We start from the raw sequence: 72,089 nt of genomic DNA on the forward strand, positions 1-72,089 counted from the left end.
GTAACCAATCCTGCACGTATGTAGGTGGTGATGGTACAGAAGTGCCAGGTCGAAGTGGCTTAGTACGTACGACCTGCACTACAAGATAAAAGTACACACCATCTACCTACTGTATGCTGAGGTACAGAGCAAAAAGTGGTGCTATTTACAGGGTTCTATTTACATGGTGCTTGCATACTGGTATCAACTGACATGTTTCACCTAACGGCTTTTTCAAAGTCGCTATACATATATACATTGCAATAAAGTGCACCCCCCACCAACAAAGTTTCCCCCAGCAATTCGCCCCTATCAGAGCTGATGCACCCTGTTCGGTGCCCATTTAAATACTGAGGACAATCTTTACACACACCCCGCAGGGTGTGTCAGGTGTATGAAAACATACCAGTTACGTGGCCTCAGGTCGGGGCACATTGTATCAGCCAAACGGTGTTGCTCAGCCCCAGCCCTAGCAAAGGTATGCCGTAATTCACACGAAAGTTGTGACGCGGCGATACTTCCGGTAGCCGACGTCGTCACTTCCGGTTGCGGCGTTTCCATAGTCACTGGGGACTCCACTTCTTGTAAACATTGGCTATGCGCCTAGGTGGTCAGGTTAGCCCGATGGCATGTACACATATAGTTGCACATGCAAAATGCATGCGACTATGCGTAATAATCACTGCGTGTGTATGTAAACGCACCCATGTATACAGTGCGTAGTCATGCGTGTATCTGCACGCTGTAAATTCCGCATTCCCCCCCTGTCTGGGTGTTGGTATGCATGCATAAGCATCCGTGTTGGATGCCAAATGTCAAAATCCGTATGTTGATAGGCCTGGATCTAGATCCCCAGAGTGTTTTTGTAGGGACCTGATGCACTTGTATACAGGCTGTCACTTTCAACTGCCTACTTGCATTTCTGTGCTCACAGTCTATTGCCTACGTATCACATAGGAATGTATACAATTTACACAGGATCATATTATAATGCATGCATGTAACCATTGCAGAAAATAAACGCCAGTACGGGCATAATGTGTGCAGCCGCACGTGTGTGCATTCCCCTACACCACCCGGCTCTATTCTATATAGTCAGTTTACAATGATATTAGGTGAAACTTCTACAACACAGTGTGCATATGCCTCTAGATAATTGTATCTATATCCACAGACCTCGGCCGGTGAATATATATATGTGTAATGCAGACAATGCAGCAGGCACTGGACTACCAGAGACCTATAAAAAGCAGGCTAGGTTGAAGTCCTCATTCAAACCATTGGGGGCTATTGTGTTGAGACGATATATCCACTGGGACTCAATTTGTGTCAGTTTCTTGTCTGTATTGCCCCCTCTTATACTTTTTCTCCATTGCTGTATCCCCCAAAAAGTGATGTCAAATCTAGAGAGGGGGTGTACTGTATTCATATGTCTGGCCACTGCCGTGTCATTTTTGTGTTTAATGTCACCGATGTGCTCTAGGACCCTTTCTTTGAGGGCTCGGGTTGTTTTGCCTATATAAATAAGGTCACATTTGCATTTCGCTGCATACACCACAGTTTTAGTTAGTGTTGGGCGAACATCTAGATGTTCGGGTTCGGGCCGAACAGGCCGAACATGGCCGCGATGTTCGGGTGTTCGAGCCGAACTCCGAACATAATGGAAATCAATGGGGACCCGAACTTTCGTGCTTTGTAAAGCCTCCTTACATGCTACATACCCCAAATTTACAGGGTATGTGCACCTTGGGAGTGGGTACAAGAGGAATTTTTTTTTTAGCAAAAAGAGCTTATAGTTTTTGAGAAAATCGATTTCAAAGGGAAAACCGTCTTTTAAATGCGGGAAATGTCTGTTTTCTTTGCACAGGTAACATGCATTTTGTCGCCATGCAGTCATAAATGTAATAAAGATGAGAGGTTCCAGGAAAAGGGACCGGCAACGCTAACCCAGCAGCAGCACACAGGATGGAAGAGGAGGCGCAGGAGGAGAAGGCCACGCTTTCAGGCGCAACTCAGGCCTAGCATGAGGACAAAAAAATGCGTGTGCAAAGCAATGCAATGAGTAGTTTTCAGGACACAATGGGCTATTCGGAGGAGCTATTCCCACCCCCACAATCTTCTACCTGTGAAAGGTCAATGGAACAGCCACAAATGTTGTGCCCGGATTCACAACCTTTTTCTGTGGAAAATGCACCTTGCACTGAAATGCAAGGCGAGGCCGAGGATGAACATGACGTCAACAACTCAACATGACGCAAAATGGGGGCGGAACAGAAAGCTGCTTTCAATGTTTTGAAGGCCTTAATTGCCTCCGGTGGCCAGTTAGATGCATCATTCATCACACCCAAATCCCAGAGCAATGTGTGCAGGAATTTGAATCGCAGGAGGTGTACCGAGATCATCTGGACAAGTGACCAAGTGACCAAGTGACAAGTGACAAAGTGACAAAGTGACCAGTGACAAAGTGACAAAATGACAAAGTGACAAAGTGACTGACAAAGTGACCACAGTGACTGACAAAGTGACAAAATGACAAAGTGACCAGTGACAAAGTGACAAAATGACATAGTGACAAAGTGACAAAGTGACCAGTGACAAAGTGACAAGTGAGAGGTTGTTCTGGGGAGCTCTACTCCACTGCACACAGTCACATATGAGGAGAGGTCTCGTCGGGACTGCTGATCCTCCTCAGCTTGCTCGAAGCCTTGAGGGTTCCTGAAGATCCTCTGCTTGGAGTTCGCCGGGGTTCAGCTTGGTGTCGGGGTCGGCGGCGTCCTCCTCACTCCAACGTGGCAGATCTTCTGTTGAAGGAAAAAAAAACAAAACATTTTTTAAAGTCCAGTACCGCTTCTGATGGACTCACCAAGAGATGCAGGAGCGCTTCAATCTAGCGCACCATCGCTCGCTGGGTGATGTCCCTCCCTACGCGCTGGAATTCTACGCTGCACATGCTAGCACGCTTTTGCGCAGTGCCGAGGCGCATTCCAGCAGCTAGCTACCAGGCTTCTGTGGATCTGATTGGGCCACCATGTTGGACCTCTGCCAAGTCCTCCAAAATTTTGAGCAATCCACGTTGCTTGTGACTGAGCAGTGACAACTCTACAGTCAGCATTACAATACCACTGCTGTGTTTACTGAAGAAATCAATGTTGAAGATGGAAACCGCTGGCATGATGCAAGTGGGGGAATCTGAAGATGAAAACGATCAGCGTGATGATACCAACATCAGGCAATCTGCCTCAGGAAACGCTGGTCCCAGCTATGACAAAGAACAGGACGAGGAACAGCTGGAGTTGGAGCAAGAATTGGATGCCCCCACTGCGGAGGGACAGAGCGGTGCACGTTGGACTTCCACAATTTAGCGGGAATGGACAGCAGAAGAGGAAGAAAGTGATGCTGGTGACGAATATGGTGCATCACAACAATCACAACGCTCACAAGAACATGAAGACAGAGGAGTCTGGCAGGACTCTCTGGCACACATGGCTCAATTCATGCTAGACTGCATTGAACGCGGCCCGCGCATTATTCACTATTCATTATTATTCATTATTCTGGACAACACCAATTACTGGGTTTATACCCAGTTTATACAAACACAATGTTAAAAAACTGATTGAAGAAAGTGTCAGACAGGTCAAAAATGGAACAATTCCAGCAGGCCCTTGAGGATGGAGACTTTAGAGAGGAGATTGACATCCTCCTCCTTCTCTAGCCAGTTGTACGCCGACAGACTGACTTCAGCAAACCCAGGAGGACCAGGAGGGCAGCAAAGAACACAAGCTGCTGCTAGTGCCCAAAAGGGAATGGTATTGGCAGTGTCCTTGGAGTGGGAACATTTTCTGACACCCATGCAGCAGCCCACAGAACAGCAATCGGGCAGTTCCACGTCCTCCAACACCGATCGCCTGGAGAAGATGGTCAAGGACTACATGTCAGATGGCGTAGCTGTGTTGAACAATCCATCTGCAGACAGACGGTGAGTGTGACAGCACAGAAGGACCATGGCAACTCACTCATAGTACCACAGTTTGATAGTGCTGCCCAAAAAATTATATGGATCCGTGGACCCGGGCAGTACTGGGAACGCAGATTTTAGTACCTAAACACACGATACAACATGTTTTCCGGGGTCGGACTCTGAGGCACATACAGATGGTCCCGATCATCATCCTCATCATACAACTCTTCTCGTGAGTCTGACCCACCCACCACCTATATAAAACACTAAGTCCGTGAGGACAATCCCTATGAATAAACGGCAGAGTTTATAGCTCCTAATAAAAAGGACTAATAGTCAGATAAGGGTGCCCAACTTAGGCAACCCTTATTGTGGAGATATACATTACATATCAGTATTAAACATACACAGTGGAGGTCTTTGCTTATCCCCCGCTCTGACAAATTGTCTGAGTGGTGTAGCTATTCCACGTGTAGTTTGATCTCACACAATAGGGGACAGTTGTGTTACTATTGCTCAGTCATTGTGCCCTGATGCACCAGACTCGCATAGCTAAAATTAAACACAATCTGCCACCTACTAAATGCTAGAGGATACTAAATGATAGAGTGCTATATTACAATGTGCTGGTATATGGTAGTCCTGACATGTTTCACCCTGACGGCTTTTTCAAAGAAGTGCTATACATATATACAGTTGTAAACAGTGCGCCCCCCACCAACAAAAATTCCCCCAGAAAATGGCCCCAGTTAGAGCTGCAGCACCCTGTTCGGTGCGTGTTTAAATACTGTGAGGATGATTGCACCGCCCACGTGGGCGGATTCCTTCGTATTATGCGATACGCTACTTACATGGCAAGCTAAAATGGCAGTGCGCCTGAATAGCAGTCCCCTCCAGGCCCTGTGTCGAGCGTGGAGGGCGTTGGGGCGTCCGCTGACAGCCAGTGTGATGACGCGGCGGCACTTCCGGTACGTCACATGCGGTTGCGCCGCAACCATGGTAACCCTGGTTGCGGACACGCGTAGTGTTTCAAGTGCGTCCACCCCCTGGCGTCATACTCATAAACATCAACCATGGCAACCCGGGGACGCGTACTCATAGCGGCAGTAGTATCCGGTCAGTCGGCCGTCATGCGTAACACAGCGCCACCCCATGTGTATCCTAAAAGTAACATCATTATTAACGCTGGGCATCCTGAATGTAGTGCCTGGCCGCTGCATCATCTCTGCCTGATGTTCATTATATAGAACAAGGCAAGATTCTTAGACACTCGGTGCCAACTCCTATACAGATTAAATGCCTAACATGCTTATATGCATGTATATATGTTTAATTGTGTGCAGTATTGGATAGATATGATCCAACTATATTTACTGTACTGTACTCTATATATACAGAGCTACAAAATGTTCACAGTAGGGGGATAATAAATCTCTAAATAGAGCATACAAACTCACCCTCATATACCTACTGTGAATGGTTGGCAGCAAAAGGCTATCTCTAGTTACTGCAGACACAATAATGGCAAATGACACCACTCAGTTTGGGCGGCAATTATACTGTAGAGAGTATGCACGCGGTGTCTCACTTGGCCATACAGAAGACCGCAACTAAAACACAGCTGTACAGCCTCATGCAAAGTGTTGAGGTTTAATAAGACACAATAGTAGAGAGTCTGTATGAATTCGAAACTGTTATAAAAAGCAGGCTAAATTGAACTCCTCATTCAGCCCATTCGGTGCTATTGTATCCAAACGATATATCCACTGGGATTCAATTTGGGTTAACCTCCTATCCAGATTACCTCCTCTGGTACTTTTCCTCCAGTGTTGTACCCCCCAAAATCTGATATCGAATCTAGATTGGGGGTGCACAAGGTTCATATGTCTTGCTATGGCTGTATCGTTTTTGTGTTTGATGTCACCTATATGCTCCAAAACCCTTTCTTTGAGTGCTCTTGTAGTCTTCCCTACATATAACAGATCACATTTGCAACTGGCGGCGTAAACCACCGCTCTCGTGTCGCATGTGATAAAAGACCTGATTTCGAACGATCGTCCATTGCGAGAGGCTGTGAATTTCTTAATCGTGGGCATGTATTTACATGCTTTGCATTTCCCGCAGTGAAAAGATCCATTTGGTTTGGTTGGCAGCCATGTGGTGGTTTTAACTGGAGTTCTTGAAAATGTGCTATGGACTAAAATATCTCTTAGATTGGGTGCTCCCCTATATGTAATGGAGGGATGCGAAAGTCAAGAATCTGGCTAGGTCCTTATCTTTGGTCAAGATTGGCCAGTAGTGCTTAACTATTTCAAATACAGTATGAGAATGTTCAGTAAACGTACCCACCAATCGTGGTGGTGTGCGTAGTGCCTCATTGCTGACTATGTCGGTCGATGTTACTTTAGGGGTGTTTACCAATGTCTGTTGTCTGGGGGTACCCTTTGCACGTCTGTACGCCTTCTCTATTACTTGGTCTGGGAATCCTCTCCATCTGAATCTCTCAGTCAACAGCCCACATTCCTGTTCGAATGCTAATTCGCTGGAACAGTTTCTGCGAGCCCGAAGAAACTGACCAATGGGGATACTAGTTCTGAGTGATCTGGGATGGGAACTGTCCCATTTTAATAGGGAGTTAGTTGCAGTGGGTTTGCGGAATATGCCTGTTTCAATCCTTCCTTTACTGTCTTTTTTAATGGTAAGATCCAAAAAGTTAATATGTGTATCACTTATTTCATAAGTGAATTTCATCCCAATCTGATTGTTGTTCAATATAGACACAAAGTCAATGAATAGGTCGCGGGGTCCCTCCCATAATATCACAATATCGTCTATAAAACGACCCCAATAGGTTATGTGCGCTGTGTAGAATTCAAGATCCTCGACAAAGACCATCGTGTCCTCCCACCAGCCCAGGAACAGGTTAGCATATGAGGGGGCGCAAGCCGTCCCCATAGCACTGCCCCTGAGCTGGTGGTAGGTCCGCCCTCCAAACCAGAAGATGTTATGGGTGAGTATGAATGATAACAGGCTTAAGATAGTAACATTGTGTTCTCTCATATGAGTACCCCTCGTTGTCAGGAAGTACTGTACTGCTTTAATGCCCAGATCGTGCTGGATGTTACTATATAGGGCCTCCACATCGATACTGGCCAGTAAAGTGTCAGGTGACACTGTAAGGTCTTGAAGTCTCATCAGGACATCCTTGGTGTCCTTTAAGTATGATGGTAGAGACTCAACAAATGGTCGGAGGAATTTGTCTATGTATTGGCTGCTGGTGTCCGTGAGGCTCTCCCTCCCTGATACGATAGGTCTCCCTGGCGGCGGAGACCTATCTTTGTGTATCTTCGGGAGGGCATAAAACACTGCCATTACCGGATGTTCTGTTGATTTTTTAAGGTGTTCATAGTCATCGGGATCTAAGCCACCACAATCCAGTCTGTTCTTTAATAAATTCTGTAACTCTACTTGGTAGTCAGTGAGGGGATTGCTTGATAACCGTTTATATTGACGTTGGTCCCCCAATAATTCCATGCACATTTGTTCATACAGTTTAGTGTCCATTACCACTATATTTCCACCTTTGTCAGCGGGCTTTATAACTAGTTGGTCATTTTTCCTCAATTCTTCAAGAGCCTGTCTTTCTTTATGATCAAAATTATCATGTAACGGCTGATGATATGTGTCTACCTCCAACTGTCTCAATGCACGTGTGACCATTTCTACAGGGAGTGCAGAATTATTAGGCAAATGAGTATTTTGACCACATCATCCTCTTTATGCATGTTGTCTTACTCCAAGCTGTATAGGCTCGAAAGCCTACTACCAATTAAGCATAATAGGTGATGTGCATCTCTGTAATGAGAAGGGGTGTGGTCTAATGACATCAACACCCTATATCAGGTGTGCATAATTATTAGGCAACTTCCTTTCCTTTCAAAACAAGGACTTGACAGGCTCAGAAAAGTCAAAAATAGTCAGATATCTTGCAGAGGGATGCAGCACTCTTCAAATTGCAAAGCTTCTGAAGCGTGATCATCGAACAATCAAGCGTTTCATTCAAAATAGTCAACAGGGTCGCAAGAAGCGTGTGGAAAAACCAAGGCGCAAAATAACTGCCCATGAACTGAGAAAAGTCAAACGTGCAGCTGCCAAGATGCCACTTGCCACCAGTTTGGCCATATTTCAGAGCTGCAACATCACTGGAGTGCCCGAAAGCACAAGGTGTGCAATACTCAGAGACATGGCCAAGGTAAGAAAGGCTGAAAGATGACCACCACTGAACAAGACACACAAGCTGAAACGTCAAGACTGGGCCAAGAATTATCTCAAGACTGATTTTTCTAATATTTTATGGACTGATGAAATGAGAGTGAGTCTTGATGGGCCAGATGGATGGGCCCGTGGCTGGATTGGTAAAGGGCAGAGAGCTCCAGTCCGACTCAGACGCCAGCAAGGTGGAGGTGGAGTACTGGTTTGGGCTGGTATCATCAAAGATGAGCTTGTGGGGCCTTTTCGGGTTGAGGATGGAGTTAAGCTCAACTCCCAGTCCTACTGCCAGTTTCTGGAAGACACCTTCTTCAAGCAGTGGTACAGGAAGAAGTCTGCATCCTTCAAGAAAAACATGATTTTCATGCAGGACAATGCTCCATTACACACGCCCAAGTACTCCACAGCGTGGCTGGCAAGAAAGGGTATAAAAGAAGAAAAACTAATGACATGGCCTCCTTGTTCACCAGATCTGAACCCCATTGAGAACCTGTGGTCCATCATAAAATGTGAGATTTACAAGGAGGGAAAACAGTACACCTCTCTGAACAGTGTCTGGGAGGCTGTGGTTGCTGCTGCACGCAATGTTGATGGTGAACAGATCAAAACACTGACAGAATCCATGGATGGCAGGCTTTTGAGTGTCCTTGCAAAGAAAGGTGGCTATATTGGTCACTGATTTGTTTTTGTTTTGTTTTTGAATGTCAGAAATGTATATTTGTGAATGTTGAGATGTTATATTGGTTTCACTGGTAAAAATAAATAATTGAAATGGGTATATATTTGTTTTTTGTTAAGTTGCCTAATAATTATGCACAGTAATAGTCACCTGCACACACAAATATCCCCCTAAAATAGCTAAAACTAAAAACAAACTAAAAACTACTTTCAAAAATATTCAGCTTTGATATTAATGAGTTTTTTGGGTTCATTGAGAACATGGTTGTTGTTCAATAATAAAATTATTCCTCAAAAATACAACTTGCCTTATAATTCTGCACTCCCTGTACAAAGGTGCTAATTTGTGAGTATTGTGTCAAGGAAGGGCAAAAGATACTTTTTTTCTTTTGGCCACTGGGTGGCACTATTTCAGATGTGCCTTGCTCATTCTCTTTAAGAAGGTCCTCCAAAGCCTCAAGGGCTTCTCTCTCACTCTTCATGGTCTTTCTCTCTTTGGCATCTTTAGACTCAAATACTTTAATGAGGGCTAGTTTACGGGCAAACAGATTAATGTCTTTTACCCATTCAAAGGCATTGTACCTCGATGTGGGTACATATGATAGACCTTTAGATAATAGTGATAATTGTGTTGGAGATAGTGGATACGTGGACAAATTTACAATACGCATGGTGCTGCCCGATTCCCCTGAGAGGGGGGTATCGTTCACCACTGATGTTGTGGTTTTCCCCTCTTGTGTCCCGTGTACCCCCATTTCTTTCGGTCCCGTAGACCCACTGCTTGTTGTGCTGCTAACATCGGGTCTGAATTTACACATTGTGGGTTTGGTATTCCTGGTGGTTTGTCTAAAAAACCTCCCTGTGTGTTTTTTGGGTTAGGGTGTCTCTTTGGGGTATACTGTCGCGGAGTGTATTTCCTTTTATTGTGTTTTTTTGGTTTATGCTGATTGGGCAATCCTGCGGCTGAGCTAGCTTCACTTTCAGATTGAGTTTCTGTGTCAGAGGCACTAATAGGAGGGTTATCCTGTATTCCTTCTCCCTTTGGCTTGTCAGCCCAGGTGTATATTTTACTATTTTTGAAATCAAGACTGTCCCTTAAAAACTTCTTTTGCTTTTTGTTCCTGATATCCTCGGTATATGCCTCAACTTTTCTCTGCAGTTTATCCTCGAATTTCTCAAACTGAGGATGCCCTGATAGTTCAAGTAGCACTTTTTGTTCGCTCAACAGTTTATCTCGTACTTTTTGAGAGTGTTTCAATTCATAATCATGTAAATACTTCATTTGCTCCAAGGTTTGTCTTGTTTTCAACTCATCCCACCCTTTCATAAACTCAGTGTCTTGGGTATGCGAATGGGGTTTCGTGAGAATACGTAAACCTCGTACTGTAATTTGTTCTTTCAGGTAAACACTATAACTGGCGACCTCCCATGTTGATCGTGTGAACTCTTTATAAGTTTTGAATATATCTTTGAATACTGGCTCTACGCCTGTGTCTGCACTGTACGTATTGTCATCATCCTCAGTTTGATTTGTAGTGAAGGCTACCCTTGCTTCATTAGTAAGGGATTCGATGGTGGGAAGACCCTCTGATAGATAGGCCATACCCCACTGATTGGTGCTCGGTACACCTCTTTAACACTAAAACACATACACTTTTCGAGTTTCAAGAAGGGAAAACAATAATAGAACACTAAGTCTGTGAGGACAATCCCTATGAATAAACGACAGAGTTTATAGCTCCTAATAAAAAGGACTAATAGTCAGATAAGGGTGCCCAACTTAGGCAACCCTTATTGTGGAGATATACATATCAGTATTAAACATACACAGTGGAGGTCTTTGCTTATCCCCCGCTCTGACAAATTGTCTGAGTGGTGTAGCTATTCCACGTGTAGTTTGATCTCACACAATAGGGGACAGTTGTGTTACTATTGCTCAGTCATTGTGCCCTGATGCACCAGACTCGCATAGCTAAAATTAAACACAATCTGCCACCTACTAAATGCTAGAGGATACTAAATGATAGAGTGCTATATTACAATGTGCTGGTATATGGTAGTCCTGACATGTTTCACCCTGACGGCTTTTTCAAAGAAGTGCTATACATATATACAGTTGTAAACAGTGCGCCCCCCACCAACAAAAATTCCCCCAGCAAATGGCCCCAGTTAGAGCTGCAGCACCCTGTTCGGTGCGTGTTTAAATACTGTGAGGATGATTGCACCGCCCACGTGGGCGGATTCCTTCGTACCCACCACCTCTGCCACCCCAACATCCCCAGACACAGACTCCTCATCGTCCTCAACATTAACTTGGGATGCTGGCCTGAGCCCGACCTCCTCCTCCACATCAGGCCCCATCATCTCCTCAATGGCAGCCCTCAATAATCGCTCTGGCGCCGGACCGATGGACACAACGTTCTCCTCCGGGGAGGGCTGCTGCTGACCACTGGCTGCTGGGGTGGATGTTATAGCTTGCGTGGGGCGTTGGCTGTTGCTGTTGTTGGGAGTGCTGCTCACAGCGGAGATCTCTGAGGAACTCATGGTGAGCTCATATAGTGGTTGACGGTGAGTGGAGTATTACTGATCCCAGCAATATACACACTGACTGGCAGAGTACGCAATGCTATATAGTGGTTGACGGTGAGTGAAGTACTACAGATCCCAGCAATATACACAGTGACTGGCAGTACAATGGTATGGGTGGGTGAGCAGAGTACTACAGATCCCAGCAATGCTATATAGCAGTGCTGTCCAACTTCATGGGCATGGAGGGCCAAATTTTTTCCAGACTACATAGTGGAGGGCCGACTCCCCCCAAGCACAACCCCCCCCCCCCCCAAAAAAAAATCCATCCCCAGGAAAAAAAAAATCTGGCGGCAGCTCCCCCAAAACACAATTAGATTGGCAGCAGCTCCGCACATAATGCACAAATCTGGCAGCAGCTCCGCACAAAATGCACAAATCTGGCAGCAGCTCCCCACAAAATGCACCAATCTGGCAGCAGCTCCCCACAAAATGCACCAATCTGGCAGCAGCACAAAATGCAAGTTCCCAGCATGCACACCACTCCGCCTGCAGCCTGACCTCACTGCAAGTAACACAATGTGAAATATGCAACCAAGGTCCCTACCTCTCTCCATCCCTGACAGCAGCATGAGGGCCCGCTAAAAAATAGTATAGCATGCGATCATAGCATCCAGCATAAGCAGAAGGGGAAATTGTGTTTATGGAAAGTGCTGCTCGGTGCTGGTTTCAGTTTACAAAGCAAAAATGAGTCAAGCACCGAGCAGTACTTTTGCAGTAACTTCCCCCTCTGCTTCTGCTGGATGCTATGAGTGGAAACAGACCCTCGTACTGCTGTCCCAGATGGAAGGAGGTAAAGAGCCTGCTAGTGCTACGCTGCTGTGGGGGGAAGGGAGGGTGGTGAGGCGGTTACTGGAAACGGCCTTTTTAACTGTTCCCAGAGCACTGTCTCCTCGCTATGGCTGGTGGCTCTGCAAATGGCAGCGTGCTCACCTTTCTAGGCTTGAGGCTGCTTGAAGCGCGCCGCTCAGCGGCTTTGAAATGGAGGAAGAAGCTCTCTGTCTGTGCCGCCCCTTTTCTCCGCCCCCATCGCTCCCACACCAGTCACTGCACACCTCTTCTGAAAGGACGTGCAGTGGGGAGGGCAGAAGACTCGAGCAGAGGGCAGAGTGGATGGTCTATCCAAGCGATCAAGTAAAAAAAAAAAAAAAAAAGACGTACAAGAAACGGATGGGGAGAAAGAGCAGGCGGGCCACAGTAAGACCTCTGGCGGGCCGGATGCGGCCCGCGGGCCGCCAGTTGGACAGCACTGCTATATAGTAATGGGGTGACTGAGCGCCGGTGTACTACTGATCCCAGCAATATTATACACACTGATTGGCAGAGTACGCAATGCTATATAGTAATGGGGTGACTGAGTGAGCGGCAGTGTACTACTGATCCCAGCAATATTATACACACTGATTGGCAGAGTACACAATGCTATATAGTAATGGGGTGACTGAGCGCCGGTGTACTAACGATCCCAGCAATATTATACACACTGATTGGCAGCGTACACAATGCTAAGTAGCAATGGGGTGACTGAGCGTTGGTGTACTACAGATCCCAGCAATATATACACTGATTGGCAGAGTACACAATGCTAAATAGTAATGGAGTGACTGAGCGTTGGTGCACTACAGATCCCAGCTATATATACACTGATTGGCAGCGTACACAATGCTTTATATAGTAATGGAGTGACTGAGCGTTGGTGCACTACAGATCCCAGCTATATATACACTGATTGGCAGCGTACACAATGCTTTATATAGTAATGGAGTGACTGAGCGTTGGTGCACTACAGATCCCAGCTATATATACACTGATTGGCAGCGTACACAATGCTTTATATAGTAATGGAGTGACTGAGCGTTGGTGCACTACAGATCCCAGCTATATATACACTGATTGGCAGCGTACACAATGCTTTATATAGTAATGGAGTGACTGAGCGTTGGTGTACTACAGATCCCAGTAATATATATACACTGATTGGCAGCGTACACAATGCTTTATATAGTAATGGAGTGACTGAGCGTTGGTGCACTACAGATCCCAGCTATATATACACTGATTGGCAGCGTACACAATGCTTTATACAGTAATGGAGTGACTGAGCGTTGGTGTACTACAGATCCCAGTAATATATATACACTGATTGGCAGCGTACACAATGCTTTATATAGTAATGGAGTGACTGAGCGTTGGTGCACTACAGATCGCAGCAATATATACACTGATTGGCAGAGTACAGAATGCTAAATAGCAATGGGGTGACTGAGCGTTGGTGTACTACAGATCCCAGCTATATATACACTGATTGGCAGAGTACAGAATGCTAAATAGCAATGGGGTGACTGAGCGTTGGTGTACTACAGATCCCAGCTATATATACACTGATTGGCAGAGTACAGAATGCTAAATAGTAATGGGGTGACTGAGCGCCGGTGTACTACAGATCGCAGCAATATAACACTGATTGGCAGAGTACAGAATGCTAAATAGTAATGGGGTGACTGAGCGCCGGTGTACTACTGAACGCAGCAGCACACACACTGACTGGGGGGGACCCTGGCTAGCCTGGCTGGAGAGCGAGAGAGACTCTATCTAACCTGCCTGCCTACCCAAAGCTAATCCCACAGACAAATGACGGGGAAATGACGCGGATCGGTATTTATTTACCCGACCCACGTGACCCGTTCGGCCAATCAGAGCGCGTTCGGGCCAAACCACGTGACCCGTTCGGCCAATCACAGCGCTACCCAAATGTTCGGGGGACCGTTCGGCCATGCGCTCACAGTTCGGCAATATGGCCGAGCTTTTGCCCGAACACCATGAGGTGTTCGGCCGAGCCCGAACGGTGCCCGAACACGAAAATGTCCATGCAAATCCGAACAGTGGCGAACACTGTTTGCCCAACACTAGTTTTAGTGTCGCATGTGATGAATGATCTTATTTCAAACTCCCTTCCATTATTTGGGGCAATAAATCGTTTCACCGTGGGCATATATTTGCATGCCTTGCATTTACCACAGCGAAAAGAACCATTCGGTTTTGTCGGCAGCCAGGTGTTGGGCTGTCCTGTGGTTTTTGAATACGTGCTGTGGACCAGCATGTCCCTAAGGTTGGGTGCCCCTCTGTATGTGATGGAAGGATTTGATGTGAGACATCTGGACAGATCTTTATCTTTTGTGAGTATAGGCCAGTAATGTTTCACGATTTCAAACACAGTATGCGAGTGTTCGGTGAATGTCCCTATGAGTCGTGGTGGTGTGCGTTGAGGTCCATTCCCTGTAGTGATACACTGTTTTGTCTTAGTTATTGAGGTGTTTTCTAGAGTTTGTTGTCTAGGGGTATGTTTGGCACGTAAATATGCCTTGTTAATCACCTCATCCGGGAAACCTCTACGTTTAAATCTTTCTGTCAGAAGACCACATTCTTTCTCAAAGGTTTTTTCATTCGAGCAGTTTCTTCGTGCACGTAGAAACTGGCCAATCGGTATACTCCTTCTTAATGATCGAGGGTGGGAACTGTCCCATTTTAGGAGGGAGTTAGTCGCCGTTGGTTTGCGGTATATAGATGTCTCTAATCTCCCCTGTCCATCCTTCTTTATAGTTAAATCCAGAAAATTGATATGTGTCTCACTCACTTCATATGTGAATCTCATTCCTATTTTGTTTGTATTAAGTATTGTCACAAAATCAATAAATAGATCACGTGGGCCCTCCCATAGTAGTACAATGTCATCGATAAAACGTCCCCAATAGGCTATATGTGTTGTATAGAATTCAAGGTCCTCATTAAATACCATGGTGTCCTCCCACCAGCCCAGGAACAGAAGAAACTGCTCGAATGAAAAAACCTTTGAGAAAGAATGTGGTCTTCTGACAGAAAGATTTTTAACGTAGAGGTTTCCCGGATGAGGTGATTAACAAGGCATATTTACGTAACAAACAAACCCCTAGACAACAAACTCTAGAAAACACCTCAATAACTAAGACAAAACAGTGTATCACTACAGGGAATGGACCTCAACGCACACCACCACGACTCATAGGGACATTCACCGAACACTCGCATACTGTGTTTGAAATCGTGAAACATTACTGGCCTATACTCACAAAAGATAAAGATCTGTCCAGATGTCTCACATCAAATCCTTCCATCACATACAGAGGGGCACCCAACCTTAGGGACATGCTGGTCCACAGCACGTATTCAAAAACCACAGGACAGCCCAACACCTGGCTGCCGACAAAACCGAATGGTTCTTTTCGCTGTGGTAAATGCAAGGCATGCAAATATATGCCCACGGTGAAACGATTTATTGCCCCAAATAATGGAAGGGAGTTTGAAATAAGATCATTCATCACATGCGACACTAAAACTGTGGTGTATGCAGCGAAATGCAAATGTGACCTTATTTATATAGGCAAAACAACCCGAGCCCTCAAAGAAAGGGTCCTAGAGTACATCGGTGACATTAAACACAAAAATGACACGGCAGTGGCCAGACATATGAATACAGTACACCCCCTCTCTAGATTTGACATCACTTTTTGGGGGATACAGCATTGGAGAAAAAGTATAAGAGGGGGCAATACAGACAAGAAACTGACACAAATTGAGTCCCAGTGGATATATCGTCTCAACACAATAGCCCCCAATGGTTTGAATGAGGACTTCAACCTAGCCTGCTTTTTATAGGTCTCTGGTAGTCCAGTGCCTGCTGCATTGTCTGCATTACACATATATATATTCACCGGCCGAGGTCTGTGGATATAGATACAATTATCTAGAGGCATATGCACACTGTGTTGTAGAAGTTTCACCTATTATCATTGTAAACTGACTATATAGAATCGAGCCGGGTGGTGTAGGGGAATGCACACACGTGCGGCTGCACACATTATGCCCGTACTGGCGTTTATTTTCTGCAATGGTTACATGCATGCATTATAATATGATCCTGTGTAAATTGTATACATTCCTATGTGATACGTAGGCAATAGACTGTGAGCACAGAAACGCAAGTAGGCAGTTGAAAGTGACAGCCTGTATACAAGTGCATCAGGTCCCTACAAAAACACTCTGGGGATCTAGATCCAGGCCTATCAACATACGGATTTTGACATTTGGCATCCAACACGGATACTTATGCATGCATACCAACACCCAGACAGGGGGGGAATGCGGAATTTACAGCGTGCAGATACACGTAGGGATGCTCGGATACCCCTCTTTATTATTCGAGTTAGGTCGAATTTGAATAGTAAATTATTCGAGGTCGGTCGAATATTCGAGTCGAATATTTTTTACTATTCGATTCGACCTCGAAATTCGAGCTCACTATTCGAGTCGGTATTCGAGCTCATTATTCGAGCTGACTATTCGAATTGGCCTTAAATAGCTTCCAACACTTGTTTTGGGGGTGAATGATGCAAGAAACATCTTTTTTTCCAAGTAACAACAGCAAGTGATTATGTGGGGATGTTCCTTTAAAAAAAAAAAAAAAAAGGTGGAAAGAGAAGTTGTGTCCAAAATTCTGTTCAGTACTGTATATACTTCTTCTTCTGTATCTTTTATATCTTCTTCTTCTTCTTCTTCTTCTTCTTCTTCTTCTTCTTCTTCTTCTTCTATATCTTCTTCTTCTTCTTCTTCTTCTTCTATATCTTCTTCTTCTTCTTCTTCTATATCTTCTTCTTCTTCTTCTTCCTCTTCTTCTTCTATATCTTCTTCTTCTATATCTTCTTCTTCTTCTTCTTCTTCTATATCTTCTTCTTCTATATCTTCTTCTTCTTCTTCTTCTATATCTTCTTCTTCTTCTTCTTCTATATCTTCTTCTTCTTCTATATCTTCTTCTTCTTCTTCTTCTTCTTCTTCTATATCTTCTTCTTCTTCTTCTTCTTCTTCTTCTTCTTCTTCTATATCTTCTTCTTCTATATCTTCTTCTTCTTCTTCTTCTTCTTCTTCTTCTTCTTCTTCTTCTTCTATATCTTCTTCTTCTTCTTCTTCCTCTTCTTCTATATCTTCTTCTTCTTCTTCTTCTTCCTCTTCTTCTTCTATATCTTCTTCTTCTTCTTCTATATCTTCTTCTTCTTCTTCTATATCTTCTTCTTCTTCTTCTTCTTCTTCATCTTCTTCTTCATCTTCTTCTTCTTCTTCATCTTCTTCTTTTTCATCTTCTTCTTCATCTTCTTCTTCTTCTTCATCTTCTTCTTCTTCTTCTTCATCTTCTTCTTCTTCATCATCTTCTTCTTCTATATCTGCTTTTTCTATATTTTCTTTTTCTATATTTTCTTCTTATTATTATTTTTCTATTTCTTCTTCTTCTTTTTCTATATCTTCTTCTTATTATTATTTTTCTATTCCTTCTTCTTCTTCTTCTTTTTCTATATCTTCTTCTTCTTCTCCTTCTTCTTCTTCTTCTTTTTCTATATCTTCTTCTTCTTCTATATCGTCTTCTTCTTCTTCACTTATTTCTCTTCTATATTTTTTTTTTAAAGAAATGCAGCTATTTTTGAGCGTAATAGCTGGTGGCGCATGGTGGAAGCGCCATTGTATGTGCTCCCTGGCAGTGGAAACACACAGACAGCAGGAGGTAAATTCAGCAAGAGCAGCAGCAGGAGGAGGATGATTGTGTGGCAGCAGGCAGTCAATGAGGCAGGCAGCGAGACATAATAGGCTGTGGTACCTAGCGGTGGTACCAGGCCGTAAATACACAGCATGAGGTTCCAGACAGCGGTCGTGAAGCCCACATCGTGTCCAATACACAACTGGGACATCACAGTTTTCAACCCAGACACCTCTAAAAATAATATCACAAAGTATTAAAAGAATATATATTTTTTTTTTAAAGAAATGCAGCTATTTTGGAGCGTAATAGCTGGTGGCGCATGGTGGAAGCGCCATTGTATGTGCTCCCTGGCAGTGGAAACAAACACACAGACAGCAGGAGGTAAATTCAGCAAGAGCAGCAGCAGGAGGAGGATGATTGTGTGGCAGCAGGCAGTCAATGAGGCAGGCAGCGAGACATTATAGGCTGTGGTACCTAGCGGTGGTACCAGGCCGTAAATACACAGCATGAGGTTCCAGACAGCGGTCGTGAAGCCCACATCGTGTCCAATACACAACTGGGACAACACAGTTTTCAACCCGAACACCTCAGAAAAATTAAAACTTTTTTATTTTTTAATGGTTTATTTTATTTTTTTTTTACAGCAAATTACACATATAGCTATTGTTGGACGTAATAGCTGGTGACAGAGTGGCAGCAGAAGGTAAATCTGTGTATCCTGGCAGTGGGAAACACAGCAGACAGACAGCAGCAGCAGCAGGAGGAATGGAGGAGTAGTGTGAGTGTGGCAGCAGGTAGGTAGGCAGCGTGACATAATAGCCCTGGTACCTAGCGGTGATACCAGGGCTGTAAATAAACACAACAGGAGGTCCCAGACAGCGGTCGTGCAGCCCACATCATGTCCAATACACAACTGGGACAACACAGTTTTCAACCCGGGCACCTCAGAAAAATTAAAACTTTTTTTTTTTTTAATGGTTTACTTTTTTTTTTTTTTTTTTTACAGCAAATTTAACATATAGCTATTGTTGGACGTAATAGCTGGTGGCAGAGTGGCAGCAGAAGGTGAAATCTGTGTACCCTGGCAGTGGGAAACACAGACAGACAGCAGAAGGGCAGTACACAGCAGCCCACTGTAGGTGTAAAATGTGTGGCTACAGGCGACGTAATAGTCAAACTGAACCAGGCTGGCTTAGTAGTGAGCAGGAGCCAGGAGGTGGTAAAGGGTGGGAAGGCATATTAACGATGGTTCCGGCAGCCAGTTCATGTCCCCCTCTCGCCGACAACAGGGGCCAGGAACTCGCCTTCTACCCACGCCTGGTTCATCTTGAGAAACGTCAGTCTGTCCACAGACTTGTGAGACAGACGTGAGCGTTTCTCGGTGACCACGCCACCAGCTGCACTGAAGCAGCGCTCGGACAGCACGCTGGAAGGGGGGCAGGACAGCACTTCCAGGGCGTACTGCGCCAGCTCGCTCCAGATCTCCAGGCGCTTGACCCAATACTCCATGGGATCAACAGGGGCATCGCTGTCAAGCCCGCTGTAGGACCCCATGTAGTCAGCCACCATGCGGGTCAGGCGCTGGCTGTGACCGGAGGAGGATGCTGCTGCATGCACCTCCTCTCTAGTCACTGCTGAAGCCTCTACGGTCCTGTAGAGCTCGTTGCTGAGAGACAGCAGGTCTGTGGGGCGCTTGCTGCTGGATGCTGGATGCAGGCACCTGCTGCTGCCTCTGTGCTGGCTGGACAGTGGGGGTGGAAGGCTGGGGGAAGGCTTCCTCCAAGCGCTCAACAAGGGCCTGCTGGTGGAAGGCGAGCTCCAACATCGCCAGGGTGGAGTTCCAGCGAGTTGGAACGTCAAGGATCAGCCGATGGCGTGGCAGCTCCAGCTCCTTTTGCACGTCTTCCAGGCTCGCAGAGGCTGCAGCCGAGCGCCGGAAGTGACGCACAACATTCCTTGCCGTTTCCAGCAGTTCGCCCATCCCCTGGTAGGTGCGCAAGAACTTCTGCACCACCACGTGGGCAAGACAGGGGATGTGGGTCAGATTTCCCCTGTCGATTGCGGCAACCAGATTGGCCCCATTGTCGGCCACCACCTCTCCGACTCTGAGGCCTCTGGGGGTCAGCCAAATCCTCTCCTGCTCCTGGAGTTTGGCCATTACATGGGTTGCCGTCAGTTTGGTCTTCCCAAGGCTGACCAACTGCAGCAGCGCTTGGCAGTGGCGGGCCTTCACGCTGCTGCTGAGGCGGGGGGTTTGGCCAGCTGTGCCGGAGGATGGCAGAGGATCGGAGGAACCTGCTGACCCTGCGGGGTGGCACCACCCACTGTGTTGCTGCTGTGCCCGCTGCTGCTCTCCCATCCTCACCCCCTTCCACCAAGCTGACCCAGTGGACAGTGAAGGACAGGTAGCGGCCTGTCCCGAAGCGGCTGCTCCAGGAGTCCATGGTGACGTGGACCCTTTCACCAACCGCGTGCTCCAGCCCTCGCTCCACATTGGCCATCACAAAGCGGTGCAGTGCAGGCATGACCTGGCGGGCGAAGAAGTGTCTGCTGGGGAGCTGCCAGTCTGGGGCTGCACAAGCAAGCAGCGCACGCATGTCGCTCCCCTCCTGCACGAGCGTGTACGGCAGGAGTTGGGAGCACATGGCCCGTGCCAGCAAGCCATTCAGCTGACGCACGCGACGGCTGCTGGGAGGCAGAGCCCTAACCACCCCCTGGAAGGACTCGCTCAAAAGGCTCTGGCGTTGCCTTTTGCTAGCACGGGAACCAGCGGAGACAGCAGAGGAGGCCACTGAGGACTGGCTGCCAGAACAGGCCTCAGTGTCGGCGGCAGGAGTTGCAGAGAGGGGAGAAGCAGTGCGTTTCCGCACTCCTGCTGGTGCTGCTGGAGGAGCAGGAGGGCGGGTGGCTGCTGTTGCTGCTGCTGCTGCTGCTGCTGAAGGCTGTGCAGTGATGGGTGTGGTGCCACTGCCAGCACCAGATGCCTTCAGCCTCTGGAACTCCTCATGCTGGTGGTAATGTTTAGCAGCAAGATGGTTGATCAGAGAGCTGGTGCTGAACTTTAAGGGGTCTGCACCTCTGCTCAACTTCCGCTGACAGTGGTTGCAAGTGGCGTACTTGCTGTAAACTGTGGGCATGGTGAAAAATCGCCAGATTGGTGACAAGAAAACCCCCCTACGGCCTGGAGCCGCTGCTGCCTGTCTCTCTGTGGTGGTTGGGGGGGGGGGGGGGGCTTGGGTGCGGCTGGTGGTGGAACTGGCAGATGCTGCTGCTGCTGCTGAGCCTGAGACACCAGCAGGCTGTGGGACATACCTACTGCTGCCAATGCTTGCAATGATGCGCCTCCTTGCAAGGCCCACAAGCGCATCCTCCTCCTCCTCCTCAGAGCTGCTGATGACGACATCCCCAGGTGCTGGTGGTGGCGGCACCCAGTCTTTGTCTGTCACCACGTCATCATCATCATCATCATCCTCCCCCTCCTGAAACAAGTCCTGCTGGGATGATGACCCCCCAAACTCCTCTCCTGATGCATGGATGGGCTGCTTGACTGTCGCCACAGTCTTGCTGTCCAATCCCTCATCCCCTAAAGTGCCCATCAGCATCTCCTCCTCCAAATCGCCAACAACAGCAGACAATTGACTCATGATGCCTGGGGTCAAAAGACTGCTGAATGACAGATCGCCAACTGACGGTGAACTGGCCTCCTCCCCAGGCCCTGCTGGGCGGCTGCTGCGAACAGGGGTGGTGGTGGTGGTGAGGGTGGAGGCCTCGGATGCAGAGCTGATGGCGGGCTGCTCATCCTCCGTCATCAGTTGCACCACAGTGGCTGCATCCTTTTCCTCAATGGGACGTTTCCGACCCGGCTGGAGGAAAATAGGAGCAGGTACTACACGCTGCTGCTGCTGTGTCTCTGCAGCGTGAGTTGCTCCTGCTGGGCGGCGCCCAGTGGCTATAGGCGGAATGTTAGCCACTGACGCAGCTGCTGCTGCTGCGGAACTGTGCATGGTGGCGCGGCCGCGGCTTGCCACAATGCTGCTCCCTCTCCTCCTGATTCCCTTGCTGCCCTTCCCCTTGCCCAAACTGCGCTGGCTGCCACTTCCAGACATCTTAGATGTTTTGGGCGTAAACAAAAAAGTTTTTTAAAAGGGCGGGTGAAAAAGTGGGGTACTTTAATGGAGTGGGTTGGTGGGTGAGGTGACACTAATCACTAAGTGATTAGATCGCTAAGTGATTACTAGTACAGTACAAATACAAAATACAATAATTAGAAATCAGTAAGTGTGAACAGTGAACAGTGAGTGTGTCCCCTAGTACACTAACTAGAAAATACAATAATCAGTAGTAATCAGATTCAGTAGAAGGAAATAGAGTGTGTGTACACTACAGACAGTGCACGCACACACACACACGCAGGAGCTAGCCTATGAACAGTGACTGAGTGTCCCTCCCTAGTACAGTAAGAACTAGAAAATACAATAATCAGATTCAGTAGTAATCAGATGATTCAGTAGAAGGGAATACTGTGTACTGTACACTACAGACAGTGCACGCACACACACACGCAGGAGCTATGAACAGTAACAGTGAGTGTCCCTAGTACAGTATACAAAATACAATAATCAATCAGTAAGTAAAGGACAAGACAGGGTAGAATAAACAGCAGAAACACTGGTATAGATGAGAAATAAACTAACAGAGGACAGGAGGACAGCTGCCCACACAGGCAAGGCCCAGAGGCCTAAAGCTGTGTAAGCTTGCCTACAGCAGCAGCTGTCTCTATGTAACACACAAGCTACTAACTAAAATACAATCTATATCTAGCTAACAACAATATAGGTGTATAGAGCAGGTGTATGTGAGCAAAAACGCTAGGTAATTGACCACTATAGAGCACTTGCTAAGCCAAAGCACAAAGGAGCAGATCTCTCTCTGCACAAAGTCAGGCAAGGACGGAAAAACCGAACATGGCGGCCGCTATTTATAGGGTAGGGGCTGGCCAGGGTCCCCCTCTGTGATTGGCTGCCGTCAGAGGGCCTGGGAGCCCTCTGATTGGCTCTAAGGACATCAATCTGGGCTATGACGCTATTCGAGCTCGGTATTCGAGCTCGAATAGCGCTGTTTGCTCGAATAGCTCGAATAGTGAGTGGGCTATTCGAGTTCACTCGAATAGCCCATTCGAATAGCTGCAGCTATTCGAGCTCGGTATTCGAGCTCGAATAGCTGAAAAAGAGCTCGAATATTCGAGCTACTCCAATCAGAGCCGGGACAAGGTCCTTCAGCACCCAAGGCTGAGACAGCAAAGTGCGCCCCTCCATCCCTCCCACCCCAGCTGTCACACACAGATTGCTATTAGATAAATAGGTGCCCCAGAGCCCCCAACCTCCCCAACACCTAAATCTCTAGTTATCTGGCTTGCAGTCACTGTCATGTATCCCCTTTTCTTATTTCTTTCTGCTTCAAACACAATTGGGAATGACAGCTGAATGAGTTGTGCGCCCCCTCCTACACTGCGCCCTGAGGCTGGAGCCTCTCCAGCCTCTGCCTCGGCCCGGCCCTGACTCCAATATTCGAGCTCTGCTGAGCACCATACACGCATGACTACGCACTGTATACATGGGTGCATTTACATACACACGCAGTGATTATTACGCATAGTCGCATGCATTTTGCATGTGCAACTATATGCGTACATGCCATCGGGCTAACCTGACCACCTAGGCGCATAGCCAATGTTTACAAGAAGTGGAGTCCCCAGTTACTATGGAAACGCCGCAACCGGAAGTGACGACGTCGGCTACCGGAAGTATCGCCGCGTCACAACTTCCGTGTAGAGATGTCGCGAACCTCCGATTTTCAGTTCGCGAACCGGGTTCGCAAACTTCCGCGGAAGGTTCGGTTCGCGGAAAAATTCGCGAACCGCAATAGACTTCAATGGGGAGGCGAACTTTGAAAAATAGAAAAAATTATGCTGGCCACAAAAGTGATGGAAAAGATGTTTCAAGGGGTCTAACACCTGGAGGGGGGCATGGCGGAGTGGGATACATGCCAAAAGTCCCGGTGAAAAATCTGGATGTGACGCAAAGCAGCGTTTTAAGGGCAGAAATCACATTGAATGCTAAATTGCAGGCCTAACGTGCTTTCAAACATCTTGCATGTGTATACATCAAACAGGGAGTGTAATTAGAGTACTGCTTCACACTGACACACCAAACTCACTGTGTAACGCACCGCAAACAGCTGTTTGTGTAGTGACGGCCATGCTGGACTACTGCGCAACATGGCGTGATTGCTCTTCCTCACTCAGTGATGTCAGGTAATGTGTGACTTCCTTCTCAACTTTCCATGGCATTGTTAAAAAGCTTACGTTTTGTTTTTAATTTACATTTTCTACTTGCTGTGTACTTGTTCAGTACCGCTACAATGAGAATCCTGTGGAGGCGGGCAAGTCTGCCATTGTGACCCCGGGTAATGGCCGGGGAATGAGAGGTTTGAATCCGGTGTGGAGCCTGAGCAACGGCTACCACTACACATCCAAGGAGGGCAGCGGGCAGGCATGCACGCCCGCCCGCCCCGAGGTAGTGACCAAAAATAACAATACAGGAGGCGGACTTTCGAGGCCCTGCTGTGTATTTGAAATGAATGTACTTTAAATCCTTTAACGAGAACCAGTTATGGCGGGCAAAGATGACACCACATTCCTTTCACGAGAATCATATGGAGGCGGGCAAGTCTGTCATTTGTGACCCCGGGTAATGGCCGGGGAATGAGGGATGGAATCCGGTGTGGAGCCTGAGAAACGGCTACCACTACACATCCAAGGAGGGCAGCAGGTAGGCATGCACGCCCGCCCCGAGGTAGTGACCAAAAATAACAATACAGGAGGCGGACTTTCGAGGCCCTGCTGTGTATTTGAAATGAATTAACTTTAAATCCTTTAACGGGAATCCGTTATGGAGGGCAAGTCTGCCATTGTCACCGCGGGGAATGAAGGTTGGATTGCGGCCCGAAGTGGGAGCCTGCTGAGACCCATGCTGTAGCTGCCCTGACCGTGCTTTGCAGACCAGGCATCTGTGGTCAGATGGACCCTTGAGCCAGCGGAAGACAAACCAAGTCGAAAGCATTTGCCAAGAATGTTTTACGGAGGGCAAGTTTTTTTGCCCTTTTTTTAAATTTTTTGAAAATGATAGATGGTTGTATTTTTAAATTGTTTGAAAGTTTAGATGGTTGTATTTTTAAATTGTTTACAAGTTTAGATGGTTGTATTTTTAAATTGTTTGAAAGTTTAGATGGTTGTATTTTTAAATTGTTTGAAAGTTTAGATGGTTGTATTTTTAAATTGTTTACAAGTTTAGATGGTTGCATTTTTAAATTGTTTGAAAGTTTAGATGGTTGCATTTTTAAATTGTTTAAAAGTGTATCCATTCTTCCTCCCCCCAGCCACGAACAATACCATGGGAACGTGGAGCAGCAGAAGCCCCCTGCCACGGTTGTTCTCCGCTGCATGTCTTTTGAGGGGTGCTTCTTTTCCTCAGGTGTTCTTGCCATAGCTGTTTGTGCCTTCTCTCCAGGTGCCTTCGTAAAGCACTTGTCCCTACGTGACAGTTGGCCTTTCCACGGCTCAATTTTTGCTGGCAGAGACAACAGATGGCTTTGCTCCGATCTGAGACACACACGTGAAAAAATTTCCAAACCGCTGAGCCCCCCTGGGCTGATGGCGCTACGGTGGCATCAGCAGCTGACGTTGAAGGGCACGTTGGCTGTCTGGCCATAGCTGGCGATACATGGAGCCTGACACTGCCCCCAGCTGATTCTGAGGACGAGCTCCCTCTTGTATTGCGTTCCGGAGTTGGAGCCTGATCAACGTCTACCACCACACATCCAGGCAAGGAGGGAAGCAGGCAGGCATGCACGCCCGCCCCGAGGTAGTGACCAAAAATAACAATACAGGACTCAGGAGGACCTTTTGCGGCCCTAATTGAAATGAACTAACTTTAAATCCTTTAACGGGAATCCGTTATGGAGGGCAAGTCTGCCATTGTCACCGCGGGGAATGAAGGTTGGATTGCGGCCCGAAGTGGGAGCCTGCTGAGACCCATGCTGTAGCTGCCCTGACCGTGCTTTGCAGACCAGGCATCTGTGGTCAGATGGACCCTTGAGCCAGCGGAAGACAAACCAAGTCAAAAGCATTTGCCAAGAATGTTTTACGGAGGGCAAGTTTTTTTGCCCTTTTTTTAAATTTTTTGAAAATGATAGATGGTTGTATTTTTAAATTGTTTGAAAGTTTAGATGGTTGTATTTTTAAATTGTTTGAAAGTGTATCCATTCAAGTGCAAGTTATGCACTGACTGCCAGGTATAATGTGCAGTCACAGATGCAGTGAAAGGTATGCAGTGACTGCAAACAGCCGTTTGTGTAGTGACGGCCGTGCTGGACTGGTGCGCACCGTGACGAGAGTGCAGGTGATGGTGGCTTTTCAGCCCATATGCTTGCCCGGCTGATGTAGCTGAATGACAGAACAGTGACTTTCCAGCTGATCAAATTTGGTCTGACCACAATGAAGCAACGGCCTTAATATCTTTTGTGTGCCACCCCCACCCGAGACACTCAAATAGCCGGCGGTCATTGCTTCATTGTGATGCGCAAGCCCCTTCACCGCGGCAAGGTAATGATCATGAAGGGGGATGGGCACATGTACACGCACCAGAAAAATTAGTGTAGCGGCCGCTGCTAGCAGCGGCCTTAAAAATTCAGGAATCCGCCTAGAGTCCTGGACCCTGTTAGTAGTGGCGGAGAAGGCAGTCAAGCGGCCTGCAGGCAGAGATGCTGTGTGTGGGGAGTGGACTGACTTAGTCTTCGGTCGTGCAGTAGCCCTCCGTGATCCATTCCTCATTCATTTTGATAAAGGTCAGGTACTGAACACTGTCGTGACTTAGGCGACTTCTCTTCTCAGTAACTATGCCTCCAGCTGCACTGAAGGTCCTTTCTGACAGGACGCTTGCGGCAGGGCAAGAGAGAAGTTGTATGGCAAATTGGGACAGCTCTGGCCACAGGTCAAGCCTGCGCAACCAGTAGTCCAAGGGTTCATCGTCGCTTTTCGCAGAGTCTACATCCACACTCAAGGCCAGGTAGTCGGCTACCTGCCGGTCCAGGCGTTGGTGGAGGGTGGATCCGGAAGGACTATGGCGAGGAGTTGGACTAAAGAACGTCCGCATGTCCGACATCACCCTGAGATCGCTGGAGCGTGCTGTTCTTGCCTGCGTTGACTTGGGAGGAGGAGGGTTACTGCCAGTGGTACCTTGATTGCGTTGTGCAGCCACATCACCCTTAAACGCATTGTAAAGCATCATCGACAGCTTGTTCTGCAAGTGCTGCATCCTTTCCGCCTTTTGTTGAGTTGGTAAGAGGTCCGCCACTTTGTGCCTGTACCGAGGGTCTAGTAGCGTGGCCACCCAGTACAGGTCATTCGTCTTGAGTTTTTTGATACGGGGGTCCCTCAACAGGCTGGACAACATGAAAGAGGACATCTGCACAAAGCTGGATGCAGAGGTACTCTCCATCTCCTCTTGCTCTTCCTCAGTGACGGGACGCAACTCCTCTTCCTCCCCCCAGCCACGAACAATACCACGGGAACGTGGAGCAGCAGAAGCCCCTTGTGATGGCTGCCGCGGTTGTTCTCCTTCCACCGCCTCTTCCTCCTCCACAGAAACACCTTCCTCATCATCACCATCATCAGAGTCTGACTCCTCTCCTTCCCCACACGACTCCTCTTCTTCCTCCTCCTCCCCCCTCTGTGCTGCCGCCGGTGTTGTGGAAACATCGGGTTCGTGTGTAAATGGCTCCAATGAATCCTGCTGCCCTAACTCTTCTTGTTCACGCTCCTCCACAGCTGTATCCACCACTCTACGCACGGCACGCTCCAGGAAGTAGGCGTAGGGGATCAAGTCGCTGATGGTGCCCTCATCGCGACTCACCAGTTTGGTCACCTCCTCAAAGGGCTCCATGACCCTGCATGCATTTCGCATCAGTGTCCAGTTGTTGGGCCACAACATCCCCATCCTCCCAGATTGTGTCCTTGTACTGTAATGATACAGGTAGTGGGTGACGGCTTTCTCCTGGTCTAGCAGGCGAGAGAACATCAGCAGGGTGGAATTCCAGCGAGTCGGGCTATCGCAAATCAGGCGTCTCACCGGCAAGTTGTTTCTACGCTGAATCTCTGCAAAGCGTGCCATGGCCTTGTAAGAGCGCCTGAAATGCCCACACAACTTCCTGGCCTGCTTCAGGACGTCCTCTAAGCCTGGGTACTTGGACACAAATCTTTGCACGACCAGATTAAGCACATGTGCCATGCAGGGTATGTGTGTCAGCTTTCCCAAATTCAACGCAGCAATGAGATTGCTGCCGTTGTCACACACCACGTTGCCGATCTCAAGCTTGTGCGGGGTCAGCCATTGCTCCACCTGTTTGTTAAGAGCAGCCAGGAGAGCTGCTCCAGTGTGACTCTCCGCTTTCAGGCAAGACATGTCTAACACTGCATGACACCGTCGCACCTGGCATGCAGCATAGGCCCTGGGGTGCTGGGGCTGTGTAGCTGGGGAGGAGATGGCGGCACCAGCCAAGGAGGAGGAGGAGGAGGAGGATGACGACAGCGAAGCGGTGATAGCAGGTGGAGAGGAGGTGGTTGGAGGCCTACCTGCAAGCCGTGGAGGTGTGACAAGTCGGTCCTCTGCGCAGCCACGTACTCCCTGCTTGCTGCCATCGGTCACCAGGTTGACCCAATGGGCTGTGTATGTAATGTAGTGGCCCTGCCCGTGCTTGGCAGACCAGGCATCCGTGGTCAGGTGGACCCTTGACCCAACGCTGTGTGCCAGAGATGACACCACTTGCCTCTCAACTGCACGGTACAGTTTGGGTATGGCCTTTTGAGAAAAATAATTGCGGCCTGGTATCTTCCACTGCGGTGTACCAATGGCCACAAACTTACGGAAAGCCTCCGACTCCACCAGCTTGTATGGTAATAGCTGGCGAGCTAATAGTTCCGCCACGCCAGCTGTCAGACGCCGGGCAAGAGGGTGACTGGCAGACATTTGCTTTTTCCGCTCAAATACTTCCTTCACGGACAGCTGGGTACTGCTGTGGGCAGAGGAGAAGGAACCGCTCAAGGGAAGAGGCGGTGTGGAGGAGGGCTGTGAAGGTGCAAGGGAGAAAGTGGATGAAGACGATGCACCTGAAGGAGGAAGAGGAGAAGGAGTTTGGCTTGTCTTTTGAGGAGTGCTGCTTTTACTCAGGTGTTCTTGCCATAGCTGTTTGTGCCTTCTCTCCAGGTGCCTTCGTAAGGCACTTGTCCCTACGTGAGAGTTGGCCTTTCCACGGCTCAATTTTTGCTGGCAGAGACAACAGATGGCTTTGCTCCGATCTGAGACACACACGTGAAAAAATTTCCAAACCGCTGAGCCCCCTTGGGGTGATGGCGCTACGGTGGCATCAGCAGCAGCTGATGTTGAAGGGCATGTGTGCTCCCTGGCCATAGCTGGCGATACATGGCACCGGACACTGCCCCCAGCTGTTTCTGAGGACGAGCTCCCTCTGCTTCTATCATGGAGTCGTCTCCTCCTACTCCTCTCTGACTCCTCCTCTGAACTGTCCCCCTGGTCATCTCCTCTACCGGGAACATATGTGGTATCCGTATAATCGTCATCATAATCCTCCTGGCCAGCTGCGCTTTCCTCAGACACCTCCTCAAGTGCACCAACTTCAGGTGGTCCACCATCATCCCCATCCACACACGTTACGTCCATACTATCGCCACCTAACTCAGACGTATGAGGTGGTGTACCTGCGCCTTCTTGTTGTTGTTGCAGTAGTGGCTGGGAATCAGTGATTTCACCACCACCACCAAATAACTCCTGCGAAGTGTCAAATGCAGCGGATGTGGTGCTTGTTGTAGCGCTGGTGGCTGCGGGAGATGAGGTGTTCTGTGTTAAATACTCAATCACCTCCTCACGATTTTGGGAAGTGATGGCACGTGCCTTCTTCTGAGCACTGTATTTTGGGGCAGGTCCGCATGAAATCACAGCAACACCACCTCGCACAGCCACAGACCTGCCGGTGCCTGGTGGCCTTCCTCTGGGTCTGCCTCTACCTCTTCCTCTACCTGGTTTGTCCATTTTGTCCATCTCGGGGGTATGCTAGCTATATGCAGTGAGGTGGGTTCTCACTCAACACAACAGGTATTTAGATGCAGTGAGGTGGCCAGGTGGGTTCACACTCAACACAACAGGTGGTTAGATGCAGTGAGCTGGGTTCACTCAACAGTAAAGGTACTTAAGATGCAGTGAGGTGGGTTCTCACTCAACACAACAGGTAGTTAGATGCAGTGAGGTGGCCAGGTGGGTTCACACTCAACACAACAGGTGGTTAGATGCAGTGAGCTGGGTTCACTCAACAGTAAAGGTACTTAAGATGCAGTGAGGTGGGTTCTCACTCAACACAACAGGTAGTTAGATGCAGTGAGGTGGCCAGGTGGGTTCACACTCAACACAACAGGTAGTTAGATGCAGTGAGCTGGGTTCACTCAACAGTAAAGGTACTTAAGATGCAGTGAGGTGGGTTCTCACTCAACACAACAGGTAGTTAGATGCAGTGAGGTGGCCAGGTGGGTTCACACTCAACACAACAGGTAGTTAGATGCAGTGAGCTGGGTTCACTCAACACAAGGCTAGGTATATGCAGTGATGAGGTGGGTTAAGTAAACACAACAGGTACTGGGTAGTTAGATGCAGTGAGCTGGGTTCACTCAACAGTAAAGGTACATAAGATGCAGTGAGGTGGGTTCTCACTCAACACAACAGGTAGTTAGATGCAGTAAGGTGGCCAGGTGGGTTCACACTCAACACAACAGGTAGTTAGATGCAGTGAGCTGGGTTCACTCAACACAAGGCTAGGTATATGCAGTGATGAGGTGGGTTAAGTAAACACAACAGGTACTGGGTAGTTAGATGCAGTGAGCTGGGTTCACTCAACAGTAAAGGTACATAAGATGCAGTGAGGTGGGTTCTCACTCAACACAACAGGTAGTTAGATGCAGTGAGGTGGCCAGGTGGGTTCACACTCAACACAACAGGTAATTAGATGCAGTGAGCTGGGTTCACTCAACACAAGGCTAGGTATATGCAGTGATGAGGTGGGTTAAGTAAACACAACAGGTACTGGGTAGTTAGATGCAGTGAGCTGGGTTCACTCAACAGTAAAGGTACTTAAGATGCAGTGAGGTGGGTTCTCACTCAACACAACAGGTAGTTAGATGCAGTGAGGTGGCCAGGTGGGTTCACACTCAACACAACAGGTAGTTAGATGCAGGGAGCTGGGTTCACTCAACAGTAAAGGTACTTAAGATGCAGTGAGGTGGGTTCTCACTCAACACAACAGGTAGTTAGATGCAGTGAGGTGGCCAGGTGGGTTCACACTCAACACAACAGGTAGTTAGATGCAGTGAGCTGGGTTCACTCAACACAAGGCTAGGTATATGCAGTGATGAGGTGGGTTAAGTAAACACAACAGGTACTGGGTAGTTAGATGCAGTGAGCTGGGTTCACTCAACAGTAAAGGTACATAAGATGCAGTGAGGTGGGTTCTCACTCAACACAACAGGTAGTTAGATGCAGTGAGGTGACCAGGTGGGTTCACACTCAACACAACAGGTAGTTAGATTCAGTGAGCTGGGTTCACTCAACAGTAAAGGTACTTAAGATGCAGTGAGGTGGGTTCTCACTCAACACAACAGGTAGTTAGATGCAGTGAGGTGGCCGGGTGGGTTCACACTCAACACAACAGGTAGTTAGATGCAGTGAGGTGGCCAGGTGGGCTCACGCTCAACACAACAGGTAGTTAGATGCAGTGAGCTGGGTTCACTCAACACAAGGCTAGGTATATGCAGTGATGATGTGGGTTAAGTAAACACAACAGGTACTGGGTAGTTAGATGCAGTGAGCTGGGTTCACTGAACAGTATACAGTAAAGGTACTTAAGATGCAGTGAGGTGGGTTCTCACTCAACACAACAGGTAGTTAGACTTAGATGCAGTGAGCTGGGTTCACTCAACACAACGCTAGGTATATGCAGTGATGAGGTGGGTTAAGTAAACACAACAGGTACTGGGTAGTTAGATGCAGTGAGCTGGGTTCACTCAACACAAAGCTAGGTATATGCAGTGATGAGGTGGGTTAAGTAAACACAACAGGTACTGGGGTATATGCAGTACTGGGTAGTACAATGTGCAGCTCCCTGTCACACACACAGGCAGTCAGTCACTGAATGTGCTGGGCTGCTGGCAGTGGCACACACACTATCAATTAGCAAGGCTGTGCATGCAACAAAAGTGTCAGGAAAAAAAATGTACAGGTTGAGCTCTGAAAAGAGCTGTTGCTGGGTGCTTTAAAAGCAATATTAATCAGTCAGGAACAAGCAAAGCAGCCTAGAACCTAACTAATCTGTCCCTAAGAGAAAAAGTCTGCAGCAGCTGTCCCTTTCCTCTCTCTAGCAGGCACACGAGTGACTGTAATGGCCGCCGGAGGCTGCCTTATATAAGGGGGGGTGGGGCTCCAGGGCTTACTGTAGCCTGAATGGCTACAATGTGCCTGCTGACTGTGATGCAGAGGGTCAAAGTTGACCCTCATAGTGCATTATGGGGCGAATCGAACTTCCGGAAAAGTTCGCTTGGCGCAGGCGAACGCGAACCCCCAATGTTCGCCTGGAACCGTTCGCCGGCGAACCGTTCGGTACACCTCTACTTCCGTGTAAATTACGGCATACCTTTGCTAGGGCTGGGGCTGAGCAACACCGTTTGGCTGATACAATGTGCCCCGACCTGAGGCCACGTAACTGGTATGTTTTCATACACCTGACACACCCTGCGGGGTGTGTGTAAAGATTGTCCTCAGTATTTAAATGGGCACCGAACAGGGTGCATCAGCTCTGATAGGGGCGAATTGCTGGGGGAAACTTTGTTGGTGGGGGGTGCACTTTATTGCAATGTATATATGTATAGCGACTTTGAAAAAGCCGTTAGGTGAAACATGTCAGTTGATAGCAGTATGCAAGCACCATGTAAATAGAACCCTGTAAATAGCACCACTTTTTGCTCTGTACCTCAGCATACAGTAGGTAGATGGTGTGTACTTTTATCTTGTAGTGCAGGTCGTACGTACTAAGCCACTTCGACCTGGCACTTCTGTACCATCACCACCTACATACGTGCAGGATTGGTTACTTATATGGAATAGCTACACCACACCACAATTGTGTGTGTGTGGGGGATAAGCAAAGACCTCCATAAGACTCAGTTCGTACACCAATCAGTGTCGATCTTGCATTCAGAAGCACTATACTCAGGTGCTTTTTAAAGTTTTAACGATTATATTGTATTTTTGTGAGCGACCGGCGACCTCACCATATACCTATAGGGACTGTCCTTTTGGAGTGAGTGTGTTACATTATCTCCCTGGTATTATCTCTCGGTTAGTGTGTGGTGTAATAGAAATCTGACAGAAGTGACAGGTTATGGAATAGTCCATCTCTTCATAGGGGATTCTCAGGGATTTATTTATTTTCAAAAGCACTCAGTGAATGGCAGTGGTGCTGTCCAACTGCCAAAAAACTGTGTAGCGATCAGGGAAGATGGCCAGTATCATTGTTTAAAGAGAAACTCCAACCAAGAATTGAACTTTATCCCAATCAGTAGCTGATACCCCCTTTTACATGAGAAATAGAATGCTTTTCACAAACAGACCATCAGGGGGCGCTGTGTGACTGATTTTGTGCTGAAACCCCTCCCACAAGAAGCTCTGAGTACCGCGGTACTCTGGGCAAACTGCCACAATGTAACAATGTTCACAGACAAGAAATGGCTGTTTACAGCTGTCTGTAACAGCCAGAACAGCTAGAAACAGCTACATAACCTGCCCACAGTAACAATGTCACCATGTAATACATGTCAGAATGTGAATCTGGTAGAGGAAAGATTTTACAATGAGCAAACACTGACTAAATCATTTATACATAATAATTGTAAAAATGAAGCACTTTTTTTTATTACATTATTTTCACTGGAGTTCCTCTTTAAATCCTTTTTTGGGAATATCTTTATAAAGAATAAAAGCCTTGCTGAGAAACCCCTATGATGAGATGGACTAGTCCAAAACCTGTTGCTTCTGTCAGATTTCTACTACCTACTGTAAGTGACAGCAACATAGGAGAAAAGTAATTTGTGGCTCATTTTACTCTGAAAAAAACATACTTCTTATTTGTTTGCACATATTTTAAATGTTTCAATTTTTCGCTGTAGTGCCCCTCTCTTTAACTCTTTCTGTACTGGAAACAATATGAGACTCACATCTGTGTTACCAATGTTCTATTTCTTAGCTGTACTACACATACAGAGATAAGAAACAGGGACACTTAAACCAGGCCCCTGAAACACTGCTATCCACGCCCCTGGCACACCCCTAGTCATGCAAGCCATAGAGATTTTTATAAGAGAAATACGTTGTTTTATATTCCAAACCACACTGGTCCTTTCTATCCTGATTCATTTTTCTTCATATTAACTCTTGAAAATAAGAATAACGACAATTTAAAGGATGGGAATAATGTTTAGGGTCAATTAAACACATTTTTCAGTAGATAAAATACATATATTTATATAGATCTGTACGTGAGTCCTGAAAGAGGGACAAATGAGGAAGAGAGAGGGACAGAGGGATAGGGTGCCCAAAGAGGGACTGTCCCTCCAAAAGAGAGACAGTTGGGAGCTATGTACAAGTCATTATACCAAAAGTTTACTTTCACAAGTTCGGATGCCCCCCCCCCCCCCCCTTGCTTTCTGCACAGGTAAACTGAGAAACAATGTTATTCAGTTGGCTAGTGCATACTTGAATGTGTTTGCCCCATGCAGATAAAACCAGCAGTGAAGCACTGTAGGCATTTTCTCTATCAATTACATTAGCTTCTGGGATAAAACCTGCATGTTTTCACACATACAGACTCACATGGTGTGCAAAAAACTGAATAGGGACTGTCTCCAAGAACACTGAATAGGGACTGTCTACAAATCTTTTGTCTGCAAAACTGTGTATGATTCCTTACCAGTGGCTGAGCAGATGCAGTCATTAGAACAATTGTGCAGAGAGCAGAAAGCTTTTTCTCTCTGCACCCTTATGCTGGGAATACACCATGAGATTTTTTTGGCAGATAGATGGTTCAATAAATAATTTCCGACAGGACGATCTGATTTTTGATAGTTTTTTTTTCTCTGATTGATTAGTCATAGAAGTGAATGAAAATCAATCAGAAAAACGATCGGAAAATCAATCAGAAAATTGACAATGAATCTGCTCATCCCTATTGGCCATGTCGATATGGGATAGTCATCAGGGCACAAAAGTCTGATGAAGTTGCCATGCACAGGGGGGGCCCACAGCAATTTTACCTCGGTAAAGCTAGCACTGTTAGAATAATAGATGCAACGCAAGTAATGTAACCTGCGCGCTAGCAATGCATGTTACCTTGTTACCGTTAATAATGGTAAAATTGCCATGCGCTCTCAGGGGGAAGGAAAAGGGATGTAAATATAACAGAGCCCCCCCCCCCCTATAAAGTTTTATTGTAGTTTATAGGGATGGGACGAATCCACAATTTCTTCGAATCCGAATCCGGATCCGAATCTAAAAAGGTTCTCGAATATCTCGAACCTTTCGAATCCCGAATCTAACGAATCCTGCACATAAGAATTGTGCGATCCATGGTATAGTTGCCCGCACTATAGGTAGCTAGGTAAAGGTGTCTACAGTATAGCTAGCAAGGTATAGGGGCCTTCACTATAGGTTGCAAGGTATAGGGACCTTCAGTATAGGTAGCAAGGTATAGAGGCCTTCAGTATAGGTTGCAAGGTATAGTGGCCTTCAGTATAGGCAGCAGGGTATAGTGGCCTTCATTATAGGCAGCCGGGTATAGTGGCCTTCAGTATAGGCAGCAGGGTATAGGGGCCTTCAGTATAGGCAGCAGGGTATAGGGGCCTTCAGTATAGGCAGCAGGGTATAGGGGCCTTCAGTATAGGCAGCAGGGTATAGGGGCCTTCAGTATAGGCAGCAGGGTATAGGGGCCTTCAGTATAGGCAGCAGGGTATAGGGGCCTTCAGTATAGGCAGCAGGGTATAGGGGCCTTCAGTATAGGTAGCAGGGTATAGGGGCCTTCAGTATAGGCAGCAGGGTATAGGGGCCTTCAGTATAGGTAGTAGGGTATAGGGGCCTTCAGTATAGGTAGCAGGGTATAAGGGCCTTCAGTATAGGTAGCAGGGTATAGGGGCCTTCAGTATAGGTAGCAGGCTATGGGGGGCTTCAGTATAGGCAGCAGGGTATAGGGGCCTTCAGTAAAGGTAGCAGGGTGTAGGGGGCTTCAGTATAGTTAGCAGGCTATGGGGGTGCTTCAGTATAGTTGGCAGGCTATGGGGGGCTTCAGTATATGTAGCAGGCTATGGGGGTGCTTCAGTATAGGTAACAGGCTATGGGGGGCTTCAGTATAGGTAGCAGGCTATGGGGGGGCTTCAGTATGGGGGGCTTCAGTATAGGTAGCAGGCTATGGGGGGCTTCAGTATAGGTAGCAGGCTATGGGGGGGCTTCAGTATGGGGGGCTTCAGCATAGTTAGCAGGCTATGGGGGCTTTAGTATAGGTAGCAGGCTATGGGGGCTTTAGTATAGGTAGCAGGCTATGGGGGGCTTCAGTATAGATAGCAGGCTATGGGGGTGCTTCAGTATGGGGGGCTTCAGTATAGTTAGCAGGCTATGGGGGCTTTAGTATAGGTAGCAGGCTATGGGGGCTTTAGTATAGGTAGCAGGCTATGGGGGGCTTCAGTATAGATAGCAGGCTATGGGGGGCTTCGTATGGGGGCTTCAGTATAGATAGCAGGCTATGGGGGCTTCTTATGGTTGGCACATATCCTCCTCCCTCCCCCCGCAGCCTCCTCCCTCCCCCACAGCCTCCTCCGCTTGTCCCCCTGCATACATAAGGAGAAGCAGCCTCTCACCTCCAGCATCAGCGTGGAGCCCGGAGCGGCAGCCTTCTCCCTTCACTTCCTAGTTCCCCCTAGTGGCCACCGGACCGGCTCTTACTGATGACGCGTAGTAAGAGCCGGTCACTAGGGGGAATAAGGAAGTGTGCAGGAGGTCTGCCGCTCCGGGCTCCACGCTGGAGGTGAGAGGCTGCTTCCTCTTATTTATGCGGCGGGCGAGCGGAGGCGGCGCGGGGAGCGGGAGGAGGACAATTGCGAGCGGGTGAAGCGGCGGATGCGCGGCGATGCAGCGTCGGGATTCGGCGGATTCGGCGAACGGAAAATGGCGTCGGGATTCGATTCCACGAATCTCGAATATTTCCTAATATTCGAGGGATTCGTGGATTCGCCGGATTCGTCGTCCCATCCCTAGTAGTTTACATTAAGCCTTAGGCTAGTGACACACCAGGACTTTGCGTTTAGGGGACGTTATAGGGCACATAACGTGCCCCTAACGCAAAGCCTGGTGCTCTCTAATTGTGGACGTCAGAGTGAGTCGCGTTGTGCAGCTCACTCTGGCGTCCGTGATGTCGTGATGCGTACTCTTGGACGCATGCGGCATCACGTGGTCCCGCCGGCCAATCGCCGCACAGAGCGGAGGCACCAGGAAGGAAACACTGCACGTCACAACGTGCAGTGAATATTAATTAGCCATGTGCCTGGCCGCTCTCCGCTCCTCCCCAACATGACTGCGCATGTGCAAACAGTCTAACGCGGCTTAAACCGCTGTAACGCCGTAGCAGGCTGCACTTTCGGCAGAACGTGCAGCGTTACATGTAACGCAACGTGGACTGTGTGAACAGCCCACTTGTGTTACATTGCTGTGCAGTGGGGCTGCGTTACAGGCTGCACTAACGTGCGCCTGTAACGTCTTAGTGTGTAAGCAGCCTTAATCAGAAAAGGATTAAGATGAAATGGGGCCCTAGGTAAGATAGCAGTTTTTACCTATCGTTGATTATTACCTGGCTTTTGTAGTAAGATTTGGTAGGGCCAGTGGCGTAACTACAAATCATCAGGCCCCCAGCAAATCTTTCATAGGGCCTCCCAATTTTCACACCCTTTCCCTTACCTATCCCTGGTGACCATCACAGCCTGGGGGTCTATCTTGAAAAGACCTGTATCAGGGCCTGGATTTACCAAAAGGTGACTGTAGGCACGTGCCTATAGGAGCCTGATAGTAGAAAGGCGGCTCACTCCCCTCCCCGAGTGCCTCCCTACCCCCTTCCCTATGCAGGGTCCGGATGAGAGTGTAAATTAGAGGTTACTCACCCTGCTCTGAGCATTCCACTGATGAGTTCTCCCTCTAGCTACTTAATAGTGAAGTTCCTCCAGCTACCTAATACTTGGGGACCCCTCTAGCTATTTAATATTGAGTGTACTTCTGGCTACCTAATACTAAGGGACACCTGTAGCTACCTATGATGGGCAAGGGAAATAAGGGAAAAGTGACAACTGGGACATCCAGCACATTTGTGGTGCAGTTCGGTGGGGGTTTGTAGGTTCATTGAGAGTGAAGTCCAGTGTGCCAGGGCATCTGTGCCATTATTCCTGTGAGGTAGTAGATCAGTGGAGCACTCCCCTTAGAGTATAATGGTGATGTGCCTCGGCTATTCTGGCAACACTCCAGAATCTTGGTAGCAGAGAGAGAAGAAAGCCGGCACCATCAAATGTATTTATGCTCTTTAATCAGATAAAAACATGCATACAGCCAATATGCGACGTTTCGAGGCAAAAAGCCTCTTTCTCAAGCTGAGCTGTGCATGACCAGATGTGTAGTGAACAAACAGACTTATTTATACATGCAACATGGACACAAGGAAGCCAATCAGCGTTGTAGAATGTCAACATCAACCAATAGCATCAGGTCCTACCTAGTGGACCTGATAGAGAACTGCAGTGCTGCCTACCTGATAGGGTCATTTGAAATGGAGTCCAATCTCCTCCTCACAGCGCCAGTCCCAAGTGAGGCAGAAGGCTTCTCTATGCTGGGCTGACATGCGGAAGTCCGTCTCTACCAGGTCACGCCCTCGGCGGACCTGAGAGGGAACTCTCCGCACTACGTAAGGGAGAGGGCGGAACTACCCGCCCGCTCCCCTTCTGCCCAGCAACAAGTGACGCGAGCGGGACGTCACGCTATAGATGTAAATAGAGAGCCAAAATGTCCGCCCCTATCGGGAGAGGAGAGCCACGCAAATGTACTCAAAAAACATTGACATGAGAATAGCAAATTGGATTTTGGAATGCTATGCGGGCACAACAATAGTACACAGTACATAGCATCCAAATCAGAATAGATGAAACAGAAAATATCATCCAAATAGCATCCAATTATTCCTGTGAGGTAAATCTGGGCCTGGCATGTATGTTTTGCTAGTCACTGACTTACCTGGTAGGAAAGTAAGGAGAAGAATAATCACAGCCCCTAAGCTAACAGCACATCAGCAATGGTAATGCCTTATATTTATTTTGACGTCTTATGTTTCCACATGATAATTCAGACTTTACAGTCTTGTAAAACTATGCTGGGAGAGAAATGAGTCATATACTTTTAACAGTTTCAAATTATAAAACACACACAAGTTATGCTTCCTGGAACGTGCTGGAGGATAGTGACAGTGGACAAGATAGTAAAACCAAAACCAAAGATAAGAAACCAGTAAATGAAAAATAGCGACTTGTGAACACCCACACACACATACGGCTACCCGCATGTCTGTTATCTACACATCAAGTCTGAATAACAGTAAGGCGTTATTTACACTGAAAGGACGACTGATTTTCAAAGTAACGCCCATGTTTCCCAATGCCTCAGTTTACACTATACGCATTTTAACTGAAAGATTTTTCATAATGCACTGCTATGGAGAAGGAAAAAAAAAGTGTACTAACTGATTAATTGTAAATGGGGCCTTATCTAGTCACAGGGAGGAAATAATGAATTACTGATAGCATGGATAATCAAACCTGATATGACTGTGTTGAGGTATGGAGTAGTGGAGAGGGCGTGACAAATTGGAGTGATGCATCAAATAGGCAGAGGCAAGGGGATCAAAACTGACCCTGAATTTTGCCTCCCCAGTATAGGTAGCAAGAGAGCAACCCCAGCATAGGTAGCAAGAGAGCCCACAGTATAGGCAGCCAAAGAGCCCCATCCCCGTATAGGTAGCCAGATAGTCTCTCAGTATAGGCAGCCAGAGAGCCCCAAGTATAGATAGTCAGAAAGCCCTCTCCCAAGTATAGTTATTCAGAAAGCACCCCCTGTATAAGTAGGCAAAGAGTCCCCCAAATAGGTAGTAAAAGAGCCCCCCAATGCATGTGGCGTAAGCACGCCACAATATAGAGCAGTGGAGTGATAAATTAGCTCATCGATCCCCAGCTAGCTGCACACAGGCTGGCATATGCATGTAGGGGTGAAGCTTATGTAATCTTCACAGGATCTAACTGTTGACCTCTCCACTGAGGTCAGAGCTCTCCAGGGCACAGAGTATAAGTGACCACAGGTTTTCACCAGAGCTGCCCGCAAGGGCCGATGGACTTTCGCTGCCTAGTGCTCACCATATTGCGCCCCAGATAACCCTAACAGTGGTTTGGAGAACAATTGACACTGCAGTTAGGAGATGGTAAACAGTGGATCAGGATAAGCAAGCTTCAGAGGAGATGGCGTGTAGTTGTAGTCAGTATAACAAGCCCGGAGTCGGGACAGGGAGATAGCAACCGTGGTCGGTGCAGCAAGCCAAGGGTCAGGGCAGGCAGATAGCAATCATGGTCTGTGCAACAATCCAAGGGTCAGGGCAGGCAGAGATCAGAGAGATCAGACAAGGATAGCAGGTGAGCACAAGCTAACGTTAACTGGAGCTGAAAACGAACTGTCAGCCCTGGCTACAGGGTAGGCCTGGCTTAAATAGGCGGATCCTTGTTTGGGCATGAGATTTGCTAATTACGCACGCACATACACGCGTCAGCATTACTAACGTGAAAGCGTAATTTCATATAAATGCGCTTGCGTACCTCCGCACACATGCACCCAGACCTCCGAGGACAACCAGGAAGTAAACAGCAGAGATGACGGCCGCCGTGAGATGCCAAATGCCGCACAGCAGGAAGGTGAGCATGACACTGCCCCCCCCAGAGGCAGCCTCCGGATGCCCATTGGTATATGCTTGTCAAGATGAGCACAGTGAAAACTCTTTACAAGCATAGGAGAATGGACATTGGATGCAGGTTCCCCAAGAACTCACAACTCACTCATAATCTTTCCACTTAAAGTGGACCCAAATTAAAAATACAAGATTTGAGAAATAAAATCTATTTTCTAAATTATAATGATAAATAGCAGCCTTTTTTCAGCTGAATGATGACAAATATAAAATAATTTACATTTATTAGAGGAACCCCTCCCTTCCTTTCATATTGCCGGGACAGAATCCGGCATAATGCTGGAGTAGGTGGTGTCCGGCAAAGGAGGAATTGCTAATGGCTGCTACCTGTTTAACCCTGGTTATGAAAAGAGAAGGGTGAAAAGCATGCACTGAAATGCTCATAGGCTTGAAGGAGTGTTTATTTAACTTTGTTTCTGTCAGAGTGGTGCAACTACATATTTTGAATTAAAAACATTTTTGGTTTGGGTCCGCTTTAACTAAATACTGTACATTCCTACCCCGAGTTCTACAATCAAGAATTTTCTCCACTTCAAATTCCTCTGAACCATCAATCACTACAAGTGCAGGTGGTAAAATAGATCTGTTTTGAAAAGGATCAGAAACAAATTTCTTTAAACATGACCCATGGAACACAGGATGGACTTTGATGTTATCTGGTAATTCTAATTTATAGGCCATTGAATCAGAGGCGTCACTAGGGTTGGTGTCACCCGGTGCGTAAGCTCATGGTGTCACCCCCTCTTACCCCATGAACCTCCAACCTCACTATGCAGTAACGTTGCTTGTTATAGGGGGTGTTACAATGATCACCACGTGGCCCTGGTGGCCTCTGAACTCTGTTATAAGCCTTATATCACCAAGGAGCAGCCAGAAGGGAGAAGAGCAGGAGGGAGAAGTACAGCAGGCACTAACCTGGTTTATATTTACATAACCTACTCCACTCTCCCCAGTGATGCTACTGCATTGAATTAAGTTGTTTTATAATCAGGTAAGGACCAATGAACTTAGGGCCAAGCTTCTTAGAGAGACAGTATAATTTCAAATTAGCTGTAGAAAGCCAAACCAAATCACTGGGTATGAAGTCATGGCTTGGTCTTCTCTTTTTGTCTGCTCTGGCCTTCATTTTTGCTTGGGATTGTAGCAAAATCTTTTGCAATTTCCTAAAATTCTGAACAAGATCTGACAGCCTTTGCTGAACATTTGGTAATGAAGAATCCAGGCGTAGATTAGGTAAAGTGGCAGGATGGAAAGCATAATTTGCATAAAACTTATTGTAGGCAAAGTCGGCTGCAAAAATGAAAGAGGACCAATCTTTTTGAGAAGCACAGGTAAAGCAACGTAAATACTGTTCAAGTGTTTGATTAGTTCTTTCAGTTTGTCCATTAGATTGTGGGTGATATCCAGAAGTGAGAGACAGAGAAATATTGAGTTTCTTGGAAAGTTCCTTCCAGAACTTAGAAGTAAACTGTGTTCCACGGTCAGAAACTATTTTAGAAGGCAAGCCATGAAGATGTATAATCGCCCTCAAAAAAAAAAAAAAAAAAAAAAAAAAATCAGCAGTGGTACTAGCACTGGGAACGCCTTTCATTGGTATAAAATGAGCCATCTGGGTAAACCAATCGACTATTAAATAAATCATAGTGAAACCTTCTGAAGAGTAAATCGGTAATAAAGTCCATAGAAATTGTCTCCCATGGACGAGAAGAAACTGGTAAGGGAGTAAGAAGACCCCAAGGAATTTGTTGTGGACTTTTAGAACGGGCACACGTTACACAGGAATTTACAAAGTCCAGACAGTCCTTTCTTTGCTCAGACCACCAGAAATTAGGGTTTTACTTATGCCAAAATGACCAGCCAGAACGTTGTCGTGGCATAAGTGCAGCACAGGAACTCGGAATTCTTTAGGAACAAAAATCTTGTCATCATGAAACAATAGTCCATCTTTCACTTGTAATGTACACACTTCTGGATCAGATTTCTTTGAGGTTGCTTCCTTAAAGGAATACTGTAGGGGGGTCAGGGGATAATGAGTTGAACTTACCCAGGGCTTCTAATGGTCCCCCGCAGACATCCTGTGCCCGCGCAGCCACTCACTGATGCTCCGGCCCCGCCTCCAGTTCACTTCTCGAATTTCAGACTTTAAAGTCTGAAAACCACTGCGCCTGCGTTGCCGTGTCTTCGCTCCTGCTGATGTCACCAGGAGCGTACAAGCGCAGGCCCAGTATGGTCTGTACCTGCGCAGTACGTTCCTGGTAGCATCAGCGGGAGCGAGGACACTGCAACGCAGGCGCAGTGGTTTTCAGACTTTAACCACTTGCCGACCGCGCACTCATAATGCGTGTCGGCAAAGTGGCAGCTGCAGGACCAGCGACGCAGTTCTGCGTCGCTGGCTGCAGGCTAATTAATCAGGAAGTAGCCGCTCGCACGAGCGGCTGCTTCCTGTCAATTCACGGCGGGGGGCTCCGTGAATAGCCTGCGGGCCGCCGATCGCGGCTCGCAGGCTAAATGTAAACACAAGTGGAAATAATCCGCTTTGTTTACATTGTACGGTGCTGCTGCGCAGCAGCGCCGTAAGGCAGATCGGCGATCCCCGGCCAATCAGCGGCCGGGGATCGCCGCCATGTGACATGGGACAGCCTGTCACTGGCTGCGCAGGACGGATAGCGTCCTGTGCAGCCCCGATCACCGGAGGGGTAGCAGGTAGGAGAGGGAGGGGGGAATTTCGCCGCGGAGGGGGGCTTTGAGGTGCCCCCCCCGCAACACCCAGGCAGGCAGGAGCGATCAGACCCCCCCAGCACATCATCCCCCTAGTGGGGAAAAAAGGGGGGCGATCTGGTCGCTCTGCCTGCACCCTGATCTGTGCTGGGGGCTGCACAGCCCACCCAGCACAGATCAGCTAAAACAGCGCTGGTCCTTAAGGGAGGGTAAAGGGTGGGTCCTCAAGTGGTTAAAGTCTGAAATTCCAGAAGTGAACCGGAGGCGGGGCCGGAGCATCGGTGAGTGGCTGCGCAGACACAGGACGTCTGCAGGGGACCATTAGACGCCCCGGGTAAGTTAAACTCATTTTCCCCCTACAGTAGTCCTTTAATTTTAACGTGAAAGGGCCCAACTGGCTTGAATTGGGCGTAGTTCGTAAATACTCGAGATGCTTGTGATCATTAAAGATGGTAAAAGTATGTAAAGCTCCCTCCAGCAAATACCTCCACTCCTCTAAGGCTGCTTTGATGGCTAGCAGTTCTCGATCAGTGACATCAGAAACATAGTCCTCCACAGGACGACGCCCTTGACGTAGATTCTGAAGTGCTGTTTCAGCTCAAGCCGTTCACCCTAGATCGTCATAGATCTCTGCCAAAGCTTCAAACAGAGTATCCACAGAGTCTAAAATGGGATCTCGTTGTTCACGAAGTCACAACACCCAAGCCTAGGGTTGTCCTTGAAGTAGAGAAATAATAGTCCCAATCTTGAATTGCTCACTGGCATAGGTACAAGTTTGGAGGGAAAACAACAAAAGGCAGGCCCCTTTGAAAACTCTGAACTTGCTCCTATCCCCAGAGAAACGATCTGGTAATGGAATTCTTGGTTCCGGAGCGGGTGCATTAATAGTAACATTGGTAGGAGCAGTGAAACTAGACGCTGTAGTACCTGAAGATGCCAGATCCTGAATCTGACCTTGAAGCTGCTGATAATTAGCCTGGACTTCTTTGATAGAGATTTGAAGTTCAGGAATGAGTTTACATAAAACTTCCATGTCAGCAGACGCTCCTGCAGAGTCCATGATGGATGACAGTTACTGTTATCTTCGCAGGATCTAACTGTTGACCTTCCCACTGAGGTGAGAGCTCTCCAGGGCACAGAGTATAAGTGACCACCGGTTTTTACTAGAGCGGCCCGTAAGGGCCGATAGACTTTCGCTGCCTAGTTCCCACCAGGTTGCACCCCAGATAACCCTAATGCTGGGCATACATGGGTCGATCCGGCGGCCGGTTATCCGCCGGATCGACTCCCGCCGCGTCCCCGCTCATCCGCGCGTGCACCCGGATCGATTCCCGCTCGTCCCCGCCGGCGCTTCTTATCTTCCGCTCGATTCGCCGCTATTTTCCGCCTGTGGGTATCGAGCGCGGAATCGATCCCCGCGGTGATCAGACACGTCAGATATTATCAATCGAGTGATCAGTGGCTCGATTGATAAGCCTGCGTCGAGCCGTGTATGCCCAACATAACAGTGGTTTGGAGAACAATTGACACTGCAGTTAGGAGAGGGTAAACAGTGGATCGGGATAAGCGAGCTTCAGAGGAGATGGTCATAGCCGGTATAACAAGCCAGGAGTCGGGACAGGGAGATAGCAATTGTGGTCGGTGCAGCAAGCCAAGGGTCAGGGCAGGCAGATAGCAATCGTGGTTGGTGCAACAAGCCAAGTGTCAGGGCAGGCAGAGATCAGAGGATGGTCAGGAAACAAGCCAGGTCAAACACAGGTAATCAGACAAGGATAGCAGGTAAGCACAAGCTAATGTTAACCAGAGCTGAAAACGAACTGTCATCACTGGCTACAGGGTGGGACTGGCTTAAATAGGCGGCTCCTTGTTTGGGAGCAAGATCTGCAAATTATGCATGTGCGTCAGCATTACTAACGTAAACGCGTAATTTCATATGCGTGCTATTGCGTACCTGCGCTCGCATGTACCCAGACTTCAGTTGTCAACCAGAGAGTGAAGAGCTGACGGCCACCGCGAGATGAGATACCAAATGCAAGGTGAGTTTGACAGCTTAGCTGCGATTTGGAGGCAGAGTCTCACTGTGATTTGGGGGCAGAGCTTTGCGGTGGTTCTGGTGCCCCTTCTGAGAAGAAAATTGTGGTGCCCTGAGTGGCCACTTGCAGAAATGCAAATTGTGCTATGCACTGCAAGCGCGGCATGCTACAATTTGCATTTCCGCAAGCTCCTTTACTATGTCTGCCGCTAATCAGGCGCTTCCCAGAGCCAAAATGTATCTCCCTAGCCGCATATCACGGCCATTTTAAAAGCCACCATTTGCAGCAAAGAAGGTACATTTTAGTGCCAAGACGTGATAGCGGGCGCTGCTGTGCGACCAAATTTCTGTCTTTTGATACAATTTGCGACTTTTGCAATAGGCTCCTGTGCTGCGCCATTTTATCCATAAGGGCTCCTGCGCCCCTTTTTTCCTGTCTCCCACTCAGGGGTAAGGTATGATAAGATGCTATGTACTCATATACTTCTGAAAAAAATCCTTAATACACTTGAACTAAAGGTATGAACACACGTGCGATAAGGGCTCGATCACACTAGGGGCGTTTTTTGACATTTTTTAAGCGCTGGCGATTTTCAAAATTGCCCTGAAAGTGCTTGTGCAAAGATTCTCTATGAGAAAGTTCACATCTGAGCAGTCCATTTCCGATCCGCTCAGAAAAGCGCTGCATGGGCCATTTTTGAGGCGATTTTGCCTCAATGAAAGGTATAGGAAAATGCAAAACGCTCACAAAATCGCTTTGTGCAGCGATTGCGTGAGCGTTTTTAAGAATAAATACATTTTATTTATTCTTTTCCGAATCAAAGAGTTCACTTCCTGACTGACATCAGGAAGTGAAAAAACGCAATCGCTCTGCATAAGCACATAGAAAAGCACAAAAATGTTCAATGCACAGAAATCGACAAAAAAAGCATCAAAAAATAGTGAATGTGAATGAGGCTTAACTGTTGGCTGAAATGTTTGATAACATCCATTTCAGCTAACGATTGTGTGCACATTGGCCGACAATCGATCTTGTCAAGTAGGACCGATCACAATGTCTCCCCTCCCAACTAATTAAAGCTGCTCTGTCATCCGCCTACTGTCGTTCCTCTGCCACCTCCTCCATAGCAACGGAACACATCGCTAGCCTCAAGGCTCGGCGTGTTTCAGTACAGCCGAATTGTTGCCTGAGGAATTGTTTCTCAATCCACGATGGGCGACAATTATCAGATGTGTGTACTTAGCTTAACCACTCATGGTTCCTGGACATGAGTCTCATGTCCAGCACTAAAAGCCACCGCCACCACGATCGTACCCACCCCATCACTCGTGCACGTGCTCATGTACACTTATACAATTTTCCAATACTACCAGCAATCATTCACATAAAGTTACATGAGAAGAAAAAAAAAGTTTTTTTTTTTTTTTATAGTAAAGTGACAGTAAGCCCATTAAAAAATAAAGTGTTTTTTAATGGGCTTACTATAATGGCTGCCACCCATAGCAATCAGATGCGATCACTAGGGTGACAGCTCGGGAACCCAATACTATATAGATGCATTGAAATATTGTTGCCTAGCAATGCATATATACAGTACTAGGGCCCCCAAACTGTGCACCTTAGCGAGATCATTACAGACGCACAGGTTGGTGATAATGGTAAGCTACATACCTAACTAGAGATGAAATATGGCATGTATGGTATCGTTTTAACCGGGACGAGCCAAGTAATATAATCTGTGGTGTTTTACAACTTGACATGTAAAAATTAGGTAGGGGGAAACATGAAAAAATGTTTAATTTTTGCATTCATGCTTAATTTTCCTAGTTAAATGGCCTGTGAAATTAAAAACATACTTGGAAAAAATATTACCCAAAGAAACCTAGTTTGTCCTAAAAAAAAATAAAAATAATAAATATATATATATATATATATATATATATATATATATATATATATATATATATATATATATATATATATATGTATCATTTTTTGTGTAGTAATCATTTTGAAGGCGAAGGTAATAAAAAGTTACTGCTGTATCAATAGTGACACAGCTGATATGCCAAAATTGTTAGAAACCCTCAGGCCGATTTCACACTGCGGATTGGCGGCAGGGGAAGCTGCACCACACCGCCAAATACAGGCCTTTGGGGATTACCACTCACATCCTGCGCCCACTGCGATCATGTGCGTGGAGGCGTATTGCTAATAATACGCTTCTGCGCATGCGGGATGCATAAAACCTGCAGAGGGTTTTCACAGTGACACACGTCACCATAGACTTACATGACTTCCAGTCCGCTGTACATTGACGCAGAACCGTGCGGTAATGTAGATCTGTCTGAGCACCGGGGTTGCTGCGAAAACGTCACTTCCGTCGCGTTGCGCCATACCGTGTCAGTATGAAAGTCCCCATAGACATTTATTGCCCTGTGGTGGAGTGCACGCCCCATTGTGAAGCCCTCAGGGGTTAAAACCCCAAAACCTGAAGTGGTTAAGAGGGATATGGTGGCTGTCATAGTTATTTCCTCTTAAACAATACCAGTTGTCTGGGAGTCCTGCTGACCCTTCATGCACCCAGTCAGACTTGTCAGAAACACCTGATCTGCGTGTTTGTTCAGGGCCTATGGCTAAAAGTATTGAAGGCACAGGATCAGCAGGACAGCAATTTGCATTTTTTCCCATTTTATTTCCTGGGTCTTGCCATTGTCCCTTTTTTAAACAGCCTTCTAGTTGTGTAGATTTTAATGACACCAATTGCTGCTTACACTGTTTAGTACACGCCCTTTGTTGCAGCCGGAGATTCTGAACACTCTGCCTCACCTTAGCTAGAACTCTGTAGGTTGCTGAACACTGGAGAGATGAAACCCGCACACCAGCCACAAGGTAAGTGTCATCTTTACATTACACTTACGGTTTAATAAGCAGAACAAACAATGCATGAATGATAATGATATTGAAGTTATATGTCTCTCTTTTCTGTAGGCAGAATGACATTTCTACTGACATTTAGGAGTCTTCTGATAGTAATTGCTGTATTTTGTCTCCTGCTAAGCTTTGTTTACCATGAAAATCTAAAACAGGTAACATTATACATTGAAAAAGTTTTACAGATTTTTCATGAGGACATATTATGATTTTTAACTGTTTGTTTGAACAGCGGAAAAGATTGTTTTATACATTACAGTGGTGACAATAATGGCAATTTGGGAAACAGTCTAAACAGGGGGCGTAACTACAAATTATGGGGTCCCCAGCAAATCTTTGATGAGGCCCGCCAATGCTCACATCCTTTACCTTGCGTCAACCCTTGTGACCCTCATAGCCTGGTGGAGGAGGGAGGGATCGTTGGGGGGGGGTTCTGGCAGGGGTCATAAAACAAGTGTGGCCTTCACAGTCTTAACACCCATAAAAAGTGTAGCCACAAAACCCCTGATCTGGAGGCTGGACACCTGTATTGGGGGAGTGAATCACTGCTTTGGGCCCCCTGTGATCACAGGGACTGCTTCCTTATAGTTACAACCCTGATTCTAAAGGTGGCCATATATGTATGAGAATTAATGTACCGTAATAGCTCCGCACGCAAATATTGTGATTTTTTTAAAACTTAATCTCCCCTAATGCAATACAAATCATCATCACAACATGTTGAAGCATTCAGAAAGGAGTTTTAAAAAATAATTATTATGATCATGATCCTGACCGGTTACTTTCTGTGTGTGGCTGGGTTCACATAAGACACAGTGTGAAAGGCTGCGTTTTATGTTAATGTTGCAGGCGTTTTTTGTTCATTGTTATTGCGTTTTTGGTGCGTTTGCGATGTGGTTTTCATGCTCTTGCGTGCGTTTTAATGCGTTTGCTGTTCGCATATATGTGTTTTAAATGCGTTTTCATATTTCCATTTATGCAAATCACTTGGAAGACAACAGGAAGCGGAAACGCAGCAAAAAAAAAAAAAAAAAAATGTATGGAAAATGCTATGCATCTGCGTTACGATAGACTTTGATTATGTGCGTTTTGGCAGCGTTCTTGCATAATATGCAACAAAACCAGCATTCTAAAAACGCATACTGTAAAACGTAGGTCTCTGCGGTTTTTTTTTCTGCGGCCCATTGACTAACATTGCTGCATAAAACGCAGCGTTGTATGCAATGCTAGCGTTTCTGCTATGCGTGCACCCAGCCTGAGGGTACGGGCTGCTCAGACACACACATACACACGTATGCTTGCACACATGTATGCACTCACGCGCACGCACACCCGAAAATCTTCAGTGTCTCTCCTCCTTATGTTGATCTTTTTGCTTTCCTTAAAGGACTACTACCGCAAAAAATTTTAACATTTTAAATCCATGAAAACACATAAATAAAAAGAACATTTCTTCCAGAGTAAAATGTGCTTTTTTCCTTTTGTTACTGTCACTTACAGTAGATAGTCGAAATCTGACAGATCTGACAGGTTTTGGACTAGCCAATCTCTTCATGGGGGATTCTCCGGGTTTTCTTTATTTTCAAAATCACATAATGAATGGCAGTTGCTCAGTCCAACTACCAGAATAGTGTGCAAACAGAGGTGTGTGTGTGTGTATTGGTGGTGGTGGTGATGGTGGTGGTGGTGGTGGTGGGGGTGCCTTCATCTTTGCATAGATCCTTTCCAGGGAGTCCTTTTGCGAAGAATAAATTAAATACTCCCCCATGAAAAGATGGAATAGTAAAATCTTGGTGGTTTTGTCAGATTTCTACTAACTACTGTAAGTGACAGCAACATAGGAGAAAAGTAATTCATAGCTCATTTTACTCTTAAAGAAACATACTTCTTATTTGTATGCATTCACATGTATTTTAAATGTTAAATTTTTCATGATAGTGGTCCTAGAGGCTGCTTTCACAGTAAGATGTTACAGGCGCACGTTAGTGCAGCCTGTAACACAGCTTAACTTACAGCAATGTAAAATGAATGGGCTGTTCACAGTGCCCATGTTGCGATACAGGGTAACGCTACACGTTCACATAAAGTGCAGCATGCTGTGCGTTCTAGCGGCGTTAGCCACGTTAGGCTGTTTGCACATGCTCAGTGATGTGTTTTTTTTTATTTTTGGGGGCGGAGAGGAGGCGGGGAGAGTCCGCTAATGCGGCCAGCCACACGGCTAATTAATATTCACTGCACTGCAGTGTTTATTTCCTGGAGCGGCCGCTTATTGGCAGGCGGGACCACGTGATGCGGAGTGTTCCGCTCACGTGGTCTCTGCGGGTGCATAGGACAAAACAGGCGCACCAAGAGCTGCTCAACGCAGCTCTAGGTAGCGTCCTGCTCCAACACCACCAGGCGTTGCGTTAGGGGCACGTTATGCGACCTATAACATCCCCTAAAACGCAACGTCCTGGTGGGAAAGAAGCCTTAATCAAACCCATGAACATACCATCTTTTGGTTGGCTTACCTTTATCCCTTCCTCCTCATGCTAATGCTAATCTTAAAGTGGACCTGGACAGAAGGAAATACATAGAGAAATGCACTGTGTATGTATTTAGAGAGTTTAGCCTGTTTAATTCCCCCTCATTTGTGTTTAATCATGAAGTTGTAATTTTATCTCTCTCCGTGTCACGACTGTTACGGCAGAGATGGTAGATAAGCTCCTTTGAAAGCACAGGATGTTAACAATATGTCTGCTTCCATGAATCCGGAAGTAGAAACTGTGCAGATTTATTGCAGGATTTGTATCAGCTGTAACAAAGAAATATTTTTTGTTAAATGGTTATTATGCTGTTGTATACTGTATATTTTACAGCAGAGAGGACTTTGAGTTCAGGTCCGCTTTAAGCTAAGTCCACACATGCCAGAATTGTTTCCCCTGGGATCGATAAATGATCACTCGGACGACAATTCGTGGAACGATGCTGTACAGACCCTAGCCTTGAGGCTGGCAATGTGTTCTGTTGCTATGGGGGGGGGGGGGGGGGGGTGGAAGGACGCCAATTGGCGGATGACGGAGCGGTTTCAATCGTTTGGCGGAACTAGCGAACGGTCATGCTCGGGCATTGGGGTCATTAAAAATCTGACGGGACAGATCTTTGACGATGCCAGAGCAAAAATCGATCGGCGGCCGCTGTATACACATAACAATTGTCGACTGAAGCGGTCGGTATCGGCCGTTACAGAGGACGGTTATTGCATGTGTGTACGTAGCTTTAAATGCATTGTTTTATGTCAATAGTTTTAAAACTATTGCAGGTTAATTTTTTAAGCAATTGTTGTTGTTTTGTTTTTATAAATAGTTGATTTCATTTAATCTGTTAAAAAAATGTTGTCAAAAATGCAAATGTGAAACGCACACAAAACACATTAATAAACGCAAATGTAAAACACAACGCATACAAAAATGCACCAAAAGTACAGCAAAAAAATAAAAACGCTGTTTCTGCACTGCCTAATGTGCAGTGACCGCTTTAGTCTCACATGTATCGCAGACCCCCTCTGCTTCCTCCGAGGAAGCAGAGGGGGTCTGCGATACATGTGAGACGGTTTGAGGGGTGTTGGCTTACTCTTCTCATTGCGGGTTCTCTGGTGGTAAGCTCTATTCACTTTACTTCCTTGTTTGTCTCAACAGGAGCTATATTCAGCTTTTTTGATTAGACTGGATTGTTGATAGGAAGTTAGGTTAGTGAGTTCTTTATAAAGTACACTGTGTATAATCAACATATCCGTGAGTAACACCACTGTACCCATTGTTCTGACTATTTATATTCAATGTGTTGTATATGACTATTATTGTATTTGTCAAACATTTTTTGACACTTTGCCACACCCCTTGATATGTTTTAATTGTTTTTTTTTTAAAGGTTTGTCCCTAATAAAATTGTCTATACTTATGGACGTTTTTTGGTCATTAGTATTTATTATTGCTATATGGATGGCTTTCTCTTTGTCTGTGTGGTACTTGATTTAAATCATCCATGGCGTTATTTGGCATTATTGCTTGGCTCATTTTCTTTGTCTTGCTTCACCATAAAATAATCATAATGTGGCAATCTTTCACCAAAAAATAATCGTAACGCAGCAATGATTCACCATAAAATAATCGTAATGTGGCAAGCTTGCACAAGAAAATAATCGTAACACAGCAATGATACACCATAAAATAACCGTAATGCAGAAATCTTGCACCAGAAAATAATCGTAATGCAGGAGCGTTTTACCAGAAAATAATCATAATACGGCAATGTTTAACTAGAAAATAATTGTAATGTGGGCAGCGTTTCACCATAAAATAATCGTAATGTGGCCAGCGTTTCACCAAAAAAATGATCGTAATGTGGCCAGTGTTTCACCACAAACTTATGACCACCTGTAAAAAAAAGTATTTACTCACCTGCAGAAGACTTCTCTCCCTGGGCGTAGCTTCCCCCGACAATCTGCAGCGCGCCGCCACCCTGTGAAAGTCCCACGCTGACAGGCAGAGAGCAGGGCTACGGGAAGATGGCGCCCGAAACCCTGTATTGGAGACACAAATAGTCTCTAGTACAGGGCTTCGGGCGCCATCTTCCCGTAGCCCTGCTCTGCCTGCTGAAAGAGCATGCTGGCTGGAGCGGTGAGCTGCTGCGTGCTGCTGCGTGCTGCTGGATGAACCGGCGCGGCGCCTATTAGATGCTGCGGCCAGTTCACCACGAGGGTCCCACAGTCTGGCAGGGAAGGCGGGCATGTCCCCTGTCCGCTGTTCCGCTGTCCCACGCTACCCTTCCTGCCACTCTGCCCGATTGAGGGGGCAGGACATTTATTTGAGGGGGCCCTGCCCCTCTCGCCCCACGCTAGAGCCGGCTATGGTCCTTAATGCTGTTTGTGAAATGAATGGCATCATGGAGTTTATCACACCATAGAAATGCATGCTGTACAGGAAGGATCATATCAGTAATATATTACAGAGCCTCTTGTGTGTCCCTATACCTTGTCTGGCTTTAGCTGAGTCCATTGGTCAGATATTGCTCTATACTTGACTTCACTGGCTGAATGCTTGTCTGGTTCAGTGAGTTATTTATTTAAAGGAGTACTGTAGGGAGTAGGGGGAAAAAGAGTTGAACTTACCTGGGACTTCTAATGGTAGCCCGTGCACATCCTGTGCCCGCGCAGCCACTCACCGATGCTCCGGTCCCCGCCTCCAGTTTACTTCTGGACATTCTGACTTTAAAGTTGGAAAAGCACTGTGCCTGCGCAGCCGTGTCCTCGCTCCCGCTGACGTCACCAGGAACGTACCGCGCAGGCGCAGACTGTACTGGGCCTGTGCAATACTCTCCTGGTGACGTCAGTGGGAGCTAGGACACGGCCGTGCAGGCGCAGTGGTTTTCCGACTTTGAAGTCGGAAAATCCAGAAGTGAACTGAATGCGGGGACTGGAGCATCGGTGATTGGCTGCGTGGGCACAGGACGTCTGCGGGGGACCATTAGAAGGCCTGGGTAAGTTCAACTCTTTTTTTTCCCCCGACCCCCCTACAGTATTCCTTTAATAACAGGATCTGTGCAATGTGCAGTATTCTCCCTAAATGGAAAAAAAAGTATTATTTTGCTCGCAGAACCTTAATGTCTAGAGAATTACCATCCAAACAACCATTTCTCATTGTTTTGGGCAGCAAGTTGGCAATGAACACTGTACAGACAAGCTGCTCAGATCCCTGCCAAGCAGTGTGTTCTGTTTGTTTTATAGTGAGAGGAGGGGGGAGGGAATGTGTGAGGGCCCATATTCACTTTTAAAGCGTTTTGCGGGCGATTTCGGCAAAGCGCTCAAACGCTAGTGCTTTTCAAAGCGCTAGGGTAATAAAAGTCTATGGGCCCGTTCTCATTTAGGCGTTTCAATGCTATAGAAGCGCAAAACACGCCAGAGTGTTAAGCGACAAAAAACGCCAAAGCAAAACGCTAGCAACAGCGCTAGCGTTTCACGTTTTGTAAGTGTGAATGGGGCCTGAGTAGCTCCCTGCTGTGGGAACTTGAAATTAAGTTCCTGCAACAGCAATAGCTGTCAGATTAGACTGGCTCATCCTACAGGACCACTTGTGGGGGGAGGGAGGCAACAACATTGGGGGATACCTGTAAACACTCTAGATTTACTGCTAAGGTCTTCAAACGTTATTGCTTTGGCAAAGGAAAATGGAAACTGTGTGTGAAGGTTTCATCATCACATTTCACCCACTGACATTATGACTCTCCCTCCCCCCACCCGTCACAATGCTGATATATTATTGGAACATGAAAGGTTACTATTTGACAGTGAAACCACAGAGATAGGCATAGGCCACATTCTCATTCACAAGTTTTTTTCACAAGCATTTCATAAAACTGTTTTATATGAATTCTTTATATACAGCATTATGTAAAAAGAATTCCATTTTTTTTTTCAAACCTGAACTCAGAACTTCATCTCAGCTCTAAAAGATAAGCTACAGCTGTTATAGCTTTTTTTTTTTTTTTTTTCTTCAAACTCAGCGTACCCACGGTACTGTACCCAAGAGAAAAATGAGCTTCATTGAAGCACTCCCATCATTGGGTATGGTTTGCATCATCGTTCGATTTTCCTTATTTATTTTCTTTCCTTTTATTATTATTAATTCTTGTAGTTAAAACATCAATAAGGGAAGTGAAGTCCAACCAAATATCTACAAATAGTTAATTTATATACTCTACATACAGATTATAAATTATGCATTCTGCCCCCAACCAAAATTTTTCTCCCCTTGGCCCCTGCGCAGTACCCTTCCTCGCCCGAGTTCTCCCCAAACTTCTCAGCGAATCTGCCTGTACCTCAACCCAACTCTAGATTTCAATCTTTGTCCCACCTAACAACCCCACCTAACAACCTTTCTACAATGGAATACCCAAGTGATGTCCCAAGTTGGAGGTGAGGGTTCTTCTCATAAAGAGGGCCTCGGGCGAAAAAGTGAATCAGCGCACGAACCCTTATGTTCTTCTAAAATCATGCAATTAAATGCGCAGATACCCATGTATCTCTCTCATGCGATACCGTCCCATGGGACGCCACCCCCCTCATGCGATACCGTCCCATGGGACCCTACCCCCCCCCCCCCCCCCCCCCCCCATGAGATACCGTCCAATGGGACGCAGCCACTTTATCGAATCAAACTCCCACTTCAAGCATCCATCCGTCCATCCATCCATTAATTGACCAGACTCATCCCGACAATCTCACTCCCCCCTCCCCCACCCCATTGGAAACAGGGAACCCCAGAGCACCTCCTCCATAGTATCATGCTGCCGCGTACTACCCACTACAGTCTGCCTGTTACTCCCAATATTGCCCACCTTGTTCGCTGTGTGGAGGCCTGGAGAGAGAATCTCGGTTAGAGTAATTAAACCGCCTATCTTTATTTGAGCTCTATTCCTTGTCATTTCTCCATTCATGCAATATTTTTTCCCAGGTCTCTCTAAATTCCTCTACTCTAACCCCCTCTCCTAATTTCTCTTCTTCCTGCCTTCTCAGTGTATTATTCATGTAGTTACACCATTCCTCCGAAGTAGGGATCTGACCTCCTTTCCAGTATTTGGTAATAAGCGCCTTTGCAACTAGAGTTCCCATTTCTTTTAGGAATCTACTAACTCTATTATCATCTGTATCAGCGATACTAAAGATCACCCCTTCTGCTGTCAATATTCTTTTCCTCTTACACTCTTCATTTGTTACAGATTTACCTCTCACAAAGAGCTCTATCCTTTCCCAAAATTCTTGGATCCTTGGGCACCACCACCAAATATGGATTTCGTCCCCTAAATTCTTGTTGCATCTTCCACACCTATCGCTATATCGCTTAGAGATTTTGTTTAACCTTTTTGGTGTCATATACCATCTATTTAAGAGTTTGTATTGTATTAATAGTAAACTTGTATCATGAATTGCATTCATTTTTTGCCAAATACTGCGCCATTTTTGCGTACAGTCTCTCTCCAAGTCTCTCTCCCAGCTACCACAGAACAAAGGTAATCCAGGATTCAGCAGGACAGCATAAAAGTCATAATAGATGGAGATCATACCTTTCTGGCACCTTCTAGAGTAGATATTTTTCTCTAGTATATTTAATTTTCCCTTAATTTTTTTACCCGTTGATTCCAGTCTGCCAAGATAACTATTCACCTGATTTAGCCACCAATATCCTTTCCCTGCTTGCTCACAATTCAGACCGGCAATTTTTAATTCTTTGTTACCCACAATATCTATGATTCTAGTATCATAAGCGATCTTATTCTTATTAAACCAGTTTAGATTGCAAGCAGGCAGGAATTCCCTATTGTCTTTCAGAGATATCAAAGGTGATATGCCCGTTGATCTATCGCACGTTTCTATCGTCTGCAGGAGTGTATTTAATGTTGGTTTGATTAATATGTTCGTTGTTGTCTTAATTAATTCTTTAATATTCTCCGGAATCCATGAGAATATTTTTGCAAAAGCTACTTCGCATTGCTCTAACGCAGTCCACAGTAGCTTGGAATCTGCCCTGCCGTCCTCTAATCTCCATGAAGTTACTCTTGTAAGATGGATGCTTCTATAGTACCACAGGAGGTTTGGTGCTGCCAGGCCCCCATCCTCTTTTTTCTTACTGATCATACTATACTTTATCTTTCTCTTACCATTAGCCCATATGAAGTCCTGAAAGATGTTCTGCCAGGCCTTAAACCATGAGCCCGGTAAATGTATTGGAATGCACTGCATTATAAACAGGATCTTAGGTAATATCATCATTTTAATGATTGCAGTGCGCCCCAATACATTAAAACAAGGTCTGTTCCAATCCCTCCACTTCTTCTTTATATCAGTCAGCAGGGGTTTATAGTTAGCGGCAAGAAGGTTATCTAACCTGTTACATAATGTTATTCCCAAGTATTTGACTTCATTTTTCCATGTGTAATGTATTTCTTTCTCAATCTCCTTCTTTATCCTTAGTGTGCAGCCCAGGTCTAGAATATTGGTTTTTTTCTCATTAATCTTAAAATTTGAACAAAGTCTGAAGTCTTCCAACACTTTTCCGCATCTTTGTAAAGATCTATTTGGGTTACTAAGGATCAATAATACATCATCAGCGTACGCAAGTGTCTTAATATGTAGTTGGCCCGACTGAATACCCCGAATTTCATTGTCTGCTTGAATTGTTGATAGTAACGCTTCCATGCATAGGTTAAAAAGAATTGGCGACAGTGGGCAGCCCTGTCTAACCCCGTTTGTGATACTGAATCTTTCATGTAATGTGCCATTTACTACTACTTGAGCTGTTTGATTAGCATATAGTTTTTTAATTATTTTGATTAGCGCCTCACCTAATTCAAATTTCTGCAGAATGTCAAAAAGAAAAGATCTCGAGATTCTATCAAACGCTTTTTCTGCGTCCAGTGTTACTGATATAGCCTTTATCTTATCCTTTTTACATTTCTCAATAATATTAATTGCAATATATATATTATCTTTGAGTTGTTTATTCTTCCTAAATCCACACTGTGAGCTGCTTAGTAATTTATCAGTGATTTTCTCTAATCTACTTGCTAAGATCAATGCGTAAATTTTTATATCAGTATTTATTAACGAGATTGGTCTAAAGTCTGTACATCTGGATATTTCTGAGGTCTCTTTAGGGATCAGGGTTATTAGCGCACTATTATTTGTTTTGTACTCGAGAAGGTAAGTTCTTCCGTCGAGTTTAGCATCCAACAGAAGAGCTCTACTATTTCCTTTACAAATGTTTTATAAAATTCCGCACTAAACCCATCAGGGCCGGGGCTTTTGCCAAGTTTACATTTATGAATTGCTTCTTCCACCTCTTCCTTATTTACAGGTTTATCCAATTCTATTCTTTCTTCCAGTGTTAGTTCCCCAGTCTTAACATTTTTAATAAAAATTGATGGGTCCTTTATAGTTTCCTCAAGATTATATAGTTTAGTATAAACATTAGTGAAGGCTTTGCCCATCTCCTTATTTGAACTTTTCTCTATTCCCCCCTCCTCTGTGATCTTATTTTTGACCTTGCTTTTCTTTTTCCCTTTAAGGATATCGGCTAAGATTTTGCCTGCCTTATTACCCCCTTGTTTAATCTTGTTTCGCTTCTCATTTAATTCTGTTCCACATTGCTACAGCTGTTATAGCTGATACAAATCCTGCAATAATCTGCAGTTTGTTTATTTTCCGCTTTCATGGGTGCAGACAGGGCTGTATTTAGGGTTTGGGCTTCCCTAGGCACCCCAGATCTATGACGCCCCCCCCCCCCCCCAAGAAGATTGGCGACACTGCAAAAAATGGACGTGGTCACTGAATGCAGTGGGCATGTCCATAACATACAGTAGGTGTGACCAATTAAAATTTCCTAGTAAGAGTGCAGCCCAAAGTCGGTGGGACCGTGTTTTCTCCCTAGATATGAGTAAAGTAACCCTAAAAAAGCAAGTAGGAAATGTTCCCACCAAAAAAAAATAAAAAATAACACACATTAGCTAGTGTTCTCTCACAAAATAGTGGTAGGTATTAGATTGTGAGCTCCTCTGAGAAAAGTCAGTAACATGACTATGTTCTCTGCAAAGTGCTGCAGAAGATGCCAATGCTGTATAAATACATAATTATATGGTAGGCAGGCCCGTTTTTAGGGCCGTGCGGCCCGTGCCGCCGCCCTGGGCGCTGTTGTGAGGGGGCGCTGTAAAGGAGGGGGGAGCCAGAGCCACTGGGAGGGCAGCCCGACCTCTCCTTCCCTCTCCCCGGGCCGCCCTCCGTGCTCCCCCCTCAGACGCAGAGTAATTACGCAGCAGGAAGCTCTGTGCATAACTACTCATCTGAGGGGGGAGCATGGAGGGCGGCCCGGGGAGAGGGAGGGAGAGGTCGGGCTGCCCTCCCCGTGGCTCCGGCTCCCCCCTCCATTATGGGGGGGTGGACCTACCTAACCTATACTGGGGGAAGCTGCCTATCTAACCTATACTGGGGGGCACCTACCTATCTAACCTATACTGGGGGGCACCTACCTATCTAACCTATACTGGGGGCACCTACCTATCTAACTTATACTGGGGGGCAGCTACCTAATCTAACCTATACTGGGGGGCAACTACCTAATCTAACCTATACTGGGGGGCACCTACCTAATCTTACCTATACTGGGGGGCACTTACCTAATCTAACCTATACTGGGGGAAGCTGCCTATCTAACCTATACTGGGGGGCACCTACCTAATCTAACCTATACTGGGGGACACCTACCTAATCTAACCTATACTGGGGGCACCTACCTATCTAACCTATACTGGGGGGCAGCTACCTATCTAACCTATACTGGGGCCACCTATCTAATCTAACCTATACTGGGGGGCAGCTACCTAATCTAACCTATACTGGGGGGCACCTACCTAATCTAACCTATACTGGGAGGGCACCTACCTATCTAACCTATACTGGTGGGCAGCTACCTATCTAACCTATAGTGGAGGGCACCTACCTATCTAAACTATACTGGGGGGCAGCTACCTAATCTAACCTATAATGGGGGGCACCTACCTATCTAACCTATACTGGCTCAACTATGCCTGGCTACCTATACTGGGGGCCTATAGCTGGCTACCTATACTGGATTACCTATTCTTGGCTACCTATACTGGGGGGACCTATACTGAGTGCAACTAGACCTGGCTAACCTATACTGCGGGCGCCCATACCTTGCTCGGGGGGGGGCGCAATTTTTACACCCTCGCCCTGGCTGCATTTTAGCCTAGAAACTGCACTGATGGTAGGACATTAGACTATGGCAGGATTAGATTGTGAGCTCCTCAGAGGACAGTCAGTGACATGACTATGTACTCTGTGAAGTACTGCTGAAGATGGCAGTACAATATAGTACAGTAGTATGGCAGCACGGTGGCATAGTGGTTAGCGCTCTCGCCTTGCAGCGCTGGGTTCCCGGTTCGAATCCCAGCCAGGTCAAGATCTGCAAGGAGTTTGTGTGTTCTCCCCGTGTCTGCGTGGGTTTCCTCCAGGCACCCCGCTTTCCTCCCACACCCCAATAACATACAATACAGATAAGTTAATTGGCTTCCCCTAAAAATGGGCCCTAGACTACCATACATACATACATACATACATACATACATACATACATACACATATGACTATGGTAGGGATTAGATTGTGAGCCCCTCTGAGGGATAGTTAGTGACAAGACAATACATACTCTGTACAGTGCTGCGTAATATGTTGCTGTTATATAAATAAATAGTATAGGTACACTATAAGTAGCCAGGTCTACAGGTGTCCCCAGTATAGACATACTATAGGTGTCCCCAGTATAGATAGCCAGGTCTATAGGTATCCCCAGTTTAGGTAGTAGTCAGGGGCTAAACTAGAAATCACTGGACCCCTTATGAAAATTTGGATGGGCCCCCCCCCCCCCCCCCCATAGGTGCCAAATAATCGTAACGGGGCAGCGTTTCACTATAAAATAATCGTAATGTGTGCAGCATTTCACCAGAAATTAATCGTAAAGTGGGCAGCATTTAACCAGAAAATAATCACAATGTGTGCAACATTTAAGCAGAAAATAATCACAATGTGGGCATCATTTCACCATAAAATAATCACAATGTGTGCAGTATTTCAGCAGAAAATAATTGCAATGTGTGCAGCATTTCAGCAGAAAAAAAATCACGTGTGCAGCATTTCAGCAGAAAATAATCACAATGTGGGCAGTATTTCAGCAGAAAATAATCATACAGTGGGCAGAATTTCAGCAGAAAATAATCATACAGTGGGCAGCATTTCAGCAGAAAATAATCATACAGTGGACAGCATTTCAGCAGAAAATAATCGCAATGTGGGCAGAATTTCAGCAGAAAATAACCACAATGTGGGCATCATTTCACCAGAAAATAATCGCAATATGGACAGAATTTCAGCAGAAAATAATCGCAATGTGGGCAGCATTTCAGCAGAGAATAATCGTACAGTAGACAGCATAACACCACAAAATAATAGGCGTCCCCAGTTTAGGTAGTAGTTCTGGATGTCTATAAGTGTCCCCGGTTTAGGTAGCATGTATATAGGTGTCCCCGGTTTAGGTAGTAGTTATATAGGTGTCCCCGGTTTAGGTATATAGGTGTCCCCCAGTTTAGGTAGTAGGTATATAGGTGTCTCCCAGTTTAGGTAGTAGGTATATAGATGTCCCCCAGTTTAGGTAGCCTGGAAGGGGGAGCAGGCACACACAGCAGCGGGAAAGGGGGGACGTCTCCCCCCTCCCTCACCTGGGGCTCCTGCTCCCCCTTCCTAGCTTTCCTCTCAAGGCTCGAGTGCAGAGTGGCAGCTGGCGAACATCTTACCTCTCCCGCGCATGAGGAAAACTCTGCATGCCGCTGCCTGGTCTAGTGACATCACTGACTAGACCAGCCAGCGGCATGCAGAGTTCCCCTCTCGTCGGGAAATGTAAAATCCCTGGCCGACCACTGCCACTCTGCTGGAGGGGTGGGAGCGAGTTCCCCTCCATGTGTGTATGCTCTCCGCCGCTCCCCCTCCCCTACCCCAAATGGCACTTTTTTTTTTAAATACACAGCTAATAGGTGGATGCCCCCCCCTCCGAGGGGCCGCCCATGGCACCAGCCCCCGGGTGCCTCTTAAGAGATACGGGCCTGGATGCAGACATATTGTTAACAGAGGCGTAGCAATAGGGGTTGCAGAGGTTGCGACCGCATCGGGGCCCTTGGGCCAGAGGGACCCCAAAAGGCCCTCCCTCAACTGCAGTATTAGCTCTCTATTGGTCCTGTGCTCATAATAATCACTTCTATAGATACTTTGAATAGTGGTAATTGTCAGGAACCGGCCCCGCGACAAGCCTGCAGATACGGTACCCGACTGCGGGTTTGACCAGATCGAGAGGGGAGCAGCCTTATTCACGCTACAACAAGGCTGTCGACCCTCAAAGCACTTCTCACTGCCACCACTAGCTGCTGCTAGACACTTCCACGATCCCTACTCTGCTGTCGAGTGATTTGCACGCAGTCCGTGTTTTCGTATTCGGGTCAGCTTTGCGCTTTAGGCCGAATACGGGAATGCCACGCACACACACACACACACACAGTACAATCGTACAGTAGCAAGACACAATCAGGCACTGAACTTTGTAATGCAAGTTACACTGCAGTCTCTTCTCTAGGCTATGAGCATTGGCTTAGTACAGCAGAAGTCAAACTTATTAAATAACGATTTAATATTTCAGAAAAAAGTGGAACAATGCAGAAGATGATATATACACAAGATTTACAAAAAAAGAAGTAAAAATTACAAAATAAAAGTTACAAAGATACACAAGACAAGTTGCATAAAATAAAACGTGAATAAACAGAAATTGAACTTTTACCAGCGCAAATGTCCAACCGTGGAGGGACACGAATTTCCTGATTCGCTCAGGATCATCTCTAGCTATGCGCTACCCTCAGGAGAAGATGATTTTGAGGCATCTGGCCCTGCCTTTTATGCTGGGAGATATGCCTGGAGTCTGCAATTTCATTGGGAAGGGGAGGAACTAGTTTTAATTAACTTTCCAGACATTTCCCATCTTCCCCATAGATCTAATTTCCTCAGGTAAAAGTGTATTTACACACATCAAAAGACTTTTTGGGTAAGGCTTCCAACTTCTTCAACATTCCAGCTGGCTGTCATATGTAAACTTCAAACATTCCTGTGTTTGCTTCCAACTGTCCAGACTCATTTAATCTGAATTGTATTTTGGCTTGTTTATATATACACAAAGTTCAAAGCCATGCAAGATCCAGGACAGAATAGAGGGTCGTTCCCTAATTACCTGTATCCAGAGGAACTGAATGCAAATGTAGTGTCATTGACATACAGACAATCACATTAGCAGTTCCTGCTCTACTGTTCACCTTCAGATGCAAATGTACTATTTCCAGGCGACACTACAATATTTCATACCCCCACACATGTGAAGTAGACAAACAAGATGGAGGCTACCTTAGATACTAATAAAAAAAAAAAGGTACCCATGTTCTGCATATTACCGTACATATCATCATCCCCACATATATCCTCACAGTAATCATTAACAAACTGTTCCCCATCCCCTTCTTGCACTTCTGACACTGTAGTTGCCGTTGGCAGGTTTTGGTGCGCCGTATCAATTGTTATGTATAGAGTGCTTGGAGGGCCCCATTGTAAAACTTGCATCAGGGACCACAGCTCCTTAGCTACACCACTGATTGTTAACATCCTGTGTTTACAAATTAGCTCGCTGCTGTGGCAGTCAGGTGACACAGTCGAGGGATCAAATTACATCAGGTGAGGGGGAATTAGACAGGATAAACTCTCTAAATCCATCAGGGTGGATTTCTATATGTTTTCCTTCTGTCTTGTGCAAGGTTTCAGGTCCACTTTAAAGCTAATAGGAGACCAAGAGCGTTAAGGACGCTTAATCTCGCACTTTATGGGAGGATTTTGGATTTCATGCCACACTATAAGTTGTGCAATTGCGCTGACATGTAATCCTTCGTGTCTGAGCTTATAGAGAGTGAGGGCCTTAACCTGAGGTTTGTTTTTTCCCCATATAAAAGAAGCTATCAGTTTCTGTAAGTGACATAAAGTGGCTTGTGGGACACGAACCGGTAGGGTTCAGAAAGCATAAAAAAGTTTAGGCAGAATAACCATTTTCACAGCCACAATCTTACATAACCAAGAGATGGCGTACTTTTTCCAAATTCCATGCTTCAAACAGATTTTTACTTTGAAGAGTCAAACTTGGGTACGCACCATTGTATAGGGAGTGATAATCAGAAGTCAAGTATATACCCTAAATATGGTAATTTATGATTTATCCATTGAAATTCATACAGGTATCAACAAGCAAATTATAAAGATTAACGTTAAGGGCCTTTGACTTAGTACTATTAACATGCAAACATGTCATGTCCCCAAATTGGGTGGGTATTATGGAGAGTTTCGGTAGAGATATAAGCAGAACATAATCTAGATGATATCATCTGCAGATAAGCAAAGTTTATGATGAGTGCCACCACATTTTATACCAGTTATGTCGGGTTGCTGTCTAATTATACAAGCTAGAGGTTCCACCGCCAGTGTAAAGAGCAAAGGGGAAAGGGGACATCCTTGACGGATGCCTCTGGAGATGGGCATAAATAAAGAATGGAATCGGTTGTACTATATATAGACTTGAGGGGTCTGGTATAGTGCCCTAAGTCAGGATTTTGCAATAATTGAAATAGGTAGGACCAGTGGCGTCGCTAGGGGCTTAGGTCCAGGGCACTCGGCAAAGGTGCCTGGAATCTGGGGTCCCGGTGTGCCCACTGGCAGTGCCTTGAATGCTGGAGACACGCAGCAGCAGTTACTATGGCTGCGTCTCCTCTAACTTCATTGTGCATCAGGGGGCGGAGATAAAGATGCTCGAAGCCTGATGGGGTATTGTGACCGGTTTTGGGATGAGGCTATGTGAAGCCCTAAGAAATCCAGACAACTCAGAAATAAAATTCCAAAGGAAAATCTTTATTATAAATGGCACAACTAAATTATTGGCTGATGTAAAAATGCTACAATACAATTAGCTGGGCAAGATCTTTACTGTTACACTCTATACTCTTCTTTTCTTCTCTTTACTGCTTACAATACACTTCACCTGTAGGGATAAAACTGCATGGTTAAGAATACTTCATCCAATTATCGTCTTAATACTGTTTCAGTTACTCAGCCTTTGTCCTTTACTATACTTCACTTCCTGGACAGTACTATATCTTCTCCTATGTTATATACTCACTCAATATAACATATACAATCTTCCTTTTTATTTTTACAAGAAAAATTATAACACTTTACACTATTCCCTCATCAGCTTCCTTCTACTGTTGGTAGAATGATTGTTTGTTGTTGATTTATGTCCACAGCTAATAGCCAATACTAACAGCCTCAGTTCCTTTGGAGTGAGAGTACCCGTATCTCATTTAAGAAAGTTTGTTAGCACTTACAGAACCTTTCCCCAGTTTTTGTTGAAAACACCCTTAAAACTATGCCAGCACAATAATATCCAGAGGCGTCTGAGCCATTAGGCAGCTATAAATTCTTGCCTAGAGCGACAGGAGGAGGGAAGGGCACTACTGCACTGAGTGAGTAGTGAGAGAAAAAATGCCTCTCAGCTGACTCAGGTATCAATTTACACAGCAGCAGCCGCATTTCCTTCAGCTCAATGATTCAAAGAACCACAGTAATGAATGAGTCAGTGAGAGAAGGCACTCATCCTAGTCAGGGATCCAAGTACAGCATCAGCTCCTGAGTCCTGAGATTCATTCAGTCTCTCTCTCTCTGCTACTGGTAACTGCATGGAATTAGAGACTGTGTAGCAGCCAGGCATTGACTGCCCCCCAGGCCGCCTTTCATTCAGTGATTTAGGGTTGGTCCTGTGTCTGCTGTATTCAGGTTTGTTGATGTAAGGCATTGTAAAACACTAGGCTAGCTGATAAAAGTGCAATTAGAGGGCAGGCAAGCTGGTAAATATACACAGCATGATGCAGAGGAGGGTCCTTGGGAAAAAATCTGTCTGGTCTCTCGCCATTGTTAAAATGACTGCATGTGCAGATAAGGTATTAAACAGGTTGAAAAGTTTTGACAGTCCCTAGACTCCAGGAGGGCTGCTTTCTGACTTGTGTGAGAGGCTGGCAGGGACATCAGTCCTATTACCGGCAACTAGTCTCTGTGTAATGTGGGACTGTAATACAGATAAGCTCTCTGCTCCATCTCAGGCTATTCTCAGTCTCACTCCACTCCTCCTATCTCTGGGCTAGTGCACAACAAAATCGCAATAGCAATCGCTAGCAATTCGCGAATGCGACTTTGTGAAGCGATTTTTGAAAGAATCGCTCCAATAAATGCTACCTGCAGCATGTTTGCGATTTTAAAAAATCACAACACTGCTGTGGGAACACCCTCATAGGGTAACATTAGCTCTCTCACTCTTGGTGTGCACCAGCCTTCTTCATTCACCTTTGTTTCCCTCTTCCCCTAGTGCTGGGTGTTAGGGATGGTCGGAAATGCCAATTTCCGATTCCGCGGTAAATCCGCATTCCGCCATTGCCAAATACCGATTCCGCTTTCCGCTACCAATTTCCGCATTCCGATGCGGAATTTCCGCCGGAAATCGCGGAAATTCCGCCCGACTTTAAAATCGATTTTCTCAAAACTATAAGGTCTTTTTGAAAACTTTTTTTTGCATCTTGTTCAGGAGATTCTGTTTAATAAACCCTGACAATTTGGTGTTTCTAGGACTTACGGGGGCTTTGCTATTAACCGCCAAAGTCGGCGGATTTTTACTGTAATGTAAATGCAGAAAATAGGCAGGTGCAGATTTTCTGCATTTTACATTACAGTAAAAATCCGCCGAATTTAGCGGTTAATAGCAAAGCCCCCGTAAGTCCTAGAAACACCAAATTTTCAGGGGTTTATTAAACAGAATCTCCTGAACAAGATGCAAAAAAAAGTTTTCAAAAAGACCTTATAGTTTTTGAGAAAATCGATGTTAAAGTCGGACGGAATTTCAGCGATTTCCGGCGGAAATTCCGCAATTTCCGGCGGAAATCCGCCTAATGCACTTGCATTACCGATTTCCGCATTCCGATGCGGAAATGCAATTTCCGCCGTGGAATCCGAATGAGCATCCCTACTGGGTGTCTGTGTCTTCTTGTCATACAGGTAAACTAAATAAAAGTGCAATCCTGGTGAGGCAAATATCTTCTTCCCTCTCTTTCAGCTTTTCTCTCCTCATTATTTATCTGCATAAGGGATCAGACACACTATAAGGTAGTGAGTGATATTAGTAGAGATGGTGGTGAAGGGGAGGACATAGGTAGGTGTATGTGGGGGGGGGGGGGGGGCATGGGGGGATTGGCCTTGAGGGAATTACAGTGGCCATACTTCTGTTGACTTGACAGCCAATCGACCAACCGTTTCGATATTAGCAAATCGGATAAAAAATTTTAGGTGGAAATTGGTTGAATGTATCAATCTGAGATGTTGGGAAATCTTGGGCCAATGTGGTTGTCAGGTGCTATAATCATGGAGTGCGAAAACCACGAATTATAGACAAGACGGAAACCCCGGCCGTTGTCCCTCAAATTGTATTGTGCCCGCCTGATGCCTGTACTTTACCTGTCACACTGTTCACAGAGTGTCCTTGCTGTCTTTCCGCATTGGCGCTCCATGTGATTACTGGCATATACAACATGGGGTGAGTGTGTGACATAATTTGGGCTGAGGCTGCCATGATAACGGGCCTCTAGTCTGTGTTTCCCCCCAGGCCAGAAGGTCCCAGTCCTCCCCTGGTAGCAGCATAGTGTGTGTGCATGTGTGTGTGTGTGTGTGTATAGTGTATGTCTACTGTGTGCTGTGTATAGTGTGCTCTGTGTGTGTGTACTGTGTATAGTGTGTATGTTGTGTGCGGTGTGTGTGTGTGTGTGTGTGTGTACTGTGGTCGTGTGTATAGTCTGTGTGTGTATGCATGTGTGTGTACTGTGTGTGGTGTGTGTGAGTGCATGCCGCAATAAGTATATTTTATGGTGAAACGCTCTGCTGCATTACAACTATTTTCTGGTGAACCTATGCCGCAATAAGTGTATTTTCTGGTGAAACGCTGCTGCATTATGATTTTCGGGGGTTTGGGGGTGGGGTTCACCACAGGAGTGGTGTTCACCAGTAGGGGTGGGGGGTATGGGGCTGGGGGCAATCACGGGGGAGGGGGAGGCACAGGATTTCTCGCCTGGAGTGACAAAATGGCTAGAGACGCCCCTGATAATATCTCTCCTCTTTATCCTCCCTTACTGCGCCCTGCTGCAACAAAAATCCAGAATGATCTAAAATAAGAAAACAAATAAATAGGGAAAAGTGTGCGGATAAGTGGGTAGGTTATTTAAGAGAAAAAGGGTAGGATAAGAAGGTAAACAGTATAAGGACTCCACTCCTTAGATTCTTCTCTCTTTCTCCTCTGGGTGCAGATACACTTCCTCTGCTGTTTATGAATGTTATTATAGAACTTGGGTATAGAACACAGTTCCTCCTGAAGAAATCTCTACTGCAGTCTCCAACAAAGTTGCACTTTCTTTCTCCTTTAGTAACACAGTGGCACAGATATATCTCTCTCTTTCACTTGCACTTTATATCAGTATTCCTTCCCACAGATATTCCTGTGGCTCAGAGGTTGCCATGACAACTCACTTCAGTCAGGCCTGTCCCTCTGACAAAATCCTCTTCCACTCTCCAACCAGTGCCCTCCCCTCTAGTCAGGACACACTAATTCTCTCTCTCTCTCTTTCCAATAAATGTCCAAAAATATAACTTAGTGACTTTGTGACAGGATAGCGGTATACTGGCAGTCTCTGATGTTATAAAGGCAGAAACAACCAATGCAGTCTCTTAAGTCCCACACAGATCAGCTCAGTCTCCACAGATCAAAATAAAATGAAGCTTTGCCTTTAAAGAGAAACTCCGACCAAGAATTGAACTTTATCCCAATCAGTAGCTGATACCCACTTTTACATGAGAAAAATAATGATTTTCACAAACAGACCATCAGGGGGCGCTGTATGACTGATTTTGTGCTGAAACCCCTCCCACAAGAGGCTCTGGTACCGTACGGTACTCTGGGCAAACTGCCACAATGTAGCAATGTTCAGACAGGAAATAGCTGCTTACAGCTGTCTGTTAAAGCCAGACCAGCTACATAATCTGCCCACAGTAACAATGTCACCATGTAAAACATGTCAGAATGTGAATCTGGGAGAGGAAAGATTTTACAATGAGCAAACATTGACTAAATCATGTATACATAATTATTGTAAAAATGAAGCACTTTTTTTATTACATTATTTTCACTGGAGTTCCTCTTTAAATAAACACTGACAGTTCCCCTTTGACTGAAAAATGTGGTAGCAGTTCTCTTTCACAAATGGGCCTAGCAAAGATCTCCCCTCAAGCTATTCAGTACTTCTGACACTAATGAGGTTTCTCAAAGCTCAATCTGAACCGGGCCACAGAATTCCATCTAACTACTACTCTCTCACTAAAACAGTGCTGGGAACTAACTCTCTCTCCTCTGAGGTAATCTAAAGGCCTGTGTTGCATATCTGATCTGTTGCTATGGAGCTGAACGGACTCTTCTCCCAATGGCGATGCCTTCCTGCAATAAACTCTCCTTCAGGTGCGCAATGCCACTGGGGATGCTGATGGTGGGCCCTGGTGCTGCCGCTGCCCTCCGCCTCCTGTGCTGGATGCCTGCTACATCTTTGCCTTGCCACAGACGCTGGCTGTGTCCTCTCTCTCCAGGTCCCGCTGGCTTCTCCTCACAGCTGCGCGAGGCTCTCAGTACAGCTCCTTATACAGGGATCGTGGCGCTAGTCTACTTTAGGGGACCCAACGCAAATCCCCATAGACACTTTCAGCTGTGCTGCAAAATGGAACAAATGTCTGCTTTCACCTTGTTTAAACCCCCACAAGCCTTATATCCATGGATAGGTAAGCATGTCCTGTAACGAATTTTGAGGTTTTCGGTAAAAAAAAAAGTTTAAATTGGCCATGTAGGAGCTGCCGAATGGCCTAAATCTCGGGTCCGTCGGCCATGTTAGTTCTGCTGTGCAGGTCGTTTCTTCCTCCTCATTGGAGGGTTTGTTAGCTGCCAACAAAAGCTGGCACGCCCCCACCTAACAATCCCTCCAATGAAGAGGAAGAAAAGACCTGCAGAGCAGAACAAAGATGGGCGACGGACCCGAAATTGCGGCCGTTCGGTGGCTCCTATACAGTCAGTTGAAAGTTGTTTTTTTTTACTGAAAACCGCAAAAGTCGTTAGAGGGCATGATTAGCTACCCGGGGATATAAGGCTTGTGGGGGTTTAAACAAGCAAACGGAAGACATTTGTTCCATTTTGCAGCACAGCTGAAAGTGTCTATGGGGATTTGCGTTGGGTCCCCTAAAGTAGACTAGCTCCGGGATCGTCGCATAGCAACCGAGTAAACACAACAAAAACACGCCTCCCAATACAAGTCAATGGGAGAATTTCAGCTTACAGATACGCATCTAATACTAATAAAAATTTGCCTTACCGACGCTTTGACCCGCTCCACAGAAATAACTACCAATGTATGGAGCAAATAGGTCGCCAAATTTCGCCTCCTAACTAGCCGCATTCAGCGCTGACAGGCTTGAGGCCCACCTCACTTTTACCTTATACATCACATAACTGTCACCTGTTACAGAATCACATGAGGTCGGGCAGCCAGTGAGAGAGGAGCGAGGCACTCTCTGCTCTCTCACTGGCTGCCTGGCCCCATGTGATCTCAGCCAGCTACACGCATCTCTATCTCCGCCTACAGTAGAGTGGCCAGATTTTTGTTGGTTAAACCTGGGATGTGGGTGGTAGTGGGGGGGGGGGGGGGGGGGGGTGCGCTGAAAAATGGGGGGTGCGGCGCCGAAAAAGGGGGGACTGCGCCGCGCCGGAAAATGGGCAGAGCTAACATTATGATATAACAGCGAGGCATAAGAAAGCAGTGTTTCCGCCATGATGTGGTCAAACGAGGATTCGCATCATGGGTGTGCAGAAACTGTGTGATGCTATTTAATAGTATACCGTAACCGCAAAGCAGCAAACATAGCCAACTATGACCATTAAATAATAAATGCAGCAACAGTTACCCCAGACACCAGAAAATAAATGCAATGTGGGCAACATGTTAGCACAAAATAAATGCATTGTGGGCAACATTTCAGCACAAAATAAACGCAATGTGAGCAACATGTCAGCACAAAATAAACGCATTGTGGGCAACATGTCAGTACAAAATAAACGCAATGTGGGCAACATGTCAGCACAAAATAAACGCAATGTGGGCAAGATGTCAGCACAAAATAAACACATTGTGGGCAACATTTCAGCGCAAAATAAACGCATTGTGGGCAACATTTCAGCACAAAATAAACACATTGTGGGCAACATTTCAGCACAAAATAAACGCAATGGGGGCACATTTCACCTGGATA

This window comes from Hyperolius riggenbachi, chromosome 5 (assembly GCF_040937935.1).
Source record: "Hyperolius riggenbachi isolate aHypRig1 chromosome 5, aHypRig1.pri, whole genome shotgun sequence".
Classification (NCBI taxonomy): domain Eukaryota; kingdom Metazoa; phylum Chordata; class Amphibia; order Anura; family Hyperoliidae; genus Hyperolius; species Hyperolius riggenbachi.